The sequence below is a fragment of the Triticum aestivum genome, chromosome 6B (genome assembly GCF_018294505.1).
Source record: "Triticum aestivum cultivar Chinese Spring chromosome 6B, IWGSC CS RefSeq v2.1, whole genome shotgun sequence".
Taxonomy (NCBI): domain Eukaryota; kingdom Viridiplantae; phylum Streptophyta; class Magnoliopsida; order Poales; family Poaceae; genus Triticum; species Triticum aestivum.
Genome location: NC_057810.1, coordinates 714795447 through 714865590, shown reverse-complemented (window position 1 = coordinate 714865590; position 70144 = coordinate 714795447). Strand labels below are relative to the sequence as shown.

General features: G+C 48.7%; 4 protein-coding genes and 2 pseudogenes across 9 annotated transcripts; 2 read left to right on the top strand and 4 right to left on the bottom strand.

The window, feature by feature from the left end:
- Positions 1-5116: 5116 nt before the first annotated feature.
- Positions 5117-8525, bottom strand: LOC123135115 (receptor-like protein EIX2; annotated as a pseudogene).
- A 4937-nt stretch (positions 8526-13462) lies between these two features.
- On the bottom strand, positions 13463-17314 carry LOC123139929 (receptor-like protein EIX2). Of its 2 annotated transcripts, none has more exons than XM_044559647.1 (2): positions 15552-17070; positions 13463-14233 (listed from the first exon to the last, which is right to left on the bottom strand). In XM_044559647.1, exons 1-2 carry the CDS (start codon positions 16707-16709, stop codon positions 13682-13684), a joined length of 1710 nt encoding a protein of 569 aa, XP_044415582.1. In that variant the 5' UTR covers positions 16710-17070; the 3' UTR covers positions 13463-13681. The 2 variants fall into 2 exon arrangements, with proteins under 2 accessions (XP_044415582.1, XP_044415581.1); XM_044559646.1 differs by lacking the exon at positions 13463-14233 and adding an exon at positions 17090-17314 and having other exon boundaries at positions 14828-16910.
- A 4339-nt stretch (positions 17315-21653) lies between these two features.
- LOC123139928 (receptor kinase-like protein Xa21) lies at positions 21654-23312 on the top strand. The gene is made up of 2 exons (XM_044559644.1): positions 21654-21740; positions 21957-23312. The coding sequence occupies exons 1-2, from the start codon at positions 21695-21697 to the stop codon at positions 23075-23077; spliced, it is 1167 nt and encodes a 388-aa protein (XP_044415579.1). The 5' UTR covers positions 21654-21694; the 3' UTR covers positions 23078-23312.
- A 2435-nt stretch (positions 23313-25747) lies between these two features.
- Positions 25748-37480, bottom strand: LOC123139924 (putative disease resistance protein RGA4). Of its 5 annotated transcripts, XM_044559642.1 has the most exons (6): positions 37189-37480; positions 36482-36749; positions 35352-36294; positions 33547-34683; positions 31088-31258; positions 25748-26151 (listed from the first exon to the last, which is right to left on the bottom strand). In XM_044559642.1, the coding sequence occupies exons 3-6, from the start codon at positions 35637-35639 to the stop codon at positions 26122-26124; spliced, it is 1626 nt and encodes a 541-aa protein (XP_044415577.1). In that variant the 5' UTR covers positions 35640-36294; positions 36482-36749; positions 37189-37480; the 3' UTR covers positions 25748-26121. The 5 variants fall into 5 exon arrangements, with proteins under 5 accessions (XP_044415577.1, XP_044415573.1, XP_044415574.1 ...); XM_044559638.1 differs by lacking the exon at positions 25748-26151 and having other exon boundaries at positions 30424-31258; XM_044559639.1 differs by lacking the exon at positions 25748-26151 and having other exon boundaries at positions 30424-31258; positions 36532-36749.
- Positions 37481-46554: 9074 nt separating this feature from the next.
- On the bottom strand, positions 46555-49980 carry LOC123139926 (receptor-like protein EIX2). Its single transcript, XM_044559643.1, has one exon. It carries the CDS (start codon positions 49732-49734, stop codon positions 46894-46896), a length of 2841 nt encoding a protein of 946 aa, XP_044415578.1. The 5' UTR covers positions 49735-49980; the 3' UTR covers positions 46555-46893.
- Positions 49981-69451: 19471 nt separating this feature from the next.
- LOC123139724 (LRR receptor-like serine/threonine-protein kinase EFR) overlaps positions 69452-70144 on the top strand; it is a 1899-nt pseudogene continuing 1206 nt past the window's right edge.

The window sequence follows — 70144 nt, the reverse complement described above, 5'->3', positions numbered from 1 at the left end:
TCCGTCTTGTGATCCTTCTGGCTTCGGAAGTGCACAATGGCATCTGCTGCACTCGCCGCTAAGTCCATATATGGATCCTCCGGACCCCACAACTGGCCAAGCTGGACATACTTTGGATCCGTAAACCTGCGGCGCAGCAAAAAAGGCTTGCCAGCCACAATGTCTCCGGCCTGACGCAGCTCCTCCTTCATAGCCCGCATTGCAGAACGGGCATCCTTGGCCTCGGCGGTGGCCTTCCCCAGGTCTTCTCGCTCCAATAGGCACTCCTTTTCAAGAGCCTCATTGCGGTCGGTAGCATCCTTCAATTTCACGGCCAATCCGGCCATCTCTTCCCTGCTTAGGCAGTGTGCAGCCCTTTCGGCTTTTAACTCCTCGGCCGCCCTCGAGGCAGCTGCATCACTCCTTCTGGTTTGCTCCTTGGCTTGAGCAAGCTCGGCCCGAAGGCTCTCCATAGCAGCAGCACCATCTGCATCGCAGCATAAATATTGTAAGAGGCAGGCTTTGGCTCCCCTAAATAAGTGACTGCGGAGAATTCATTTACCTTGCGACTCGTCAAGTCGCCAGTTGACAAGCGCGATGTCCGCATCCGCCACATCAAGTTGCCGCATTAACTCGACAACTCCACCAGTCCGGCTAGCCCCCGGACTATCCGCCACCTGCATAGGAAAGGCGACACTCAATACCTGTGATTTTGATCCTCGGCACGCTGTCGTTCCCGACAACCTACCGAGTCTCAGGGGCTACTATCTATACAGGGCGCACTTCTATGTGCAAAACTGTCAAAAAGGTGCGTCGTCTTTACGTACCTCAAATCCCGCCAGCAAACTCCTGACGGCATTATGCAATCCGCTCTCGGCGGACGAGATCCTTCCAATCACCATGCTCATCAATGCACGGTGATCTTCTGAGGTGGACGCCCTCTCAAGTAGATCCTTCAGCTCCCCCGGCCGAACACTAGTCGGCGCCGAACTCTCCGGCTCTGCCGGGCTCGGGGATACCCTCCGTGACGACACTTCAGGCTCGTCCGCCCTGTCCGACGGCGCAGCAGACGGAGGCGTCTCGCTCTCCATCATCTCCGGACGAAGATCCCCCGAAGACGAACTCATCTGAGAAGGCCGCAGATCCGAACTGTAAGAGGGCTGATCCTTTAGAGAAGATTGTACGGCCGGGGTCTCCCCGGACGCAGGACCCCCTGGTGAAGATTTCTTCCCCCGCTTAGGGGCTTTGGCCTCCGGGTCTTCGGAGGCGGTCCTCTTCTCCCCCTGGAAGGAGGGATTCTCGATCCCCCCTTCTTCAAGCGCCCCCTTGGGCGAGGTGATAGCTCCTCTATTTTCCCCATCGCCTTCTTCTACAGGCGCGACCTCCAATATTCTGACCAGCACGGGCTCCGGTGCGGTCTCTCGGAGGGGGGCCGGACACCTTATCAGCTTTGCTCGCGCTACCCACTCCTGATGAAGGATAACGGGTTAGAAGGCGAATTATAGAAAAGCAAACAAACGGAATGTCCGGACACTGAGCTATTTACCTGAGTATCCGGGCGATTGCAGCTTAGGCCTGCATCCTCGGTTAATTCCGGACACATCGCCTGCGGTCCGAAGAACAACTTGTACATCTCCACGGGTGTCGTACCCATGAAGTGTTGGAGAATTCGTGGTCCCTCCGGATTGAACTCCCATAACCGGAGAGGACAGCGTTTGCAGGGCAGAAGACGCCTGATTAGCATGACCTGCATCACCACTACCAGATCGATCTCCCTTGCTTGGAGGTCTCGAATCCGGCCCTGCAATAGGGGCACGTCTTCTGACGGCCCCCAGTTGAGCCCTTGGTTGACCCACGACATCAACCGTCGTGGAGGTCCCGGGCGGAATGAAGGCGGCGGCTTTTGCCTGCTGCCCTTCGGAGCGGTGATATAGAACCACTCCTGCTGCCACAAGCCGAGCTCCTCTTGGAAGGAGCCCTCGGGCCACGGGGCATCGTTCCTCCTGCTTATGGCCGCCCCGCCGCACTCTGCTTGACGCCCCCCGATCATCTTCGGCTCCACATTGAAGGTCTTCAGCCATAGGCCGAAGTGGGGGGTGACGCGGAGGAAGGCTTCGCAGACGATAATGAATGCGGAAATATGGAGGATGGACTCCAGAGCCAAGTCGTGAAAATCCAGCATGTAGTAGAACATGAGCCCTCTCACGAAGGGGTCCGTCGAGAAGCCTAAACCCCGACGGAGGTGGGATACGAAGACGACGTACTCACCGGGCTCGGGAGTAGGTACGGCCTGCCCTTGGGCGGGCAACCTGTGCGAAATCTCGTAAGACAGGTACTTGGCCTCACGCAGCTTTAACACGTCCTCCTCCGTGACGGAGGAGGGCATCCACCGGCCCTGAAGGTTGGAGCCGGACATTGTTGAAGGTCCGAAGCGCTCGAATCTGGGGCTCTGGGTGTTGGAACTTGGAGCAAGGAGAAGATTCGATGGAAGATTGAAGAAAAGAAACGAGCCTTGGTCCTCTTATAAAGAGGGAAAATACCAAGAGCCGTCTCCGTGACCGTTCGGGATTCACCTTCGATAGAGGAGGCGTGGCGACGGGCGCGGTTGATGAGAATCCCTGGATAAGGGGAACACGATCTCTGCTTCGACAAGACGTGCCAAGGAAACCTCTTCGCTAAACGTGCTGATGCGGTATAATGAAAAACGATTCAAGTAAAGGCTTGGTAGTGGTGTGACGTCATGCCACAAAATACGTCAGCAGATTGAGCTTGTGTATATTTTATTCTCTCTACGGTGGAATGTGGAATTTATTTTGAAGAGTCGGACACTATCCTGGTGTTCATGATCTTCTCTGGATTATTCAAAGGAGGAACCCGCCTTGCAATGCCGAACATTATGCGCGCCGTACTTATCGTCATTGAAGCCTGGTTCAGGGGCTACTGAGGGAGTCCTGGACTAGGGGTGTCCGGACAGCCGGACTATCATCGTCCACCGGACTCCAAGACTACGAAGATACAAGATTGAAGACTCCGTCCCGTGTCCGGATGGGACTTTCCTTGGCGTGGAAGGCAAGCTTGGCGATACGGATATGTAGATCTCCTACCATTGTAACCGACTCTGTGTAACCCTAGCCCTCTCCGGTGTCTATATAAACCGGAGGGCTTTAGTCCGTAGGACACAACATACATTACAACAATCATACCATAGGCTAGCTTCTAGGGTTTAGCCTCCTTGATCTCGTGGTAGATCCACTCTTGTACTACCCATATCATCAATATTAATCAAGCAGGACGTAGGGTTTTACCTCCATCAAGAGGGCCCGAACCTGGGTAAAACATCGTGTCCCTTGTCTCCTGTTACCATCTGCCTAGACGCACAGTTCGGGACCCCCTACCCAAGATCCGCCGGTTTTGACACCGACATATACACTTTGGGAGCACCTGGTGGTTCTTGATTTCTGTCCATGAGCCACGTCAATGCCACCTTGATTTCTGATCCTGAGGTGTGCTTTGCTAAAACAGAGACCCTTATATCATATACCTGTTTTTGCTTGTTTGCTTGTGAAACAGGGACCCTTATATCATATACCTACTTTCAGCATTGTTTTACTTCCATGTGAGGCTGCCCTCACATTTTCAGTTCATTATCTTTTGCAGGCTCTTGCTTTCTTGGATGTCCTAACTGTGTGAGTTCGCACGAGACTGAAGACCAGAATGTCTGCTGCAGTTCATCCGATTTTCCCCAGGAAAATGCTGGTTTTGATAGTAAATACTAGATGGATATTTCCCCAGGAAACAAGTTTAAATAATGTTTTTGATATTACAGACGTTAATGTTGACTCTGGGATGGTACAAAATAAATCTGCCGTCATATGACCCAGCGAACAGCGCAGTTTGTGACTGCTCATGATTTTTCTCCCTTGTTCTACATGTCCACCGTGAGCACCAGCGGATTTATACTAGTACAGGCTTCAGTCCTAGGTACCAAAATCTCCATTTTTCTGACATGGAACAAACTGTAGCCTTAAAAAAATATTTTCTTAATTTTACTTTTGCTTTTGGGGCATTCTGTAATGTTCAACGACGCAGGCGTGGTCATGCTCAAAGCGCTCCAGGAACTTTAACTGGTCAGCCTTGAGCTTCTCCACTTCGCTTGCAAACACAGACTGGTGGGTATGGTCCAGTCATGCAATTTGCCGAGTGATGACCAAAGTAAATAAATGTCAGTCAAGTGAACAGCAGACGACGGGAGATGTCGACCGCTCTAAGCGTACAATATGAAAGTGATGGATTTGGCCAATGATCCTGTTTATCTGTTTATGTATAAGACTATGATTATAATCATGTTGATCATACTCTCTGTTTGCCCTCTGTTCTGTTCCAACATACTCTTGTGTGTTCGTTCGTTCAATCTATACACTTTGGGAGCACCTGGCGGTTCTTGACTTCTGTCCATGGGCCATGTCAATGTCACCAGAGACCCTTATATATACAATCTGCTTTTGCTTGTTTGCATGTGAAACAGGGAGCGCCAACTTTCAGCATTGTTTTACACTTTTCAGTTCCTTTTCTTTTGCAGGCCAAAGAGCTGAACGTCTTCTGTAGTTCATCCAGAGTTTCCCTCGGAAACAAAGTTTAAATGGCGGTTTTGATACTAATAGCGGAAGATTTTCCCTGGAAACAAGTTTAATGCCTGAAGATGTGTTGACCATGGGATTGGGATGGTACAAAATAATCTGTCGCAACAGCTAGTATGAAATTCACTGGTGCTCCTATTACAACACAGTTTGCTCACAGTTCTTTTCCTTGATATACATGTCCATCATGAGAGCCAGAAAATTTTATACTGGCTTCAGTTCCTGGGTGTTGTAACACGAGTCACTGCTTTCCGTTGACTGCTGGCTGCTGTAAACACGCATCTTGATTTTGCACATAACAACGCTTTCTATACCTCTTGCATCTTGAATCTTGATATAACTTACAGACAAGTCTGTTCACATATTGAACAACAGGTGGCATTTTTTTGCTATGCTGATGAATTATTACTCTTTGGGACTGAACAACGCAAACTAAAGAACATGAAAATGGCAGAGTACATATGGGGCTGCATATCTTTCTCCATGTAGTGCACAGCGAAGAGCGAACAATGGCAGACTTCAGCTTAAATAATCCGCAAACATATACACTTCATTTGCTACAGCACAAACATACAAATACCAGTACATCAGTACAATACATACGTCCAGCCAAGTCCCCTTTAGAGTTACAAATAGAGATATGGTGCAAACATACAAATAGCATTTGGATACAAGCAATTCGCCCGCAACAGAGTCGGGCGCTTCATGGTGCACCGTCTTGAGTTTTCTCCATCATGTGAGCCCACCTTACAGCCACTTGCACATAAATCATGTCGTATATCATATCAATAAATTGGAAGAAGGCATCCCTCCAGGTTCTCTTCATCAACATGGTGCAGAAAACTGTCCACAGACCCACCACAAATCCAATGCTCATGGCAAGATAAACAGATGACATATGATCTATATCTTCAAGGTCACTTTGCTCTGCATCATGTGTTGAGCAGTTCCTACTGACAGGATCTCCACAAAGACCAGGGTTACCGATATAGATATACATCTGGTTATCAAGAGCTTGTAATTGTTGTCCGGATGGTATTGCACCGGACAGATTGTTGTATGACAAGTTCATGTAGCTCAGATAAGTTAAAGCTGACAAGCTTGATGGTATTGCACCAGAAAACTCATTGAAGGATAGATCGAGTAAGTCCAACTGCCTTAAATCACCAATTCGGTTTGGGATTGCTCCTGTGAGTTGATTATTTGACAAGTTCAGATTGGTAAGCTCAATGAGTAGAGTTATCTCCTCCGGAACATGTCCTGTCAAACTATTACTTGACAAATCAAGAATCACTAGTAGCTTGTAGATTGCAAAGGTATAGTCACGCTTTTGATCTTTCATGATTACTGGAATGCTCTCTTCATGAAAGTAATCATTCATGTCATGCGACACCACTGCCATCATTGCTTTCAAGTTTGACAAAGACCATGGTATGCTTCCTGACATGTTGTTGTGCGCTATGTCCAAATAGTGAAGATGGCGAAGGGAAGTGAAATTCTTAGGAATATGACCACTAAACATATTTGATCTCACTCTTAATATTTTCAACTGTGGGATCTTTTCTGGCAACCATGCTGGTAATTCTCCAAATAACCTATTGTAAGAAAGGTCAAGGAACATCAATCTATGTGACCCAAGAAATTTAGGAAATTGACCAGTCAGATTGTTGTTATTTAGGGCTAAGCTGAACATTCTCCAAAAAAATTGATTTCTGGAGTTTGCATCAGATTCATTCCAACACTACATAATATCTCCTTCTAAATGGTTTTCTGATAGGTCCAACCTAGACAGAGAAGTCAATTGGAACATAGACAAGGGGATGTTGCCTGTGATTTGATTATTTGCAAGCATCAATTCTTCGAGTACAGGAGCATTTAGCTCTGACGGCAATGGCCCAGATAAACAGTTTGAAGATAGGTCCAATTGTCGTATATTTATAGGCAACCGTGGAACTTGACCTGTCAACTTATTGGACCCCATATATATAATCAGCTGACATGTGTTGTAGATTTGCCGGTAATGAGCCACTCAATTTGTTTCCTGATGCTTGCAAGGTTGAAGCTCGGGAAAATGTCACCCAAAACCAATCAGGAATAACATCATCCAGATTTGCATCACTGAGAATAAGAACATGAATATCAGATTGCCATTTAAGCCACTCTGGAAAAAAGGGTCCCAGTTGGCATGATTGGAATTTTGCAATCTTCAATCTAAATGGAGGAACCCATTTTTGGTTGATAGCTAATATCAAAGAGTTGTTTGACAAGTCCAGATACTCTAAATACAATAGCCTCGCAAAATGCTCTTCTATGAGAACACCACTGAATTTATTGTCATTGAGGTCCAATCGTTTTAAATGACCTAAAACTGCAAAAATTTCTTTGAAGAGCACACCGTTGAAGTTATTGTGGCTGAAGTCCAATACCTCTAATTTGCCTAAGCTTGCAAATTGTTCTTTAAAGAGCACACCGCTGAACTTATTGTGGCTGAAGTCCAATACCTCTAATTTGCCTAAGCTTGCAAATTGTTCTTTATAGAGCACACCGTTGAAGTTATTGTAGCTGAGGCACAAAGCCTCTAATTTTCCTAAGCTTGCAAAATGTTCTTTCAAGAGAACACCATTGAAGTTATTGTACCTGAGGTCCAACATTTTCAAATTACCCAGTCCTCCAACTCCTACAGGCAGAGGGCCAGTCAACATGTTTTGAGATGCTTCAAGAACACTAAGATTGGTCATGTTCCCTATCCAAATGGGCAGATTCCCCGACATATTTCCACCCCACACTGACAATTCTTGCAGTGTGTTCCATGAGCACTTTGGCAAACGCCCCATGAACTCCCCTATGCTTGAACCTATGTTGTTACCATTGAACCTCATCCTTGTCAAATTGCACAAATTTTCTAATTTGTTTGGTATCAAACCCACGAGATCATTCTCACTGAAGTCTATGACTTGAAGGGACGTCATGTTTGCCAACTCACTAGGAATTGACCCTTCCAAGCCGGTATCTGAGAGGTGAAGCTCTTTAAGGCCCGTGAGATTCCAAAACCACGCGTGCTTGAGTGAAGTGTAGAAGGTGTTATAATTCATATCAAGGGCCTCGAGATGTGTGAGGTTGGAAATTGATATACTAGCAGACATGGTACCATTGAGTCCACAGTCGGACAAGCGAAGCACTTTAAGAGAAGGAAGCATATTAACCCTCTAAAACCAATCCCTCACAAAACCAAGATCCACATAACTAACGTCAAGATGCCTCAACAAAGAGAGACGTGCATGCAAGATCCACTATGTAAGGGCTATTCCAATGGTAATAATTGCAACTGAGATCAAGATATTGCAACTTTGAGAGATTGCCAAGTTGGGAAGGCATTCTCCCACTAAATCTTGACCACGAGAGGTTGAGATACCTTAGGTTCTTGAGAGAAGCCAATAACACAGGGATGCTTGTGCCGTTGAAGTCATTCCCGCTTAGATCAAGATACCTCAGGTGTTGTAAAGTAGCCAAAGAAGAGCTCATCTCGCCTGCCGACAAGCTCAATGATCTGCTCCTATTTGGGTAGCTGTACTCGTCCGTGTAGTAACTGTACTCATACATGTCGCTGTTGCGGAGGTTGAGCTTTATGAGATGGCCCGTTCTGTTGCTGCACCGGACTCCCTTCCATTGGCAACAATCCTCACCCTGCCATGACGAGAGATGGCCAGCAGGGTCCAGGAGGCTTGCCTTGAAGGACAGAAGCGCATCTCGCTCACTGCCGATGCAGGCTCCTGGTACACTCGCTCGGCCATCGGAAGTGGATGCTACTTGGAAGACCAATAGACAAAGGAGCAGCGCAGTTCCTCGGATGAGGAGCGCAAGCTTAATCATATTGGTCGGGAAATGGCAGATGGAAATGAGAATGGATGGAGCAACTTCTCTGTATTCCAATTCCACCACAACAGCATCATATATAGGAGTATTGGTCTTGCCGTGCATACTTTTCCTATACTGAAGTAGCGTTGTAGTGGCTAGAATTTGTCATGATTCAGACAGCCCACGATTCACAGCATGGCAGACAAGTTGGAGTGCTCTTCTTCAAAGTCATAATGGAGTTGGAGTCCAGCGTCAAAAGAGAACGTCTCTGTCCGATTCCGGCTGAGAAGCACCGATCAAGCCCAACTGATGAGGTCTCGTCTATTCTCCTTTTGACGTACGTGTCGATGCTGTGATAGTGGTTTTAACCCCTGCAAGTAAGGTGAGCGTGCAGCACCACCCCGGCCGCCGGCAAAACCATGCAAGAGAGGCTGCCGTTCCGTGCGATCCGGCCAAGCAAAGGTGAACTAGCTACTACTCTCTCCTCCTCATGATTACTCAGTCACAAGTATACTGCTTCTTCCATCTTGTTTGCTGTCAAAAATAAAAAGCATCCATCTTGTTCATCGCAGCAAGCTCGCACAACTAGTATTTTTCACATGGGTTCTACTTCCAATATTTTCCCCGATCAGATCATGAAACCTATTAGTAGTATTGCGAGAGCAAGCTCGCAGCAAAGCCGCCACCTCATAACTTTATTTTCTTTGAAAACAAGATATCCAGGCTACAGGCTTGTGGATCGACTGATGCACACAACGACCAATCTTGCAGTGAACATAGTACGTACTTACAATGTTTTATTCTTCACACTTTGCAGGTGACGGGGCCCTAAGTGAAGCGGCGAGGCTCGCCCCCATCCTTACACTGCTGTCGTTGTTGCTCATTTCTTGTGGAATCGGCAGCATCCGTTGCTCCTCCTCAACGACAACAGTCCATGACAACAGCACTGACATGATGTTGCTGCTATATTTCAAGCGGGCCATCACCAACGACTCCAGGCAAGCCTTGAGATCACGCGTCCCCCTTTGCAGTTGGGAGGGCGTCTACTGCAGCCGGACGAACCCGGGGCGAGTCACGGGGTTGGACCTTGGCGACCTAGCGTTGTCTGGCCCGATTTCACCGTCCCTCGGTAATCTAACGTTCCTTAGGAGACTGGACCTGTCCACAAATGGCTTCATCGGCGAGATACCTCCTCTCAACCGTCTCCAAAGATTGAAGTACCTTTCCTTGAGAAACAACTCACTGCGAGGGATCATTCCAGATACTCTCACAAACTGCTCCAATCTAGTGTACCTAGACCTGTCCACAAATAGCTTCACCGGTGAGATACCTCCTCTCCACCGTCTCCAAATATTGGAGTACCTTCACTTGGCAAACAACTCACTGAGAGGGATCATTCCAGATACTCTTACAAACTACTCCAATCTGTGGTACCTAGACCTGTCCACAAATAGCTTCACCGGTGAGATACCTGCTCTCCACCGTCTCCAAATATTGGAGTCCCTTCACTTGGCAAACAACTCACTGAGAGGGATCATTACAGATACTCTTACAAACTGCTCCAATCTACGGTACCTAGACCTATCTAACAACTCACTAATAGGTGAAATTCCCCATGATATAGGCCACCTATCCAATCTAGTGACTTTAAATCTTGACAGAAATAATCTCACCGGAACAATTCCACCAAGCCTAAAAAACATCAGTCAGCTTGAATATATCTGTCTTGCCGACAATAAGCTCACCGGAACCATTTCAGATGAGTTGGAAAAGTTCCCATCTCTTGTTTATTTAGGCCTTCGTGGAAACTGGCTATCAGGTGGAATTCCAGAAACCCTATGCAAATACAATCAGTCTTCTCTGCAAATTTTAGACTTCAGTTTCAATGTGCTTGGGAAAACACTGCCATCTAACTTTGGTGACACCCTCCTGAATCTTATATATCTCTCATTGTATGGTAATAATTTTGAAGGCCATCTCCCTGCATCACTAGGCAATATTTCAGGTCTAACAACATTAGGCTTGTCATTCAACAATTTCATTGGTCAAGTTCCCAGTACATTTGGTAATCTTGGAATGTTACAATACCTGTACCTTGAAGGAAACAATTTGTCGGGTTTCATCCCAGCAGAGCTGGGTAGCTTGCAACAGCTCACCCATCTGTATCTGTCTGGTAATAATCTGGAAGGTGGGGTACCATGAAACAGAGTCTTTGTTGGAAATATAAGCGGGGAAAGAGCCTTTATCAGTATTGGAGGCAACCGGTGGGGATTCTTTTGGAGGAACACTGGATCTGCTCCCATGTCCTACTATCTCTCGGGCAAAAGATACACATTATGTACTACCTGATCATAAAGAGTATTCATTCTAATATTTTGTTTAATGCCACCCATACTGTTGATCTATTATATGCTCACTAGGATGTCAAGAGCAACCCCTCGTTCTTGTTTTGTTTCGTTTTTTGGCCGTGTGCAATTCTCGGGGTTGGAACCTTCCCAACCTTCTCTTTGGCAATAAATGATTCGGTGAGATCATGTCTGTTAGTGCTCAGCAATCAGCAAAACAGATCAAAAGGATAGTTTAATAAAAAATCATCAGGATTTGTCATGCTAGCCACTGCCAGTTACCGACCACTCCCATTGAATGGTCTACAAGAAAAGCTAGTCCACATCTAGGTCTTGTCATGCTGACTGTTCTAATACTGGAGTAATCAAAAAAAAAAGCTTATAACGACTTGGACAGTCAAAGCAGAGAAAAATACGGACAGTGTGGAGAGTGTTAGGATTAACTTAACTTGCTTATTCTTTAGAGAACCGTAACAAGTAGGCGCAGAGCACCAAGTTAATAGCAGTTGAGTTGTCTTAAATTTGTCGCAGAGCCGTGACAGCCAGCATGTTAAGGCCATGAAGTACTAAGTTATTCTTCAGTGTGGGTAGAGGAGCTAATCAAGGCAAACGGGGTAGGAATCTGCACGGCTCTGCCTCCTTGAAATGGGAAGCACTCTAAAAGTGGAATCCATCTGCGAAAATTGAGCAGATACTTTTACTTACTTAGATGCAGGTGGAATGTATCCTGATGGGCATATAATTATTGAGGAAGTAAATCACGACCTGACGGCAATGCGGAAGGCAAAAAAATCAAGAAACAGCAATTTCAGGTTCAGATTCACAACCGTCAAAAGACATGGAAGGCGATATCGAGAACACTACTCGATATGAATGGCACAGTAAGAATGGAAGTTGCGACAAGATCTCACACCAAGATACAACATACCAATAGCAGGAGCCTGAGACAATAGGTCTAATTGACATTGGAACCGTCACCGCGACGGAGAGCACCGAAGTGCCTGCTCCGCAGCGGGACGTGGTCTGGTGTAGCAGAAGCAGAAGAAGAACAAGAAGAAGAGATGGTCTGAAATGTTTATCTTAGTTTAGTTTTTAGTTGAGCATGAGAAGCTTTGTTTTACCTCTTCACCGGCCTGACATAAATTTCGACTTTCAGATCTGAATCTTGCTGTAAATACACATGGATCAGTAAGAACTTGATAGAAACGGTTGAGCGTTCCTTCAGTATTGACGTGAGCGTACTTCCAGTTTTGAGTGCTCAAAATACAACTGTCACATAGTTTTTGGATGCAGACAGAAAGCAATCACAACAACAGAAATTCAGACCAGGAACTAAACCGCAAACTTATCACAGTTTCTTTAGATCGGCAACGAATAGGATAGATCAACGAACTGCTGAGCAAGACGAACTTACTATCAGGAATAAATAAAAATAACTAATGTCTCATGGCAATTAACACAAACACTTACGAAAAGATCGACATAGATTCTCCAAAGTTTCAAGATAGATCTCCGATCTCAGTTTCTCATGACACAAACACTTCCGAAGAGTTCAACATAGATTCTCCCAAGTTCACAGGCAATGGGTTTTTGTCGCCCAAGAGTTCAGTGATGAAGTAATCCAGGCCGACCCCTTCCGGGTTGCAGCGCTGACGAAGCAGACGAGAAGCAGAGCTTCGAAAGAACTAGTCACCGATGATGTGTAGTATCGGCTTGGACAGCAAAGCTGAGTCTTGAGATTTGGTCAGGTGAACCGCTTCTGTGCTTGGCTTAAGATCAGTGTGTACACAAGGCTGTAAGGTTGTGCATCTTTAACCTGAAATGAATGGATCATCACATGATTTGGCTTAACACTGAAAACATGGAAAAAGACAGACTGCAGTTATAGGGCTGTATATTCTTTTTTCTTCAGCTTAAACATATTTTTTCTGAAATGAAACAGTCTGTAGACATAAAACATACAGTTATTTCTTCAGCTTAATTTCACTATAATCAGCAAAGATGCAGGCGTGGTCGCACTCAAAGGGCTCCAGAGTCACCTCCTCCGAGCTTCTCACTTCACTGGCAAACACATCCTCCGCGGGCATGGTTGAGTCGATACAGTTTGCCTCACATATAGAAACGTCAGCTCAAGTGGAAGCTTCAGTTTTACATGAATAAGTCTACAAGCACTGATGGTGAACAGAGCTTTCTTCCTTTTGCCTTCAGAGATATCTTACAAATATAAATTTGTTCTCGTATAAATTTGTGTATTTTTCTTTGCTATGCGGATGAATTATCACTCTATGGGAATAGATGATACAAAGCAAACCGAACAACATGAAAAAGGCACAGTGCAGTTATAGGGCTGTATATTTTTTTTCTTCAGCTTAAACAATCCAGCAAAACATATGTATACACTTCATGTGTTAAAGTACAGACATACAAATACCAATACGATACAGTACAAGCGTCCAACCTGTGTGACTTGCGGTAAAACGTCTTGCCTATCCTGACCGACGTGTTGCGTGTTAAATAGATGGGGTGCGAGCACAAATACGCGTACAGGTTGTTGGGAGAGATACATCTTGGAGAGGAAGAATACTAGAGACAAGAGGAGATAAAGATTACAAAGTATCCTGTCTAACTAACTACTCCTCCAACGGTTGATGATCCTCCTTGCTGTACACGCCACATTATCATGTTTGACACAACCAAGGCTTATTTAGAGCTACAAATAGAGATATGGTGCAAACATACAAATAACAATACAGTACAGTACAGATGTCCAGCCAAGTCTAATTTAGAGCTACAAATAGGGATATGGTGCAGACATACAAATACTATTTAGATACACGCAATTCACTTGCTGCGAAGTTGGGCACTTCATGGTGCATCGTCTTGAGTTCTCTCCATCATGTGAGCCCACCTTACAGCCACTTGCACATAAACCATGTCGTACATCATATCAACAAACTGGAAGAAGGCAGCCCTCCATGTCCTCTTCATCAACATGGTGCAGAAAACTGTCCACAGACCCACCACAAATCCAATGCTCATGGCAAGATAGACAGATGGCGTATGATCTATATCTTCGAGGCCACTTTGCTCTGCATCATGTGTTGAGCAGTTCCTGCCAACAAGGTCTCCACAAAGACCAGGGTTACCGATGTAGATATACATCTGGTTATCAAGAGCTTGTAGCTGTTGCCCGGATGGTATTGCACCGGACAGATTGTTGTATGACAAGTTCAAGTAGCTCAAATAAGTTAAAGCTGACAAACTTGATGGTATTGCACCAGAAAACTCGTTGAGGGATAGGTCGAGTGAGTCCAACTGCCTTAAATCACCAATGTGGTTTGGAATTGCTCCCGTGAGTTGATTATTTGACAAGTTCAGATTGGTAAGCCCAATGAGCAAAGTTATCTCCTCTGGAACCTGTCCTGCCAAATTATTGGTAGCTATTCTGTACCGGCTTCAGTTCCTGGGCGCAAAAAAATCGATTTTTCTGAAATGAAACAGTCTGTAGACATAAAACATACACTTATTTTCTTCTTACTTTCACTTTTACATTCTGGGCATCCTGTAACCACCAAAGATGCAGGCGTGGTCGCACTCAAAGTCAAAGGGCTCCAGAGTCACCTCCTCCGAGGGCTTGGACTGGTCGGCCTTGAGCTTCTCACTTCCCTGGCAACGCAGCCTCGGTGTGAATGGTTGAGTCGATACAGTTTGCGTATGAAACATCAGCTCAAATAAAAAAACATCAGGAAAAACATCAGCTCAAATGAAAGCTTCAGAGTTACATGAACAAGTCTACAAGCACTGGTGGTGAACAGAGCTTTCTTCCTCTTGCGTCCTGATATGATCATTCAAACAAATATGTTCTCATATTAACCAACAGGTGCCTTTTTCTTTGATATGCAAATGTACAAAGCAAACCGAACAACATGAAAAAGGTAAGAGTGCAGAATATACATACACTCCCTGTTTGTCAAAGTATAGACAAACAAATTATACAATACAGTACAAACGTCCAGCCAAGGCTCATTTAGAGCTAAAAATAGAGATAAGGTGGCAACATACAAATAACAATACAAAACAGTACATACGTCCAGGCTAATTTAGAGCTACAAATAGTGATATGGTGCAAACATACAGATAATATTTAGATACAAACAATTTACTTGCTGCAGAGTTGGCCACTTCATGGTGCACTTTCTTGAGTTTTCTCCATCACGTGAGCCCACCTTATAGCGACTTGCACATAAACCATGTCGTACGTCCTATCAATAAACCGGAAGAACGCATCCCTCCAGGTTCTCTTCATCAACATGGTGCAGAAAACTGTCCACAGACCCACCACAAACCCAATGCTCATGGCAATGTAAAGGGAAGGCATATCATTCATATCTCCGAGGCCACTTTGCTCTGCATTATGTGATGAGCAGTTCCCGCCGACAGGACCTCCACAAAGGCCAGGGTTGCCGATGTAGATATACATCTGGTTATCAAGAGCTTGTAGTTGTTGTCCGGATGGTATTGCACCGGACAGATTGTTGTATAACAAGTTCAAGTAGCTCAAATAAGTTAAAGCTGACAAACTTGATGGTATTGCACCAGAAAACTCATTGAAGGATAGGTCGAGTGAGTCCAACTGCCTTAAATCACCAATGTGGTTTGGGATTGGCCCTGTGAGTTGATTATTTGACAAGTTCAGATTGGTAAGCCCAATGAGTAGAGTTATCTCCTCCGGAACATGCCATGTCAAACTATTACTTGACAAATCAAGAATCACTAGTAGCTTGTAGATTGCAAAGGTATAGTCACGTTTTTGGTCCTTCGTGTTTACTGGGATGCTCTCTTCAAAAATGTAATCCTCTGTGTCCTCCGACACCACTGTCATCATTGCCTTCAGGTTTGACAAAGACCATGCTATGCTTCCTGATATGTTGTTGTATGCTATGTCCAAATAATGGAGACTGTCAAGGGAAGTGAGATTCTTTGGAATATGACCGCTGAACATATTTGATCTCACTCTTAATATTTTCAGATGCGGCATTTTTTCTGGCAACCATTCTGGCAATCCTCCAAATAACCTATTGTAAGAAAGATCAAGGAACATTAACCTTGACGACCTTTGAAGAAACTTAGGGAATTCACCAGTGAGACTGTTGTTATTCAGGGATAAGCTTAGCATGTCAAAACCAAATTGATTTGTAGAGTTTGCATCAGATTCCTTCCAGCACTGTATAATATCTCCAGTAAGATGGTTTCCTGATAGGTCCAACCTATTCAGTCTAGTCAACTGGCATATAGACGACGGGATGGTGCCTGTAAGTTGATTATTAGCAAGCAAAAACTCTCCAAGTAGTGGAGCATTCAGCTCTGATGGTAATAACCCAGAGAAAGAGTTTGAAGATAGGTTTAGTCTTGATATATTTATAGGTAACCGTGGAACTTGTCCGGTAAACTTATTGGACCCAAGATATATGTGGTCAGCTGACATGTGTTGTAGATCTGCCGGTAATGAGCCATGCAATTTGTTTCCTGATGCTTGCAAGAATGAAGCTCGGGAAAATGTCACCCAAAACCAATCAGGAATAACATCATCTAGATTTGCATTACTAAGAACAAGAACATCAATGTCAGATTGCCATCTAAGCCACTCTGGAAAACTGGGTCCCACTTGGCATGAAGCGAAACCTGCGACCTTCAATCTAAATGGAGGAACCCATTTTTGTTTGATGGCTAATCTCAAAGAGTGTGCTGCTCGGAAGATCAATAGGCAAAGGAGCAGCGCAGTTCCTCGGATGAGGAGCCCAAGCTTAATCATGTTGGTTGGAAATGGCAGATGGAAATGAGACAGAGCAGCTTCTCTCTTATGCTGCAATATATAGGAGTATGGCCTGGCCATCAGGGCAAACGTTTCCTGTAGTCAAGTTGCAGCTAGATTTTGTTGATTCAGACAGTCAACAATGACAGGCTGAGGTTGGAATTTCTACCCAAGATTTGGTCATTAGCTTGGACCGGAGACTTTCAATTCTCCTTTTTTGGAGATAATAAGGAGTGGACTCAATTAGTTTGGACACTCGGGCAAAAGCAATCAGACACCATCCTGTGTCATGTCGAAGAAATTAAAAGAAAATTCTTCAGCACTCGCACCTTCATTTTCTTGGAAAAATGGTGCACACGGACACGGGCATGCAGAAACTGCTCCGTAAATTCTCCGTTGAACCAGTCAATAATAATACGTAGTAAGAAGCAAAAAAGTGCAAGGAGACGATAGGAGTGGACCTTGTCGGCGTCGAAGCAGGAGTCAACGGAGGAGTCCTCGGTCGTGGAGGTGCGCGTCCATCCCCATCCACCTGCAGATCGACCGCGACACCGCCCGCCTGCAGATCGGACGTCGCTCACTAGTCTTGTCTTGTGCGCCCCAACTCTCCCAGTTCGCACCGGCGAGGCGTGGAGTTTGACGGCGGCGGAGAGGTGGGGAGTGGGAGAAGAGAGAGGCGACCAGACCACGGCGGCGTGCGTGGCATCCACAAACTGGGCCAACATTTTAGAAGGCCTGATGGGCCAGGTCAGCATCACGTGGCCACCTGCCCGGTTTTTTTTACCTCTCAACTTATTTATTTTCTGCGAATCAACCTATGGTTGAGTTGGTTAGGTGGACAGTGGTATCCCCAACCCATCAGGGTTCAAATCCTGGTGCTCGCATTATTCCTGGATTTATTTCAGGATTTCCGGCGATACGCTTTCAGTGGGAGGAGACGTTCCCGTCGACGACGAGGCGCCTACAGTGACTTCGTAAATCTCAAGATGATATGCCGGCTCAGTCTCTCAGAGGTGCTCATAGGGGTAGGGTGTGCGTGTGTGCGTTCATAGGGATGAGTGTATGTGCGTGTATATAAGTGCTTGTGTCTGTACTGATGCTAAAAAAAAACTTATTTATTTTCTTATATAAGGTTTGCATTGCACCCTATTATAAGATGGGTTCAAAGGATCCCCAAAAAAAGATGGGTTCAAACGAACCGGAAGGGCATGGGATATGGGAGAAAGAGATAAAAAAAGCACACACACCGACAAAACGCACAAAAGGGGATAAACGAGAGGGGGCTCACTCCGAGGAGATGGACTTGGGGGATGCTGATGTACACTGCATGCCTCTCGTCTCCTACCCGAAATCCGACATTGACGATTGCGTTGCCTCTTCCATTGCATCCCCCCTTCCGCACAACCATTTTCTTCTCCCACATGTCAGTCTTGCCATTGCTTCCATCCAGGCGCCACAAAGCGAGGGATTGCTTCAAGGTCCAGAAGGGAGGTGATGACCACCCGCGTCCACCATGAGAGGAGGCGGAGGATCAGGAGGTGGGGAGTGGAGAAGAGAGAGGCGGCCAGACCACGGCGGCGTGCGTGTCATCCACAAACCAGGCCAGCATTTTAGATGGCCTATTGGGCCAGGCCGGCATCACGTGGCCACCTGCACAATGTTTTTTTTACCCCTTACAATTTATTTATTTTGCTTATATAAGGTTTGCATTGCACCCTATTTACAAGATGAGTTCTAACGACCCCTAAAAAATATGGGTTCAAACAAACCAGCATCACATGGGATATGGGAGAAAAGATAAGAAAATACACACTGACAAAACGCGCGGAAGAGGATAAACGAGAGGGGTCACTTCGAGGAGATGGACTCGGGGGAGGCCGGTGTACACTGCATGCCTTATCTTCTCCTCCCTGAAATCCGACACCAACGACTGTGTTGCATCTTCCATCGCATCCCCCCCCCCCCCCCCAGCCAATTTCTTCTCCCACCTGTCAGCCTCGCCGTTGTGTCCATATGGTTGCCACATAGTGAGGGATTGGTTCAAGGTCCATGAGTATCAGAAGGGAGGTGGTGTCGGGCTGTCGGGTCCGACGTGGCGGTCGTACCCGGGCGCCCCCATATCCGTCCCATATTTGGGCTGGATATGGGGGGTGCCGGTCAGCCCTGACGTTTGAGGGCCGTTTGAGGGGTCCGTCTGAGTCAAAATATAGTGACCGGGCGGCCAACCTGGGCGTATGAGGGGGTTTTGAGGCGCCCGGATGTAGATGCTCTAAACTGAGTGCCTCTTGTTTGATGGGTGTTTCTCATTTAGCACCCGGCTTAGAGATCATAAGCCTAGTGGCTGAAAAATAGCTCACGGCTTATATAGACTAAGACACGCAAAACGTGGTTTTCCTGTAGTTAGTGAGTACTCCCTCCGTTCCGAATTACTTGTCTTAGATTTGTCTAGATACGGATGTATCTAGCACTAAAATGAGTCCAGATACGTATGTATTTAGACAAATCCAAGACAAGTAATTCGGAACGGAGGGAGTAGATGATTTGCTTGACGGATGAATGGATGGTGCTAGTTTTTTCCTAGATGGATGGATGAATTTTGGTACTGTGAATGCTCAATGTTACTGAGCAGGTATATGATTTGCTAAAAACAATTGCTACTGTGATTGCTAATCGCTCTCATGTCATATTTGATGATTTCTTGGTTCTTAACAATTAAGTGCCAGCAATTTGGCTCCTACTTTTAGTTCAGGGACATTACTGACATTGCAGCACACAACTCATACCAAAGAGCAAGTTTTGTGGTTGCCATATTCGACGATTGTGCTCTTCAACTGAAATGATGGTGCTAGTTTTGTCGTTGTCATATTCTTCGGTCTAAGATGGTGCTAGTTTTGTCCTTGTCATATTCAACGATTGTGCTCTTCGACTGAATGGACCCAAGAGCAAGTGGTGCCCCTTGAAGGCACCGCACCGAGAAACATGGCTTGAGGCGGGCGCTAGGGTTTCCCCAGCTCCCCTCCCGCCGCCGCCGACCCTCCCGCCGCCGCCGGCCGTCGGCCCCGCCCCCCGCCTCCGCCCCCCTTCCGCCCTCCCCCTCCTCCGTCTAGGCCGCCTCGCGCCGCCTCCCCGGGAGGTGGCCGGGGCGGAGCTCGCGCCCCTCGCCCGCAGATCCCCTCCTTCCGCATCTCCCCCCGCCGCCGTCGGCGGGCGCCCCCGGCGCGGGCCTGGGTGGTGCCGGCGGCGGCGGGCCTTCCAGTCCCCGCGCGCGCGTGCTCCCTTCCCGGGGCAGGGAGGCGGCGGCGGTGCAGCCCGGCTTGGCTGCGGTCCGGCGGCTCTGCGGTGGCGGCCGGCGGCAGGCGTGGTGACGGCGCCGCTCCTTGGCGGCGGGGCGGCGTGGTGGTGCTGGGTGGTCGTCGGCGCGACCCCGGCCCAGATCTGGGCCCGACGGGCCCCATCTGGGCCCTAACGGGCCGGCCCCCCGGCATGGTCTCGTTGTCTGCGGCGCGATGAGGAGAAGGAGCGGCTCGGACTTGGGGCGTCGGCGCCGACGGCGTGCTGGCAGCAGCGCGAAGGCGGGAGCTTTACGGGCCCACGAGGGCTCGGCTGGGCCTGTGGGCCTACGGGCCTGGTGTGCTCCTGCTATTGCGTCTGGACGGCTACTGTCGCTGACGGTGGAGGTGGGGCCCTCCCGCGTGCCGATGGTGCTGATGCCCTAGTCCCGACTCTGATTCTTCGCCATGCTGTCCTCACTTCGCGGTGCCGTGGTGAGACGGCGTGGAGGCCTCATGTTCGCGTTGGCGCAGGGTGGTGGTTGGTTTGGTGGCGGGATCCGGAGCGCCCGAGGTGCGGGTTGGGATCGGGGGAAACCCCTGTCGGCGTGGCTGACTCCGGCGCGGTGGCGCCTGACCTTCCGGGAGGGCGTCGGGGGCTACCCTTCCTCTCGCCTCGTCGTGTACCGGGGTAAACCCTTGGCAGCAGCGTCGTCATCGTCGCTATCCTTCTTGGAGGTGTTGATTGGTGCCGGCGCTTCGGAGTCTTGGAGCCTAGTGGATGAGCCCGGTGGGCCCAGCGATCGCGAGGCTTCTTCGTTTTTGTTGATCCGCCGTTGTCGGCATTTGTTTCTTTGCTCTTTTTCTGTTGTTTCTTTTGGGCGTGACTGTGCCGCTTCCGCCCCAACACCTATCCCTGTATGATTCGGTCGGTTGCTTTGTATACAAAGCGGGAGGAAACCCTTTTTCGGTAGAAGGCACCGCATCATCATACTGTGTCGTTGTCCAACATGGAACACATATAAGTTTACTTGACCCGTTGTACGTGTATTCGACGGTGGGAAATAGTCAATGAGTAATGTGTACGCACAATGTATATTTTTCCTCAAGAAAAAACAAAAGCTTTGCCTTTGAATAGACTGGTAGAAGAAGAAGAAAAATTGTACAAGCGCGGAATAGTGCAACGCCAGGATTGCAGCGCGACGCCGGTGTCCCTAAAAGTCAGGCACCGCTGGAAGAGGCAAATTTTAACATGCTCCCTCTTACACACCCCCCCCCCCCCCTCCCTTTTTACATATGAGGTAAGAAGGTAAGAGTTAATCAGGCCACTAATTAATAAGATCAACGGCTTAGATCTATTAAATACTCTTATCTTTCATGTAAAAAGAGAGGGTAAGAGGAAGCATGTTAAAACTGCTAGCTGGAAGAACCTCTAGCCGCCCTGGACCTCAGCTCGTGCCGTAAGGCGACATTCTGGAAGCACGGCTATCACAAAGAAAACATACGAATGCTGGACACATCTCTTCCGTTTCCGTCTGAAAAGTACGGAGAAGAATTGGAGTGATCCTACTATAGGCCGAAATGGTCACTGACAAGGTTGACGGACTTGAGGTCTTCACTCCGGCGGCGAGCAGGATTCAGATAAGGGCGTGAGAAAAACTGCAGAAAATTCAGACGCAAGTGTGTGGACGTGATGACGCTGTATGAGGGTTTTTAAACTCCTGGGCCTCAGCCTGATGAGCATCCAGCATTCCAACTCATACGGGCACACCTCACCACCCGGCTGGCAGCTAAACAATGGAAGGAAGCAAGCCGCCGTTTCTTGCGATCCAGCCAAGCAAAGGTGCATAGATACTCTGTTGTCCTCGTTACTAGTGAAGTACAGTACTCCCTCCGATTCAAAATAAGTGTCGTGGTTTCAGTTCCAAACATTCATTTTTTGCCTTGCTGTCGGTTTTGTCATTGCTGCCAGCAAACTCTTTCTTCACATCACTTTTGAAGTCGGCAGCATCCTCTAATGGCTATTGTCGTTGCTGATCATTACTCTTAACACGTGCAGATCTGGGAGGCAATCTTACATGTGCCAGTCAACCCGCAAGGCTCACCTCCATCCTTACGCTACTCTCGTTGCTGCTCCTTTCTTGCGGAGTCGGCAGCATCCGCTGCTCCTCCTCAACGACGACAATCCATGATAACAGCACGGACATGATGTCGCTGCTAGATTTCAAGCGGGCCATCACCACAAGTCAAGCCTTGAGATCTTGGGACCTTGGCATCCCCCTTTGCGGATGGAACGGCGTCGTCTGCAGCGGCCTGGAGCACCCGGGGCGAGTCATCAAGCTGAACCTTGTGAACCTATCTTTGTCAGGCATGATTTCACCATCCCTCGGGAATCTATCATTCCTTAGGAGACTGGACCTGTCCATTAATGGCTTCACCGGCGAGATACCTCCTCTCAACCGTCTCCAAAGATTGGAGGACCTTCTCTTGGGACAGAACTCACTGCGAGGGACCATTCCAGATACTCTTACAAACTGCTCCAATCTATACGAACTATTCCTGTCTAGCAACTTACTAATAGGAGAAGTTCCCAGTGGTATAGGCCGCCTATCCAATCTATTGTTGTTATTTCTTGGAGGAAATAATCTCACCGGAGAAATCCCACCAAGGCTAAAAAACAGCAGTCAGCTTGAATACATCTTGCTTGCTGATAATAAGCTCACCGGAACCATTATTGATGAGTTGGGAAAACTCCCAAATCTTTCTGAATTAAACCTTGCTGAAAATAGGCTATCATGTGGAATCCCGGAAACCCTGTACAAATACAATCAGTCTTCTCTCAGATATCTATTCTTAGATTCCAATATGCTTGGGAAAACACTGCCATCTAACTTTGGTGATACCATCCTGAATCTTAAAGTTCTCACATTGTACGAAAATAATTTTGAAGGTCATCTCCCAGCATCACTAGGCAATATTTCAGGGCTAAAGTGGTTAGACTTGTCATTCAACAATTTCGTTGGTCAAGTTCAAAGTTCTTTTGGTAATCTTGGACTCATACAACACCTAGACCTTCAGCAAAACAATTTGATGGGCTTCATCCCAAGAGAGCTGAGTGGCTTGCAACACCTCACCAATCTGTATCTATCTGATAATAATTTGGAAGGTGGGGTACCATGAAACAGTCTTTGTTGGAAATATAAGTGAGGCAAGAGCCTTTATAAGTATTGGAGGTAACCGGTGGGGAATCCTTTGGAGGAACACTGGATCTGCTCCCATGTCCTACTATCTCTAGGACAAAAGATACACATTATGTTATGTACTTACCTGATGATGTAGAGTATTCGTTCTAATATTTGGTTTCATGCCACCCATACTGTTGATCTATTTTATGCTCACCAGGATGTCAAGAGCAAACCTGTCATTCTTGTTTTTTTTGGCCATCTGTAATTCTGGGGATTGGGACCTTCCCAACCTTCTCTTTTGCAATAAATGATTCGGTGAGATCGTGGCTCTCAGTGCTCAGCAATCTGCAAAACAAATAAAAAATGATGGTTTTAGAAAAAAAATCATCAGGATTTGTCATGCAAGAAAAGCTAGTCCACGTCTAGGTCTTGTCATGCTGACTGTTCTAATACTGGAGTTATCGAGAAAAAGCTCATAACGAATTGGACAGTCAAAGCAGAGAAAAGTACAGACAGTGTGGAGACAGTGTTAGGATTGACTTTACTTGCATATGCTTAAGGGAACCATAATGTGGTTGCTTATTGGCAAGCCATAACAGGCGCCTTTCCTAGACATCCCTTGTCTTGGTCACATTGTCGTTAGTCTCAAATTACCCTGCTTACAAAATAGAGAGAAGCAGCACATTCCCAGTCCACGTCATGGTCTTGAAATGCTTGCATATTTTTCTTCTGCTTAAGTTATGGATGAAATTTACAATGGTTTGGACAATTGACCAAATCAGTAAGCACATTGGTCATCAGCAATTCGGATTTTGGAGGCTGAGTTTGCGTTTCATTCGTGATAGCAGTTTTCTCCTTGCTGCTGGCTGGACATAATAACGAATGGATTGAACATAGAACACAATCAGTAAGCACGTACATAAAGTTCAACCAAGAATCCGTTGTTTAGCTTAGTGTTGTTATCTTAAAGATGATGACGGGTCAATGACGATATAGCCAAGAACAACAAAGAGATCGGGAAGAGAAACATATCTGGAAATAGAGGACATGCATGTGACTAGCCAAAGGACTTAACTGAACTCCCCTCATAAACAAATTCGAATAATTGGCTCAGAGGACCAAGTTAATGGTAGTTGAGTTGTCTTAAATTTTTAAGCCAGACGCAGAGCCGTGACAATCAGCATGTTAAGGCCAAGTTATTCTTCAGTGTGGGTAGAGGAGCTAATCAAGTGGAAACGGAGTAGGAGCTCCGGGTCTCAGTTCAATGGTACGAAGATAATCTGCATCGCTCCGTCTCAGTGAAATGGGAAGCACTCTAAAAGTGGAATCCACCTGCCAAAATTGAGCATGTACTTTTACTTACTACGATGCTGGAGGAATGTATCCTGATGAGTGATGGACATGCGATTTGAGGAAATAAATCACCACCTGACGTCAATGCGGAAAGCAAAAATCAAGAAACAGGAATTTCAGGTTCAGATTCACAACCGTCAGAAGAGATGGAAGGCGATATCGAGAAGCACTACAGCCATATGGGACAGTAAAAATGGAAGTTGCGACAAGATCTCACACCAAGATACAACACACCAGTAGCAGGAGCCTGAGACAATAGGTCTAATTGACATTGCAACCGTCACCGCGACGGAGAGCACCGAAGTGCCTGCTCCGCAGCGGGACATGGTCTGGTGTAGCAGAAGCAGAAGAAGAATAAGAAGAGATGATCTGAAATGTTTATGTTGGTTTACTTTTTAGTTGAGCATGAGAAGCTTTGTTTTACCTCTTCACCTGCCTGCCCTAAATTTTGAACTTTCAAATCTGCATCTTGCTGTAAATACACATGGATCATAAGAAGTTGATAGAAATGGTTGAACGTTCCTTCAGTTTTGACGTGAGTGTACTTCCAGTTTTCAGTGCTCAATATACAACTGTCACATAGTTTCTCGATGCAGACAGAAAGTAATGACAACAACAGAAATTCAGACCAGGAACTAAACAGCAAAGTAATAACAGTTTCTTTAGATCGGCAACAAACAGGATAGATCTACGAACTGCTGAGCAAGACGAACTTACTACGTATCAGGAACAAAAATAACCAATGTGCTCATGGCAATTAACACAAACACTTATGAAGAGATGAACATAGATTCTCCCAAGTTACAGGATAGATCTGCAACTTCAGTTTCTCACGACACAAAACACTTCCAAAGAGTTCAACACAGACTCTCCCAAGTTCACAGGCAATGACACAGCAATGAAGTAGTCCAAACCGATCCCTGCCGGGTTGCAGAGCTGACAAAGCAGACAAGAAGCAGAGCTTCGAAAGAACTAGTCACCGATGATGTGCATTATCGGCTTTGACAGCGAAGCGGAGTCTTGAGATTTGGTTAGGTGAATAGCTTCTGTCCTTGACTCAATATATATGCATACACAAGGTTGTAAGGTTGTGGACCTTTAGCCTGAAATGGATGGATCATCACACAATTTGGCTTAAGACTGTTTCAGAACTGAAGCAGAGTATATCAGAGTGAATCAGTGAAACAGAGAAGAAATGATGTCTATCAAGAGGCGCACTAAATTATCATCAATCTTAACGCCAAAAAAATTAGAGCTACCTGACTGTACACTGAACTTGTGCTTTGCTTGCACATCAGGCATACTATTTAGCATCCATCTCTTCTAGATTTCCGCCCGCAATATAAATTTTCAGGCAAGACAAGACTGGAATGGCAATTATATATTTCCCCCTCCAATATTACTGAAAGAGTTTAAGTATCTGCACCTGTCTCTTCTAGATTTTATTGTTTCGTTGTTGATCTAGCAACTTGATGGAAACTGGTAAGCGTTCCTTCAGTTTTGAGTGCTCACAGCAGAACAGTAACACATAATTATTCGACATATGACCAAAAGATTTAGTACATTTACTCCAGTGTACACAGGAGTACTAAAGAACCCAAGTCACCATGTGCAGAGCTAGACCTCATCTTTGGACGGCTCTGAAGATTTTTTTTTTCTTTCCCAGAGAAGACGCACTCCGTCATTTCAGCTGATGATAATGGCACGCGCGTGCTTCTGCAGTTCCTTGTAGAATGGATGGATTCAGCATCTAGTTAGTGAGCATTTTAGTTTTGTTCGAAATTCCGGGCTACAGTATGAAAAATAAAAACAACATAGCGTGTGGTGTAAAGAAATCTTAGAACTTTTGGTCAAGTTATCTGCGTAAAAAAGGTTGAAGACAATTTACAAGTATCCTGGTAACCATGGAAGCAACTGACAAGTAATCTGTTCTCCGGTGTCGCCAGCGGCGCCGAACAGAACTTACCATTGGTCACATCACAGGCAAAATTCTTGAATACATTTTTTGAGGGAAAAGTACTTGAAAATTTGGACTCCAGCAAAATTGGCAAATCAAAGAGTATGTATTTGGTGCTTGACCATTTTTTCCATACATGATTTCCCAACGGACGGACCCTAAAACATGAAATAAATGCAGATGCATGCTTTAAACACACACAGATGTGATGCAGCATGCCAAGTCAGGGGATTCTTGCCGCCGACGTGTCAGGCATACCGGCCCGAGGGCATCAAAATCACATTGAAGAATCAGCCGACCGTAATCAAGGAGACCACAGCAACAGTAGGATATGTGCAAAACAGGCAATTCAAAGAGAGAAGCACAGTACAGGAGGAGCATGTCGTCACACGGCACCAAAGGAACCCAACGGCCTTTCCATCACTCAAGCTTTGCTTGCAACTAGTCTCTCTAAGAATTAAAGCAGCCAGCACACGTGACTTGATTATATAAGAATTAATTGGTGGAAACTGGCGAGCGTTCCTTCAGTTTTTAATCCTCACAGCACAACTGCCACACCATATATAGTTTTTCGACCAGTCTAGTACATTTACTCATGTCACCATGTGTAAGTAAAGTCTATGAACATGGGAGTATGACCGGAGTACTAAATAAACAACTCAAGTCACCATGTGTAGAGCTTAATTAGACCTCGTATGTTTGTTGGTGGTCCCTCGACGAGAGAATTTCTCCCCCTCCCCCTCCTCCCGTGTCGCCCCCGCGCGGCGGCCGGGAGGAAACCCTAGCCCGCCGCCGCCAGGTCCCCCAGCCTTCCTCCCCCTCCTCCCTCGCCGTCGCCCTAGGCTCGGCTGGGCAAAGCCCGCCCGCAGCCGGCGGCGGCGGGCCGACCTCGATCTCTCGCAGGACGGGGCCGGCGCGGGGCGGCTCCCTCCGGCATGGGCGCGGTGCAGGCGACGGGCGCCGCGGCGCGGCGGCGCGCTCCCGCCGTGGTGGGCGACGCGGTGCATCAGGCGGCGCTGGGACGGGTGGTGCGCGCGAAGGTGGCGGCGGCGCCGCTGGTCTTCGACCAGATCTCGCGGGCGTCATCTTCGATGGCGCGGGCCGCGGGCGGCGTGGCGCCTCTCGCTCGGCTGCGGTGCTCGCAAGGCGGGGTGGGCCGCCGGCCGCCGCGGGGCTGGCCGGGTTCCGCTCGTGCCTCTGGTGGGCGCTCGACGCCGGTGACTTGGTGGCGGTGGTGGTGGAGCGTGCCAGCCGGATCTGACGCTTTGTTTCCGGCGGGCGGCGCGGGTTGGGGCATTGGCCCGGCGTGGCTGCTGCTCCGGCTGTGGGCTGCGGCGGTGTTTCATGGTGCCGCGGTGGCATCACGGCAGTTTGGCGGGCCGAATGCGGCGACGGCTGGTTTCTCAGCGTCGGCTCGTTTGTAGGCAGTCCGTTTCGACCTGCGATCCCTCTCTCTCGTCGTCCGGCGTTGCCTCGTCGAATGGGCAGGTCCTCCCCCAGCTGCGATCCATCACCCGTCTCGCGCCCGGCAGCAGGACTGCTCGTCTCGCGCCCGGCAGCAGGACCGACCCCGTCTCGCGCCCGGCAGCAGGACCGTCCCCGTCTCGCGCCCGACAGCAGGACTGGCTCCGTCTCGCGCCCGGCAGCAGGACCGACCTAGTCTCGCGCCCGGTGCTGTTGGACGGGTCGATGGAGGTTAGTTTTGGCCGGCCCTCTGGGTCTCGTTGCTGGGGGCCACCCAGGGGTGCGAAAGGTGGGTCCTTTCCGCTCGTTTATTCGGTTGGGGTAGCGGCGGGCCTCAGGTGAGGTGGTATCCAGGTCTGGGAGGCCGGGGCGGCGGCCCTGGTGGTGGCTCCGCGGTTCTCTTGGGCAGAGCCCGTGGATTGGTGCTGCCCGGTGGCCATGGCCATATGGGTGGCGTGGTCGTCGTGGGTGTGGCGTTCGGTCGCGATGAATGTTGGCGGGGTGAAAACATGCTCTATCCTCGGACGGACCGGCGGCGGCGTTGCTCGTTCCCTTCTTGAAGGCGTCGTCGCGGCTCTCATCGGCCAGTGTGTTGCTCCAGGGGAAACTCTGATCGTCAGGTCGGGCGGTGGCGGCGCGTTGGTGTCGTAACCTTCTTGAAGGCGCCGCCTTGGAGTGCACAGTTTGTCATATGCGGCTTCATCTCTTCGCGGTGGCGTGTTCACGGTGGAGGACCTCGATTGCTCTGTTGTGCTAGGGGTGGTGTTGCTGCGCTCAGCGCCTGTGTATCCCGCCTTGGGTGTGTGCATGTGTTGTGGTGGGGTGCGTTTGTACTTGGGCTCTGGTTGATCATTGCTTTATTTATAAAGCGGGGCGAAAGCCTTTTTCGGTAATTAGACCTCGTCCTTAGATGGCTCCGTGAAGCTTTTTTTGCTGTCCTGGAGAAGATGTGCTCCGCCAGTTCAGCTGATTGATTATGGCGCACGTGTGCTTCTGTAGTTCTCTGTAGAATGGATAGATTCAGCATCTGGTTAGCGTACGTTTTTAATTTTGTTGAGAACTCCGGGACACGGTATGAAACAGAACGACAGATGTACACTGCGTGCAGTGTGAAGAACGCTTAATTAGTAGACTGCATTTAGATAGTAGAGCTTGGTGGAGCACTTACGATGTTTTTGATGTGGGCAAGCCTGGTTCACACAACAGCCTCAGTTTACTGCTGTCCACATTATGTACCATCTGGGGACCGGTGAGTTGCTGTATACACGGTGGCAAAGACTTAATGATGCTCTCGTATCCATAACCTTAACCTCTTGTAATGACTTACGGGTGGCAAAGACTCCGGAAGGCACTTTAGTTTACGGCAGAATGTGAGGTCGCGTGTTTGAAGGTTTTTGAGGCTTCTCTTCTAATGATTTTCCTGACTCAAAGGCCTTCCAGAAGGCACTTTAGTTTAGGGCAGAATGTAAGGTCTAGTGTTTGAAGGTTTTTTAGGCTTCGAAGGCTCTCCGGAAGGGACTCTAGTTGAAGGCACCATGTGAGGTCCAGTTCTTGAAGGTTTTGTAGGCTTCCAAGGCTCTCTGGAAGGGACTCTAGTTTAGTGTCCCATGATAGGTTGAGTGTTCGAAGCTTTTTTAGGCCTCCAAGGCTCTCCGGAAAGGACTCTAGTTTATTGCATGCTGAGAGGACGAGTGTTTGAAGGTTTTCGAGGCTTCCAAGGCTCTTCGGAAGGGATTTCAGTGACATGCAGCGTGAGAGCTCGAGTGTTTGAAGGTTTTTGAGGCTTCCAAGGCTCTCTGGAAGGGACTCTAGTTTCTCACACTGAAAGAGTTTGAGTGTTTGAAGGTTTTTGAGGCTTCCAAGGCTCTCTGGAAGGGACTCTAGTTTCTCGCACTGAAAGAGTTTGAGTGTTTGAAGGTTTTTTAGGCTTCCAAGGCTCTCTGGAAGGGACTCTAGTTTATGGCAGGCTGAGAGGTCGAGTGTTGGAAGGTTTTTGAGGCTTCCAAGGCTCTCTGGAAGGGACTCTAGATTCACGCAGAATGAGAGGTTGAGTGTTTGAAGGTTTTTTAGGCTTCCAAGGCTCTCTGGAAGGGACTCTAGTTTCTCGCACCATGAGAGGTCTAGTGTTTGCAGGTTTCTGAGGCTTCCAAGGCTCTCTGGAAGAAATTCTAGTTTAAAGCAGTATGAGAGGTTGAGTGTTTGAAGAGTTTTGAGGCTTCCAAGGCTCTTTGGAAGGGACTTTAATTTCTCGCAATTTGAGAGGTCTAGCTTTGGAAGTTTTTTTAGGCCTCCAAGGCTCTCTGGAAGGGACTCTAGTTTCTCGCACCGGAAGAGGTTTAGTGTTTGAAGGTTTTTGAGGCCTCCAAGGCTCTCTGGAAGGGACTCTAGTTTCTCGCACCGGAAGAGGTTTAGTGTTTGAAGGTTTTTGAGGCTTCCAAGGCTCTCTGGAAGGGACTCTAGTTTAAAGCAGTTTGAGAGGTTGAGTGTTTGAAGGTTTTCGAGGCTTCCAAGGCTCTCCGGAAGAGATCCTAATTTCTTGCAGCCTGAGAGGTCGAGTGTTGGAAGGTTTTTGAGGCTTCCAAGGCTCTCCGGAAGGGACTCTAGCTTATTACACCCTGAGAGGTCAAGTGTTTGAAGGGTTTTGAGGCTTCCAAGGTTCTTCGGAAGGGACACTAGTTTACAACAGCTTGACAGGTCGAGCGTTTGAAGGTTTTTGAGGCTTCTAATGCTCTCTCAAAGGCACTTTAGTTCAAAGCAGCACGAGAGGTCTAGTATTTGAAGGTTTTGCAGGTTTCCAAGGCTCTCTGGAATGGACTCGAGTTTCTCACACCATGAGAGGTCTAGTGTTTGAATGTTTTTTAGGCTTCCCAGAGTCTCTGGTATGACTTTGACACTAGTACAATAAGATAAGTTAAGATGCGCCAGTCTCACAAGTTTGCTAACCAAGCTTGGTATTGCTGATATTTCACGTGATCCATTGAGGTTCAGGTAATGTAATTTGGAGAGCTGAGTGATGCTATCGGGAAATTGATGATCTTGTAGCTTTGGAGCAATAAGAACCTCCAGTTGCTTCAGTTGTCCTTGAGCGCTTGGAAACTCTGTGATGGAGCATCCAGATAGATCCAAGACTCGCAAGCACTTTGGAAATGAAAATGCACCGCCATGGAATTCACAATCCGAAAAATGCATCGCCCTTAACTTGGGTCGGAAAATAGTTGACGCCTTCCTCACCTTGCTGTAATCTGAAATATTGCAATTTGCGAGAGATGCATAGATGCGGTATTCTTTTTTTGTAGCATCGCTCACTATTTCAGCATCAAAGACAACCAACTCTTCGGTAATGACTGATCTTGCGAGATCATGAACTAGATCGTGCATGGTGAACATTGTTTTTCCAAATTTCTGAAAGAAAATAAAATAGGATTAGTTCCACCAGAAAAATTGTAAGAGAATAATATTCTTTATATAAATGATGTGGCATGATCCTATCGGAGAAAGATTAATATGTTCAACTTGGTAGGCCGTAAATTTGTCTTCGTTTGCACTTCCTCTTGACGCGATCATAGCGGCCAAACTGACCATGCCATCAAAATAAATAAATAAACTACATCCCACCTAAGCTCGGCTTAACGGGCTTAAAGCAAGTCTAGGCGTCTTCCTAAATTTCTCAACCTAAATGCACTTTTAGGTAGAGCACAAAAAGTGCATCTCCTCTAGCAATTTAACTATAACGCTCTATCTATATTTATTTTGCTTATATCTCTCTTCATGTTTCGTCGAGCAACTTGTACGAAGAATTTGGTTGAGCACCTCATGTGCGACGAACTCAACGGCAGAAAGAGCTGCTATAGATGTCAACAGAGCTAGGCAGAAAGGTCCGGGAGGTTGGCATGGAGGTCCTCCTAGCAGAGGTAGAGCCACGGTGGCCGCGTGGGTGCGCATGACGGCGTGCTTTTCGTCGTTGGTCACCTCCACGACGAGGGCACGACAGGGAGGTGGAGGAGCTTTGTGGTGGTGGTCGGGGAGGGGGGGTCAATGTGGTGGGCGCGAACCATGCGAGGGTGCGGACAGTGGCGGAGGGCACGTAGGGGCCGGAGCGAAGGGTGCCGGCCAACGGAGGTGAGGCTGGTGGTAGGGGGAGGTTGGCGGCAGCCGGAGACGAGCGGGGCTGCCTATTGAGTCATCTACCGCAGAAACAGAGTCTCGTGATGATCCTGGTACAAAAGGTTCGTCAGGCCTGCATTCAGAGACTTCCGCCTCAGACACATATCCATAAAGAAATTATCTCGCTTTCTAGATGTACCCTTCTTCACAACCCCCACGGAGGTTAGAGATTTCCCGTTATCAAAATTGTCCAGGCAGGACTATTTTTAGAATGCTCAGAGCCAACCAAACAGTTTGCTACGTCCCTCGAGAAAATCAAAACTTCATTGGAAATTCAGGACCAACTTAGGAAGGCACGGACTCATATCTTGTAAGGTCGAAGTCCACACATAAGAAAATATAAGACTTCCTGAGATTCAAAGAAAAAGGTTTGAAGGTTGATCTCTGGGATCCGTGATAGTTCAGAACCAGCAAAGGGAGGCCGAAAAGCCGCACAAAGGTTTCTGCATGCATTAGTTGGCCTTTCCCATGCAATCTTTTAGGAAGAGTGATGCACTCTACCTACTTATTTGGAGGTAGGTGGAGGAAAGGGGAATTTAGGTAGATTACCTAAAAAATTATGAATAGGTAGAGTCTTCCAGCACCTGCCTCTTGCGAAATCTACAGGCTCCTATACCAGAATGAAGACCTTGGTGAAGACAGGTGGTTTGTTGCTTGGTCCATTGTGGCGCAATCAAAGAGGCAGCACACAGAATGAGGATTATGATGACAGCGCGGTAGTGGTCACAACTCACAAGATGAGAGAGGAAGATAGAAAAAGGTAGTGATAACGTAAAAATATTATTCCCACCAATGTTAAGCTGGCTTGGTGGTCAGAATTGATTTGTCTTGCCACCTCCTCCCACCTCAATGGCAAAAGTGGTTGTGGTGCAAATGCAGATGTGTTTAGAGAACTGGGAAACTGAAATACAAATTCCCTTGGAGAGCAAGGGCAAGGGATTTACTAAGGGAATGGCATACCTTTAGGGTGCCCCAATGCAATTTACTGACACGTATTCAGGACTCTAATTAAGTTCTTCCATCTTGTATGTGTTCTTTTTGGGAAAATTATTGTTCAACCAAATATGTACTCCCTCCGTTTCAAAATAGATAGCTCAACTTTGTACTAACTTTACGGGTCATCTATTTTGAAACGGAGAGACTATATATTGATTCGATGAGCCAAAGAAAATACAAAACTATGCATTAATTGTATGTGTAGTGATCCAAATGGCTGGCTTTTGACGAGGGTAAACCACAGCAGGATGGACGAAGAGTTACTTTTTCTTTCTTGCAGATATAGGTTCCCCACATTTTGGCTATTTTTAGAGCATAGTGCGTGGAGTATAATTTGATGCATGCACCAATATCTTGAGTGCTTTACTTCTCACGAAGGGCAAAACATATGCATTGATTAATGTACCAAACTGTCAACATATATAACATGCATGTATACTTTTGCACGGTAACTATTGCATGCCATTTGATAATGAGTAAAAAAGAATACATTTTATTCTATATTGTACAGGTATGCCGTAGTAACTCACCTCAGCAAATTTTGAATGATGAAGGAAAGACATCCCCAGGAATTGTGTAACATACTTCTCGCCAAGTTGTCTGGCCGAAAAGTTATTAGATGGCTCGATGAAACCCAGAGCAATCCATTGATGGATAAGATCATCTTTACTTATATTGTGACCTTTAGGAAAGATGCCACAATAGGCAAAGCATAACCTCAAATATGGTGGCAAAGTATTGTAACTTAACTTCAAGGATGGTAACACTGTACTATCAGAAAACGGTTCATCCCAAATATCACTATTAGACATTGCTTTCCCGTCACTAAGATCCATTCCAAATAGCAAGAATCCAAGTGCTTGAGCTGCTAATGGCAAACCTCCACATTTCTTTGCAATCTTCTGTCCAATTGGTTTAACTTGCTCTTTATCAGCTCTAGATTCAAAGCCACTATTTTGCTTGATTATTCTCCAGCACATGTCATTGTCCAAGAGATCTAACATGTATGGTTCAACAGTACAATTTTTTCTTGCAATGTCTATGCTGCGTGTTGTAACTAGGACTTTCATCTTGGAGCTTACATTCACAATAAGCTTGAGTTGATCCAGTTGGAAGTAATCTGTCTCCCATAGGTCATCTAAAACAATTAAAGTTTTTTTATCTCGAAGCAGATCTTTAAGGTGTTGGTCTATCAACTGCCTTGTATCTAGATTCTGGCTTCCTTTCCCCAGTACTTGAGAAATTATGGAGTTCCCTACTTTTTTCAAGTCAAACACCTGGGATACATAGACCCATACCCGATGATCATAATCTTTGAACTGAGCATCATTGAAGACCAGTTGTGCCAAAGTTGTCTTTCCTATGCCTCCAAGCCCACAAATAGGAAGAACTGTGATATCTTCTTTGTTGTTGTTGTTTTTGGATAACAAAGAAAGGACATTCATCCTGTCTTTGTCTCTCCCTATGATGAGTGATTCAATGACATGTGACGTTGTTTCCCGTGGATCGGGAAGCTGATGCACATTAATTAGGCTCGAGTTATCATGTGTGAATTTGAAACTCTCATGATCCTCTTTGATCTTCCTCAGCTGACCTCTCATCTTCTTCATCTTATAAGCCATGGTAATCTTGGGTGCAATAGCAAAACAGTCCAGCTTCCCAATCATCTACAAGGAATTTCAACAAGTGATTATGGTAATATAAAACCTGGGAGCAACTACACCCGGCTTTAATAAGATGTAGTATTTTCGATCCCTCTACCCGTAACTACATGCTGCATGGTAGATATATAAATCCCAACACAATTGGAATTTAATGTAAAACTTTTGGACGGATGTAAAACATAGCTTCCCTTGTAGTACAATTTTTTATTCTTATACACCTAGTTTCACGGCCGGGATTTGTACACCAGATTTAAATAGGCTAAATGCCTCTTGTACACCCATGATTCTTTAATTTTTAGAAGGGCACCGACAAATTTCATTCTTTAAACGTTGCAATTAACTAGTGCACCAGTTGCTAAAATTGGAAAGTACGTTCAGATGATCAAGCACAGTGGCGGAGCCAGGGGTACCAGCAGGGGCCCTGCCCCCCCCCCCCCCCTAATCCAATGGATTTGTTCCTAATAAACACATGAGCAACAGATTTCTCGAACTGGCCCTCCCCAACACCATAATTTCACTAATCCTGCCTCCACCACTGATCAAGCATGGTTTTGTGGACAATGATATAATTAATAATCAAATTATTTGACCAAAGCAACAAACTCTGTACTAGCTAGGAATATTAATTAACAAAAAACCGATTGAGACAAGGCAAGGGCGGCATTGTATACCTTTCTGGAGGCTGGTTCACTGTTAACTTGGAACTCATCGAGCATGTAAGAGATGTCGTAGGCAGCGTTCTTGAGCTGGTTGAGCCACAGCCGCACCAACTCCTCCATGACAGACCGCCTCTCAGCATCCTTGAGCGCCGCCTCCATGTACTGCAATGTGTCCTTCATGTCCTTGAGGTCGTCCTTGAAGTTGCACAGCATCGTGACCTCATCCCCAATGGCGGAACCCAGCTTATTGCCCACCGCTGAGACCACAGCCGAGGCGAGCAAACCGGCTACATGCGCCATGTTGTTCGTCTTCACCGTACGTTTTCTCTCTCAAGTTGTATGCCAATTGGAGGAGGTGTGAAGACAGCACGTGCCAGAAATGACGCAGCTACCAACTCATGCATGGCCATATGTTATTTATGACACGACACATGCTCCACCGAGATGGAAAGGGATCATCTACCTTGCTTAATTGTGGTAATGCACGCAACACAGCACACGTTAGCTTTAACTTTGCCAGCAGGCAAGGGTCAAGAAAAAGAATCTCAAGTCTTTCTTGCTGTAAAGGGAAAGGGAAATCCAGGAACCAGAGAGAAGGAAAGAATGTGATCTCATCTCCCTCTGAAAATGAAAAGGAATAGAGAACAATCCTATTCCCTGATGCGTGCTTTGGTCTGTATGTACCTTTTGAGCTCATTGAAGACTTGCTAATTCTTTAGTTCTAGAGTTCACTGATGGACCATCTACCAGAAATAATATGGATTGCATAGTTGCCCTCATCCACAGAAAAATCATAAACAGTTTACGATACAGATAGCAGGATCACAAGCAAATAAGAGAATCAGAAGATTTGTACGATTACTTACACTGAACTCATATTCTTCGTATCTGCTGCCAGGCTGGTTGACCAAATTTAGCAATCTACTTGGAACCTTGGTTAATAATTTTCAATATCCTACAAGAAAATATTGCATAATAAGTATATTAAAAGAGAGAACACACATTATGATAGTCTTGCTTGCTTGCTTGGTTGACTGAAGATTTTTCCAAACAAGGCAGGAGCGGCAAAAGGTGAGGAAGGTCTCAATTTTTACAAAATTAGGCAACAAGACATAGATATTTACAGAAGCCATGGGTGGCACCTTGCTTGTGGAACGGCCAATAAGATCCAGGTGTAGGGAGCCTGTTGTACCTGCCGCCGTTCATCAGGTTTCCTCGACAACGTCTCTGCCTAGCCGCCAGCCATCGAAGAAGCACCGTCTGTCGCCACTGGAGCCGGCACCCCCTCCCTGATGTGAGGGAACAGAGGATGCTCTGCCTCGGGCTCAATATCTCCTCTAGCCACCTCTCTCATTGGCCATTTCGCACGCTGCGGCCACTCTGAAATAGGAGTATAAGGAAGGCTGAACCCTGAAGCACACACATACATAAGAAAAGAAAATGTTTATCTATGGTCAATAGATCCAAAATTTGGGTGCTCTGTTGCTATTTACAAATCTACAACATCATCATCATCAACATAATCTGCACAATCAATTCATTAAACGCTTCACGGGATAAAATCGGAGGTTAAAATACAGTTTAATCTAGCCACAAATTCTTCAAAATTATGCAGTAGCACGATCTCTGTCCACAACGTTACAATACAAGTTTGTGTTTACATATCAAATATGAAATGTGTGCAAATTCATGGCTTAACTGAAGCATCCATAAATTTGCATTTGATCCTAATATGCAATGAGCACAACATGAATTTAACAGAAGAAGCAGTAATTGTAGCCACATTTTATGAGGCAGCAACCCATCACAGGCAGGAAGAAATGCAAAACAGACAGAAGATCTTCTTCACCTCCGGGGACCATGCCGCCAAATCTTGACCATAAATCAGTCCGAGCGCTGCTAGGAAAGGTGAACTGAGACGGTCGAGGAGGGCCGGGGCGGAGGCGTCGTCGGGATCGTCGCAGAGGTGCGCGTCGCTCCCCATCCGCCCCACCACGGACGGCGCCGCTCAGGCTGCTCGCCTGCAGACCGAACGCCGTCCCTTGGCATGCCTCCCCAACTCTCCCCGGCCGCGGCCGCGGCGGCGAGGCTGGGAGCCGCAGAGCTCGGCGGCGGCGGAGAGGTGAACTGAGACGGGCTTGTGCGTGTCATCCACACAACCTGGGCCGCCATTTTACAGGGCTTGATGGGCTGGGCCGGTATAACGTGGGCCCACCTGCCTTCCATATCCATTGACGCCGGCGACTCTGCTCGCTCCGGCGCTGCATTCCTCCCACCGCTACTTTCCTCTCGCCCGTACTCCACCGCAGAGTTTGGGATTAATTTGCTCGAAGTCAGTCAAGTGAGCAGCAGACGAGTGGAGATGGCCACCGTAAGCGGAGGAGGAGCACCGGCTCGCTCCCACGGGCGGAGCCAGAAAATTTTGTCATTGGGTTCACTCATTGACTCGTTATAAAGATTCGCTATGCTATAATTAAGTGTAAAGTCTAATTTTTACACAAGTTTACAACAAGAGTATAGCACTACAAAATAACGTAACAAACAGACTTGTGCTATTACTTATCACATACCCAAGCCTCTATTCCAGGCAAGGTTTTTCCCTAACATTCTTCCACTTGGATGAAAGTGACCCATGGTGAATTTTGGGCTTGGCACGTGGTATTATTTTGGTAAATGGCTGTGTACAAACGCTTTGTGGATTCGGTGTTTAGTTTCAAATTTTTTTGAACTTGTGTGCTGAATTCTTGTGTGCGGTTGGGTGCGGTTAGCGATTTTGCCTCTCTATGGTGAAAAACGGTGCCACTTCCATCACCTCATCTGGAGGGTTCTTGCGTTTTTTAATCAGTGTCACTTTCATGTTTCGATCTAGAGTCTGCTTTTTGTTTCTGGTTTGCGCCACTGTAGTCGTTTGATCTCGAAACCTCACCACATACTACCATCGCTTACGTCCTGGGGGTTATAAATAGATCGTCCTTCTTCTCATATCATTGTGCTAGGTTTTCTTTGGGTTAGCATATACTATTTCTATGGTATATCCTTCTTCCGGTCGTAATGGACCGCGGCGTCCTGCTCGGCCTCCTCCGTCGCGGGGAGCTCTGGTTGGCTGGTGTGGTGGTTCGGGTTGTCTTGCTGCGTCGGCCGTTGTCTCGGCTCGGTTCGTATGTATGGAGCATGCTTCGTCCTCTGATGATCGGCCGTTGCCGCCGTCGTGCCCTGGCTGTCGGCAACTCGTTGCTGCTGCCTCGGGCCTCCTAATCTCCCTTGACCTTCTTTGCGGTGCTGGCGGGCATGGTGAGGATCAGCCACAGCTTCGGCTCCGGCATCGCCCTGAGTCCGTCCAACCGGCCGTCCACGGCCGACGGTGACTACGTCGAAGATGTTGTCGATTGGTTACGGACTGCCCGGAAACCGGGTGTCCCGGCGGCCGGCGCTTACGTATCCCCTTGGCGGGGCCATGGTCTCCGCTCGGACGTAGTAGGACGCCCTGTTCGGGGAGCATAGATCCTGCGGCAACAACCACTACGACAACGACGACGGCATCACCACCGCCGGATAATGATCACTTGCCAGTGCGAGCGGTGTGACAGTGGCGAGGGCGGATGCTCCTGGTGCAGCAGACAGCAGGTTGCTCTGTGGCGCCGACAAGGGGTTAGGTTGCAGCGTCGGGGGGGAGGGGAGGCGGTGCAACAGACAGTAGGATAGTCTCGAAGGCGGCCACACTGCGCAGGAGCGACTGGAGCCGGAGTGGTCCATTGTTAGCCAGGATCGACTGTTGCTGATGATGCTGCGGGCATGTGGATGAGTACGTGGATCTCAACGTGAAACGTCCATCAGCAAGGCACGGCCTGGCGTTGCGCACTGCACTGCTATGTGATGCTGTTGAACATGAAGTGCACTCAAACCGCAATGCATGCCTTCCGCGTTGTATCCCCTTGCATGGTCCGACGAGGTTTCGCGTACGTCCAGGTTCGTGTGATCATCTCTCTCTCTCTCTCTCTCTCTCTCTCTCTCTCTCATATTTTTTTGTGCAGCTCAACAGCGAGGGAGATTTGCAAGTGGTCAAAATTCTGGTGCTATCATTGCTATGTGATAAGACAAGGTTTCTCCTGATCCTCTTTCTTCTTGATAATCCATATAGGGATTGCTTCTGTCGATTATTTTAAACCTTTTCTTGTAGACTAAAGGTTCAGAGATGGCCACTAACTGATTGGTGTTATTTAGCTTCAGGTTCATTTTTGTGCTCTTAAGGTGTAGTATCCCTTCCATTATTGCTGCAAACATTTACTATATGTCCTTGGTGCAGGAATTTGCAACCGTTAAACGCACGGCGGTTCCGGTGTTTGATATATTCTTCATCGTCCCGTGTCATTTGCTGCATCTGCTGTTAATTTGATTATATGGTTTTTGGGATGACCATGATTTACTCCCTTCTAATATTTGTTCTATGCAAGCATCAAGACTAAATAATATGGGTTTACCCCCTTATCATATTTGTTGTATGTAGGCATCAATACTAGAGATATGGTTTTAACCCCTTCTCATATTTTTTTTGAACGATCCCTTCTCATATTTATTGTATGGATTCATCAAGCTATGATGAATTTGGATGACATACTATTAACTTACATAATAAGACCCTTACGGGGTGAAAAGCCGGAAGCAATTGCAAGGCATTAACAATCTGTTTTTCTTACTGAAGCTGAACAACTGCCCCATATACAAGCTCTATCATGTTAACTACTGATGTGAACTTCCTCAGCTATCATTTCATTACGAACACAAAACCAACGGGCGGTCAAACAAGGATGCCTTGAATTACCAATCAAAAATTTATCATGCAATATCAATATGTATTCTCTTTATTTACAATTAATGTACTGACTCTTTTCATTCAATAAAAATTTTCTTTATGAAAGATTATAGCATTTGTACCAATATAATTTTTTTACATACACCATAATATAAAATTTGAAGTGAACACGTAAAAGTGAATAAAATAATTAAATAATTGGTATATGAAGTTTAATATTATTGTACATAGAATTTCTCACATAAAGTATCAATAGGCGCGGCAATGCCACCGCACTGGCATGAAAATTCAAAATGGCTCGCTAGCAAGTAAGTACCCAACAGAATGAATTTGCAAGACAAACAATGATCTTGGCGATAATATGCAATGATTTCTCTGACTTGGCACTTCTTCGCATGTACCCCAACGTCCTCAGAGAGATGATCCCATCATTACATACAAAGGAGCTAAGACACCCGTTGGACAGGTAGAGGAATTTGCAAAAGCTCTTGACTACTTCATTACAAACTATCTTACAGGGGGCTAAACTAGGATGATTTAACTCAACTAGGCCATCCGCAATCATTTACTTTCATGCAATTGCATCATTGTATATGGTATGTTCCATAGAACGGTCTCTATAATGTGCCAATAAGTAGACCTTATTAGTAGCGTGTACACTTCCGTTCATCAGTATTTATCATACATTGCTGCAATAAATGTACTTATTTCCATCTTTTAAAACTCTTTCTGGGTTTTAGTTATGCGATTCTGTCATTAAAAATATAACAATGGCCTTTATGATTCGTATAAATATAATGCATCACCAGGCGCGGCGTGCCGCCGCGCGGGCTATGCTAGTACTGTGTTACATTAAAAGCTAAAGAGTGCAAGACATACCTGTCGGATGAAATTATAAATCCAGTTCCTTACATATTATAAATAGAGTAATACCAAAAATAGTTTGTAACTCAACTTGTAGCTTCTCATCTTCCTAAAGACATAAAAGAAATGATAAGTTAGTTTGACAAGTTTTAAAAATAATTATCATCAAGCGAAAGAAGTTGTAAAGTCACTCACATTTTAGACTGAACTCTTTTCATTTTTCATCTACTTAAAAAGATCAAACACCAGATCATTACTAATGGCGGAAAACATATCTTTCTCTACATAGCAAATTAAACAATCACTGATGAGCCAATCATCCATTTTATTTTGCAATTTTTTCTTCACAACATTCATAGCTGAAAAGCATCTGTCCACATATGTTGTGACAATAAACAGTATTAGTGCTAGCTTTAGAAGTTGATAGCCCAGAGGAAAAGTTATATCTTATTTGTCCGCATCATTAGTTTGGACTGAGTCTAAGTTTAGTATCACCAATTTCTCTTTGTGTATGTTTCGAAAACAAAATACATGACAAACGCGGAAATAAATTATGGGAACTCTGTATTTTATTCATCATCGTACGACTACAAATACATGAATGTTACATGCTCCCATTGGAGTTTGCCTATTTTGCCTTCTGCGACTATGCTTAAGGAGTATCTGACTTGGAAAGATTGTGTAGTTCGCCGATTCCCGGTGCGTTTGCAAGCAACCGGTTAATTACATCCATGGGGTCGATCCCACGGAATACCTTCGATTAAGCTGCGCTGATGGTCGTCGTCATGTGTTGCTCATCCATATGCATGTGATATTTTATGTGGATATTTGTGCGGGTGGCTTTGTTTCGCCGAAACCCAGTCACGAGTACTATCGCCATGTTGATGTGACCAACAGGATGTGTCGATGAAGGGGATGACTTTCGCCTCGTCGGTACCCAGTCATGTGATGCCCTGACTTCATCGAACGCAGACATGTGTATGTTGCTATCGCCTAGTCGGTGCCCAGCAACGGTGTGTCCAATCCGGTAGGTTTGTGACATGTCGGTAGAGTGGTGACCCGGCCTCGTCGGCACTTGGCCAGAATTTCATCCAGCCTCGTCAGCACTAGACGTATGATGGAGATAATGGTGTGCATAGCCTTTTGTCTCGTCGACACTCGGCCAAGATGTCGATGTGGAATATATCACAGATGCATTTGATGATGCTTGCCAACAAAACGAAATCAATCTCACTTCCCCGCAGGAGCGACATCAATGTGGAACTGTATGGACGTCGCCTCCTTGTGAGGGGGGAAAAGAGTAATACTTTATTTATCTCGTTCTCTTGCGAGAGACAAACCAATGTATAATTTGTAACCTCGCCTCCTCACAAGGGGGAAATTGATATAATATTTTATTAATCTCGTCACATCATGATAGGACAAAATTAATGTGTATGTATTTGACTCCCTCGTACTTGGCCATAGCCAAGTACGCTCAGCCACAGTTTGCATGAAGCAATGGTTTTAGACTCGCTTTGATGGAGGATTTGATGCTCACTGGTACAGTTCTGGGTGCTACCATGTTCACCGGATCAATTTACCGTAGTATATGTCTTCAGAAAAGAGGATCAAGAAGACGAAGATTTGGAAAGATTTCAAGATGACAAGGTTTGATGGGATTGCTTACCAACGAAGGAGATGAGCGTGGTTTGCTTCATCATGTTGTCTATGAGAAATCACTATAGTGTTTCTTTCTTGGTTTATTAGATGACGTCTCTTGCGGCGCCGTCTTTTGAAGAGATTGGCACAAGATCAATATGTATGGGGTGTACCTCGGCATCTACGCGGTAGTACGGCGTCACTGTTTTACTTAGCGAATCAGTATACTCCCAGCGTGAGCTTAGGTGAGATATATGTGAGAGACTTGACGAGATCTTCGGCGTGTTCTTGCTTCTCGCGTGCTCCCGTGCAACTTCTTTGTGTACCATAGCATCTACGCGGTATTACAGCGTCGCTGTCTTGTTTAGCGAATCGGCGTAGTCCCGGCATGAGCTTAGGCGAGACATGTGTGAGAAACTTGATAGATTGGTGGAAGATCGATGTGGTGTACCTCGACATCTACGCGGTATTACGGCGCCGTTGTCTTGTTTAACGAATCGGCGTAATTCCAGCGTGTGCTCAAGTGGAATTTGGATGAGACTTAGACAAGAAACTCGGCTTGTTCTTGCTTCTCAGCCGGCTCCCGTGAAAGTTCTCGATGTGTGGGACGACCAGCCTGGGCTTCTTGTTTCCTCGTGCCCTTCTCGCGGCTGGCCTCCTTTTTTTTAGAGGATAGGTGGAAAGTTGATCTTGTATATGGAGGGTACCTCGGCATCTAGACGGTATTACGGCGTCGCTGTTTTGTTTAGCGAATCGGCGTACTCCGAGCGAGTGCTTAGGTGAGATTAGATGAGAAACTTGACGATAGCCTCGGCGTGTTCTTGCTTCTTGGCCAGCTCTCGTGCAAGTCCTCCGTGTTTGGGACGCGCAGCCTAGGGCTTGTTGTTTCTTCTCATCGTGGCCGTGGCCCGGCTGGCGTCCGCCCCCGCTGCGTGAGGTTGGATGGCCTTATATAGGCGCCCGGCCGTGGCTCAAGGCGGTGCAAAACGCATGCGCTTAAACGGCAAGGGAATCTATCCAAAGGTTGCGTGTGCGTTTCTTCCTCTTTGTTATTTCTTGAACGCCAATAAATATAGCCCTGCCATACGGGCCTTGCTCTGTTACGTTGTAATCAAATAAATCTGTGTACCTTGGCTGATCGTGGCAGAACTGTATTAGCAGTAGAAAAGGAAAATTAAAGGTTGCATGCATGCAACAGGTGACGTGGTACACATCAACTAGCAACCTGGCTAGCTTTGTACATGAGTATTTCCCTCTTCTCATAATTATTCCTCTTAAACCAAAAGGTAAAACTTCAAACTATTTGCACCACTGCATTCTACATGATGAACTCTACAAATAGAGTACAATATTTGATATACTATTTTTTTTATAATTTTTGGCACGTGGGACTCACACGTCATGGAGTGCTGCCCTGGTATTATGAACTTTGGTACAAAAATACGTCAAACAGTGTATAATCCAAATTAAGCGGTAACCTGTGAAGCCCCTTATATAGTTAATATATCATCTTGTTCCCCACAATTTCTACTCCAAATTTTTCTTCCTATAAATCAGATCATAAGTCGTCTTAATCAATTCCTCTATGTATAGGGCTTCGGAACACTACTTGGAGTGGTATTTGGTGCACTTTGCCTAGCCCTAATGGATGACCTTCTCAATCTCGTGATTAGTTTACATCTGAAAAATACCATCCCATAGCCTAGATCAATCAAAATACGGGGAATAACAATTAGACCATGTTTAACGGAGAGGAGATCTGATGATGCGACTCGGTACCTTGAATTTTTGGTTTACATTAGGCGGCAAGCTTGCCATGCCACTCAGACCTACCCTTGTCGGCGGGGCTCGTCGCCGGCGCATGGAGGCGAATGGGAGAGAGTCGACGAAGCGAACGGCGACAGATCATGCTGCTGGCGGCTACACGTACAGGAGAATAGGAATACCCTTTTTTTTAGGGGTGGAGAGAATATGTGAAGAGGCAGGAAGCCACGAATTTGCGTGGCAGGCTAGCGCGGGTGGAGTTCATTTTACGGGCTTTTGTGCTTCTAGCGTTGCATTCTAAGTTTGATCGGTTCAACCATTATTTTTCACTGGGTTCATGCAAGTACGTATACGTATACATATACTCGGCCAGGAAAAATCGTTGGGTTAGTACACTGGCTTCGCCCCTGCTCGCTCCCTACGCCGGCAGGCAGAAGCGGGACTCGCTGTCGTCGGTGGAGCTGGGAGGAGACGCCGGCTGCTTCGTTTGGGGTACGCCGTTTTTTTAGCCCATGCTTAAAAATATCAAGCATTTTATTTGTTTAAAGAAACATCTTAAACCGTACCATCAATGTGCTTGATATCTTCTGTTGCCTCTGTTAGGTTCAGGGCTGCTAGCTATACTTCTTTCCTTAACATGGCATTGTTGATTTTCGTCAGAAATGTATGATCATTTCCAGCAATGGTTTCTTGTCATCTCCTTAATACGCGGCTTGCTGATTCTTCAGAGTGAGCAAAGACAGACACCGACCGGAATGTGTCTGTTGTACTATTTGATATCATGAGGAAAAAGAAGAGTGTGAGGCTGGAGATCCTTGTTTTGACCAGATGATCCTTTGTCATGTAATGTAATACATGTGTTTTCTTCCTTTACTCCAAAAGACTACAATATTTTGTATAATTTTACTGTATTGCATAGTGCACCTGTTTTACAATATGTCAATTTGTGGTTAAGCGATGGTTATTTTCTCATGTAGATACTGTGAGCAATATCGCCCGTGCTATGCTACAGAGTCATGGAATCTCGGCGTCAAGAAGTCTGGAAAGACACTCCTGGTGAGTGCTGTATGTCCACTATCCTTGGCCATGGCTGGCAGTTACTCCCTCCGTTAGTACAAAGTTGGGTCATCTATTTTAGAACGGAGGGAGTACTTGTGGCGCGATGGATGTTGCTTTGTCGCATGTGGTGGTAAGAACCAGATGTGCTCCCCAACTTCAAACTTTGCATCACACTCAACATGAATTTGTGGCACTGGGTGCAGTTGGCAACCTGAATTTGTTGATTCAGAATCCCCTTTTCCAGATGACGAGTGAAAGCAGAACATCTCTCGGCTGAGCTGATTTGGAACTGATGCCCGAGGAGCTGATTCGAGGCGTTGGTGTTCGATCGATCTATATACTTGGGATCACCTGGTGGTTCTTAATTTCTGTCCATGTGCCATGTCAATGTCACCAGACTGACCGAACCTCGAGTACTCTGCTAATCCTGGGGGTAGCTTTGCTGAAACAGAGATCCTTATATGATATGTCTCCTTTTGCTTGTTTGCTTGCGAAACAGGGAGCGCCTACTGTCAGCATTGTTTTACTACCATTTTTCAGTTTGTTTTCTTGGATGTTCTAACTGTGTGAGTTCGCATGAGACTGAAGACCAAAATGTCTGCTGCAGTTCATCCGATTTTCCCTGGGAAAATGCTGGGTTTCATATTACAAAGTTAGTGTTGACTCTGGGATGGTACAAAGTAAATCTGCCATCATATGACCCAGTAATCAACGCAGCTTCTCACTGCTCACAAATTTTCTCCCTTGTTCTACATGTCCATCGTGAGCACCAGCTAATTTTTACTACTCGTACTTATTATCCTGTACTGGCTTCAGTTACTGGGTACTAAAATCTCCATTTCTTCTCACATGTAGACATAAAAAATCTTTTCTAAATTTCACTTTTGCTTTTTGGGACACGTCTTACAACAAGTCTGTTCACATATGGGCCAACAGATGGCATTCTCACGAAAATCCAGAGTGCAGTTATAGGGTAGTAAATTTTTTCTTCAGCTTAAACAATACAGCAAACCCTATACATACACTTCATTTGTTAAATTACAGACATACAACTACCAATAAAATACAGTACGGATGTCCAGCCAAGGCTCATGTAGAGCTAAAATAGAGATAAGGTGCAAACATACAAATAACAATACAGTATAGTACAGACCGTCCAGCCAAGGCTAATTTAGAGCTGAAAATATGGATATGGTACAAAAATACAAATAATATTTGGATACACACAATTCGCTTGCTGCAGAGTTGGGCACTTCATGGCGCACCGTCTTGAGTTTTCTCCATCATGTGAGCGCACCTTATAGCCACTTGAACATAAACCATGTCGTACATCATATCAACAAACTGAAAGAAGGCAGCCCTCCATGTTCTCTTCATCAACATGGTGCAGAAAACTGTCCACAGACCCACCACAAATCAAATGCTCATGGCAAGATAAACAGATGGCATATGATCTATATCTTCGAGGCCACTTTGCTCTGCGTCATGTGTTGAGCAGTTCCTGCCAACAGGATCTCCACAAAGATCAGGGTTACCAATGTAGATATACATCTGGTTATCAAGAGCTTGTAGCTGTTGTCCGGATGGTATTGCACCGGACAGATTGTTGTACGACAAGTTCAAGTGGCTCAAATAAGTTAAAGCTGACAAACTTGATGGTATTGCACCAGAAAACTCATTGAAGGATAGGTCGAGTGAGTCCAACTGCCTTAAATCACCAATTTGTTTTGGGATTGCTCCTATGAGTTGATTATTTGACAAGTTCAGATTGGTAAGCCCAACAAGTAAAGTTATCTCCTCTGGAACCTGTTCCCCCAAACTATTACTTGACAAATCAAGAACAACCAATAGCTGGTAAATTGCAAAGGTGTAGTCACGCTTTTGGTCCTTTGTGATTACTGGTATGCTCTCTTCATAAATATAATCCCCCGTGTCCTGCGACACCACTGTCATCATTGCCTTCAGGTTTGACAAAGACCATGGTATGGTTCCTGTTATCTTGTTGTGTGCTATGTCCAAATAATGAAGATCGTGAAGGGAAGTGAGACTCTTAGGAATATGACCACTGAACATATTTGATCTCACTCTTAATATTTTCATGTGTGGCATTTTTTGGGGTAACCATTCTGGCAATCCTCCAAATAACCTGTTGTAAGAAAGATCAAGGAACATTAATCCTGATGACCTTTGAAGAAATTTAGGGAATTCACCAGTGAGATCATTGTTATTCAAGGCTAAGCTCAGCATGTCAGAGACAAATTGATCTGTAGAGTTTGGAACAAGTTCCTTTTGGCACGGCATAATATCTCCTGTTAACTGGTTTCCTGATAGGTCCAACCTTTTCAGTTTAGTCAATTGGCATATAGACGACGGGATGGTGCCTATGAATTGATTGTTTGCAAGCAACAACTCTTCGAGTAATGGAGCATTTAACTCTGATGGCAATGAACCAGATAAAGAGTTTGAAGATAGGTTCAGTCGTACTATATTTATAGGCAACTGTGGGACTTGACCTGTAAACTTATTGGATCCGAGATATATATGATCAGCTGACATGTGTTGTAGATCTGATGGTATTGACCCATGCAATTTGTTTACTGATACTTGCAAGAAGGAAGCTCGGGAAAATGTAACCCAAAACCAATCAGGAATAACATCATCAAGATTTGCATTACTGAGAACAAGAACATCAATGTCAGATTGCCATTTAAGCCACTCAGGAAATCTAGGGCCCAATTGACATGACCGGAATATTGCGTACTTCAACCTAAATGCAGGAACCCATTTTTGGTTGATAGCTAATCTCAAAGAGTTGTACGACAAGTCCATATACTTTAAATTCAATAGGCCTGTACAATGTTCCCCCACGAGCACACTATTTAATTTATTATAGCTGAGGTCCAAATGCTTTAAATTATCTAAACTTGCTGACTGTTCTTTCAAGAGAAAATCACTAAAGTTATTACTGCTGAGGTCCAAAAGATTTAAGTTGCCGAACCTTGCAAATTGTTCATTGGAGAGCACACCACTGAAGTTATTGCAACTAAGGTTCAAACTCTTTAAGGCGCCTAAACTTGCAAAATGTTCTTTCAATAGCTCACCGCTGAAGTTATTGTGGCTGAGGTCCAAAAGCTCTAATTTCCCTAAATTTGCGAATTGTTCTTTCAAAAGCACACCGTTGAAGTTATTGTGGCTGAGGTCCAAAAGCTCTAATTTCCCTAAATTTGCAAATTGTTCTTTCAAGAGCACACCGCTGAAGTTATTGTTCCCAAGGATCAGACTTTTCAAATTACTCAGTGCTCCAACTCCTACAGGTAGAGAGCCACTCAACATGTTTTTAGATGCATGAAGAACACTGAGATTGGTCATGTTACCAATCCAACTGGGAAGATTCCCGATCATATTTGCATCCTGCACCGAAAATTCTTGCAATGTATTCCATGAGCACTTTGGTAATCGCCTCATGAACTCCCCTATGCTCGAACCTATGTTGTTACCACTGAACCTCATTCTGGTCAAATTGCACAAATTTTCCAATTTTTCTGGTATCAAACCCATGAGCTGATTCCCACTTAAATCTATGACTTGAAGGGCCGTCATGTTTGCCAAATCACTAGGAATAGACCCTATCCAGCTGGAACCGGAGAGGTAAAGTTCCTTAAGGCTTTTGAGATTCCAAAACCATGCATGCTTGAGTGAAGTATAGAAGTTGTTATCAGACATATGAAGGACTTCGAGATGTGTGAGGTTGGAAAGTGATATACTAGCAAACATGGTGCTGTTGAGTCCACAACCGGACAAGCCAAGCACTTTAAGAGAAGGAAGCATATTAACACTCCGAAACCAATCTCTCGCAGAACCAAGATCAGCAAAACTCATGTCAAGATGCCTCAACGAAGAGAGACGTGGCAACCATGCAAGATCCACTATGTAAGGCGTATTCACATAATAATCATAATTCCAACTGAGATCAAGATATTGCAACTTTGAGAGATTGCCAAGTTGGGAAGGTATTCTCCCACTGAATCCTGTCCACGAGAGGTTGAGATACCTTAGGTTCTTGAGAGAAGCTAAGAACACAGGGATGCTTGTGCCATTGAAGTCATTCCCGCTCAGATCAAGATACCTCAGGTGTTGTAGAGTAGCCAAAGAAGAGCTCATCTCGCCTGCCGACAAGCTCAATGATCTGCTCCAGTTCGGGTAGCTGTAGTCAACCATTTTGTAGCTGTAGTCGTACATGGTGTACATGTCTTTCATGTCGATGTTGCGGAGGTTGAGCTTGATGAGATGGCCCGTTCTGTTGCTACACCGGACTCCCTTCCACTGGCAACAATCCTCACCCTGCCATGACGAGAGATGGCCAGCAGGGTCGAGGAGGCTTGCCTTGAAGGACAGAAGCGCATCTCGCTCGCTGCTGATGCAGGCTCCCGACCCACTCGCTTGGCCATGGGAAGTGGATGTTACTTGGAAGATCAATAGACAAAGCAGTAGTGCAGCTCCTCGGATGAGCAGCACAAGCTTAGCCATATTGATTGGAAATGGCGGATGGAAAGGAGAATGGATGGCAGAGCAGCTTATCTCTTATTCAAGTTCCACCACAACCGCAGTATAGGAGTATGGTTTACAACCCATGTCTTGGTCTTGTCATGCATACTTTTCCAATACTCAAGTTGTGGCTAGAATTTGTTGATTGGAACAGCCCACCATGCACAGCACGGCAGAAGTTGGAGCTGTAATTTGTATCCATGATTCGCTCAATAACACACATTGTGTGTCAGATCTCAGACACATCTAGCAACCCCTCCCTCTTCCTTAAATACACAAATTTGTTGATTCGGACAGCCCACCATGCACAGCTGTAATATTTATCTCAATTACACTAATAATATCTGCACATTGTGGGTCAGGTAACACATCTAGCATTAAGGTCTAGAGAGTTTTTTTTAGTGTTGGCATATAAATACAAGGACTCATGCATGGCTCTCAGTACTCTGCAATCGGCAAAAATAATCAAAAAAATCACCAGGATTTATCATGTTGGCCAATTACCGGCCACTCCCATTGCATGGTCTACAAGCAAAGCTAGTCCACGTCTTGGTCTTTGTCATGCTGTATGCATACTGCTTCTCTTGCACTGCATGCATACTTTTCTTCTAGTCGAAGTCAAGTTATGGCCGAATGATTTCCACAATCGACCGCGCCGAGCACGGCACGGCCAGTTCAGTGTTCAGTAATTAGCTCTCTCTGATTCATTTTCTCCATTAAAGGTTATGAATAGGGTGGCTCGCATATTGTGATTTGTGCCTTCACTGGTAAGGCACGTCATATTGCGACAAGTCTGAATTGCTCTGCTCCCTCTACGTGAAATGGGAAGCGAACCTGTGGGGTAAGTAGATGATGAGGCGCTTCAGTGCGACGGAGGCGTCGTTGTCAGCAGCTCGCCTGCAGAACATGAGGGGTTGCGGCGACGTGTGAAACTTTTCTGCTTGTGTTACGGTCTAGAAACATGAGCTTGTGTTGCTAATTTGGCACACTAGCTACAACTGACTCAACCACTGAAGTTTTTTTTTTTTTTTTTGCGAGCAACCACTGAAGTTTTATCATACTGATTTATTTATTCAAGATAGTAGGAACAGTAATTGCATGATTTGACAGTGCAAATGTCAGCGAAAAATAGATATAGTTCTGAAGCAAGTTCGCCTATTTGCAGTTCTGTTTGTTGAAAGAAAAAAAAGACATATACAACTCTATTTCTACCATGGACACCTAGATGTCTAAGTTAGCGTATTTGCGACTCTAGAACAGAAGATATTGAAATGAGAGGAGGAAGAGCAACAGTTCAGACAAATGAATGAGAAAAGAGAGGTTCTGTCCACTATACTTTATACAGTATATATGATCAATTCTGAGTGGCAGGCAACAAAAGAATAATAACTGTTGTTCTTTGGTTACTGTTGCATAAATCTTAGTTAATTCTATGCAGTACGAGCCATGTGCTTGATATCTTCTGTTGCCTCTATTGGTTATGGGCTGCTAGCTAGACTTCTTTCCTCGCCATAGCATTTAATTTTCGTCAGAAAATGTATGATCACTTCCAACAATGGATTCATATATATCATCTCCTTAATATGCAACTTCTTGCGTCGTCGTGGAGCCTAGGTGCCTTCCGGTTGCATTTCTTCGACATCGGCTGGCGAGCTCCGATCCTATCTAAGCTCCTTCGGCTCTCACTTGGGGAGGTTTTGTTGCCTTCTTATCTTTTACACGTGACGTCGTGGGCATCACTCTCGGTCCTTGCTGTCTGCAGGTAGGATTGGTGCTCCACGGTCCGAAGCGAGAGGGCAGGGGTGCCCTCTCCAGCGACAACTTGGTGTGTGTGTTGCATCGACGTTCGGTGGTTTCTCTTGGAGGCGCGGTCTCTCTTCTAGTTGGTAGCATCGGGTGTGTCTTGATGGAGTGTGGGTGTCGGAGTAAATGACCACGGGTAGCCTAGCCGGCTCCCCCCGGGACTTCTGAAAAATTACGGGCCGATCGAACCCTCAAGCATCCAAGACGCGGGGCCGCCTTCCCTCGGCCGGCTGTCTCCCCAGCCCGCTACCAGGAGGCGGCCCGGCCCTAAAACCTACAGAAAGAAGGCCACAAGAGAGCCGACTCCCAAGGAGCCAGCCACCAGAGGGTCGACTCCACGAAGCCGGCCATAAGAAGGCCGACTCCAAGAAGCCGGCCCCCAGCATGCGGCCAAGACCGCACCCTCAAACTTCGCACCCACATAACGACGATGAGACGGGGCGTGGCTACAGTGAAGCCTGACACCCCCGAATCCCGAAGCGCGCATGGCCACAGTGCGCCGTACGGGGCGGCCATCACCCGTCCGGCGCGGCACTATTGCCATGTTGACCATGATGTCACGCGCGACAGGTTGTCAGTGTGGCCCGCGGGCGGCGGGCCCCTCTAGTCAGAGAGATACCCGAATGCGGCCAGGCCCCCTCCAGCCGGCCTGAGATATGGCCGGCTCCCCGTGGCCGGCTTGCTCCCTCCCTCGAAGGAGGCGCCTCATTAAGGAGACAAGATGAGGTAATGCTACAGTGATCGCCGCCGAAGCGGCGGCACTGTAGCCATGCTTACCTCGACAAAGCCCTCATCATCAGGATTGAGGCAACAGTAACCAGCCCCCGACAAGGCCCCCAGCGGTGGGGCCAGCTTGTCGACCAGGAAGCCGGCAGCCGGCAGGACCCACCAGTCAGCGGCCCCCAGCGGCCGGCGGAGAAGCCGGCGAACGTAGACACTGACGGCTAGGGCCTGCGCCCAGCCGGATTACCATTGTACCCCTGGGGGTAGACCTATATAAGCCCCCAGGGCACCCATGAAAAGGGTTGATCTCTTAGAGTTGTAGACACAACATAGAGGGAAGAGGAGAGCTAGCTGTACCCTTCTTCTTCCTCTCACCGAAACAGCTCAAGGAGCCTCTTGCAGCTACTTGTTCATCTAGTGATCATGCGGAGACCCCGCAGAGCAGCAGCAGGGGTGTTATCTCCACGGAGAGCCCCGAAGCTGGGTAAGATTCGCCAGCGTGCATGTCTTCGCCTCATCCCGTTTCCAGGCACCGGCGACGTCTTATTGGCTCCCACAATGATAAGCCACCCGTTGGCATATGTCGCACCTACCACCCGACATTTGGCGCCCACCGTGGGGCCAGGTGCACCGTTGTCCGGAGACCTGTTCTCGACGGGAACCCTCTTCCTTCCCAGCAAGCGTAGCCAGCCCGGCATGCCCGATGGTGCTTGCTCCGACGCGCTGCAAGGCGTCGCTGACGCCTGCGCGGCGAGCTGCCTCGCCGATCTTCCTGGCGAGGCTCGCATCTCCGACGAGCCCGCCTCCGACGCGGGCACAGGCTGCCTCGAGAGCCACCTCGTCAGCCTCCTCGACCAACTCCACGTCTCCGGCGAGCCTGCCGTAGATTTGGAGTCGGTTGGCTCCACCGACCCGATGCTTGTCGACTCCGACAAGGCATCGCTTGACGCTTTTCCCACCAACGTTGTGATCTTCAACGACCCGCTCCCCTGAGCCGACAGCTGTGGCAGTGCCATCACCAAGGTGCTGCTCATTAGTCACGGCGTCGCCTCTCGCGAGAACGCCCACGACGCCCTGCAAGCGGTGATCCACGACTTGTCCGTCCCCCTCCCGGCCGACGCCGACTCCGAGACACTGGAGGCACGCCGCCTCGCTCTCATTGCGGAGGGCCAGAAGATCGCCTCCATGAGGCGCCTCACTGAAGCTCACCAGCGCGAAGTCGACCGCTTCGCCTTCGGCACGCCGCCTCCTAACGGGACGAGCCGAATCGGCGTCATCAAGCAGCACGGCGTAGCCATCGCCGACATGTTGGGGGCCGACCGCCCAGTCTACGCCATGCCCCTCGAGAACCTACGCGCCGCCCAGGCGGCCGTAGACGAGCTGAATGGACTGGGGGCCGAAGAGCTCCCCCACATGACCATACACATCCAGCAGCTGATCGATGCAGCTACGCAGCGGCACGAAGCCGACGTCCGCGTGGAGAGTCCTTCCCCGCGCCGAGAGCACGGTGCAACGTCACGAACGCCGACTGCGGGAAACACCCGCGCGCGGCAAGAAAAAGAGCCGGTTGCCAGCCGCAACCGAACCCGGATCTCCATCGAGCGCGACGCAGAAGGCCGCCCTCGAGCCGTGGAGCGACGAGGCAACCCGCCCCCTCCTCTGCCTCGTGGGGAGAGATATCCCACCCCGCCGCCTATCACGCATCCGACTCTCAGCGGCCGACTAGGCCGCCGCGAAGGAGTCGGCGAGAACGATGCCCGCCATCGGATTGACCGCCTAGCGCGATCCCTGGTGCTAGAAGAGGAAGACGATGTCGGCCCGCCTTGCTTCGGCCCCCGCATCCGCGACGAGCCCTTCCCCAAAGTGTTCTCGCTCCCAAGAGACACGCCCAAGTACAACAGCTCTGTGAAGCCGGAAGATTGGTTGATTGACTACTCCACTGCAGTCAGCATAGCGAACGGCAACAGGCGTGTTGCCGTGAAGTATGTGCCCCTCAGGCTCCAAGGCACGGCGTGAACTTGGCTCAACAGCCTCAAGCCGTATAGCATCAACAGCTGGCTAGACTTCACAGAAGCCTTCGTCCGCAACTTCACCAGCACCTACAAGCGGGCTCCCAAGCCTCGACGGCTCTCATTGTGCGTTCAAGGACCCACTGAATCAACTCGCGACTACCTCACACGCTGGGCCGAGCTCCGCAATTCCTGCGAGGGGGTGCATGAGGTTCAAGCCATAGAGTACTTCACCGCCGGGTTCCGAGAGGGCACCCTCCTCAAGCACAAACTCCTCTGCGACGAGCTGACTACCCTCGACGAGCTGCTGGTCATAGCAGACAAGTACGCCACTGCCGACTCCTCAATGAAAACCGAGCTCCGAGTGGATGCCTCCGGGAAGGTACTCAACCCGGCTACCAAGACGCCGGCTGGGGACTCCAGCCGACGCCCGTACCAGAGTGACAACAAGCGCAAGGGCCCCATGCCGCCTTCAACCAGTCGGCAAGTGGCCATAGTCGAAGACGAACAACCCGAAGGGTGGCCCGCGCCCAAGAAGCAGAAGGGCGGTAGGCCGGCTTGGCAGCCGGCCTTCTCCTACGAGCAGGCCCTTGATGCCCCATGCAAGTTCCACAGTGGCGCGAAGCCGTCCAACCACATGACCCGGAAGTGCCACTGGCTCACACGAATCTCCAAGGGCGAAGGGTTGACGCCACTGGCTCCTCAACAGCCGGCCGCTCGACCAGCAGTCGGATTGTTCAAGACGAGTTCCCCGACGAGCATGCTGCCTACGTCGTCTTTACAAGCCAGCCCGAAGACCGGCACAGCCGGCGCCAACAACACCAAGAAGTTAACGCGGTCGCCTCCAACACCCCCGAGTACATGCATTGGTCAGAAAGGCCTATTAGCTGGAGCCGGGCCGATCACCCAGAGGTGATGCCGTCTACTGGCTCTTATGCATTAGTTTTGGAGGCCACCCTAGCAACAGACAGGCGTGCTGCCCGTTGTTCCCGCGTGCTGATAGACGGCGGGAGCAGCATCAACATCTTGTACCGTGACACCATGGAGAAGCTGAACCTCAAGACGAAGCAGCTCATGCCTAGTCGGACTGTGTTCCATGGCATCGTGCCCGGCCTGTCCTGCTCACCAATCGGCAAGGTCAAGATAGATGTTCTCTTTGGGGACAAGGATCATTTCCGCCGAGAAGTGATCTGGTTCGAAGTGGTGGACCTCGAGAGCCCCTACCACGCATTGCTTGGCCGACCTGCTCTGGCCAAGTTCATGGATGTGCCCCACTACGCCTACCTCAAGATGAAGATGCCGAGTACCAAGGGCATCATCACCATAGCCGGCGATTACAAGAAATCCCCCGAGTGCGCGGCGGCCAGCAGCCGGCTGGCCGAGTCCCTTGTGATCGCTGAAGAGACGAAGATGCTGGACCGGGTCATGGTCGTGGCCATCAAGCAGCCGGTCCTGTCCCCCGACCCCAAGGAGTGTGATGCCCAAGGTTCTTTCCAGCCGGCCAAAGAAACGAAGAAGATACCTCTGGACCCGGAGCACCCAGAAAGGTTTGCCGTCATTGGGGCGAACCTGGACAGTAAATAGGAAGGCGAGCTCGTCGATTTCCTCCGTGAGAATCGGAACATCTTCGCATGGTCCCCCAAGGACATGCCGGGTGTTCCGAAGGAATTCGCCGAGCACAAGCTACACGTCAGAGCAGATGCAAAGCCCGTTAAGCAGCCCCTCCGCCGACTGTCGGAGGAGAAGAGAAGGATTGTAGGAGAAGAGATAGCCCGGCTTCTGGCAGCCGGCTTCATAATGGAGGTGTTCTTTCCGGAATGGCTCGCCAACCCGGTCCTCGTGCTAAAGAAGAATAACAAGTGGCGCATGTGTATAGACTACACTAGCCTCAACAAAGCCTGCCCCAAAGATCTCTTCGACCTGCCAAGGATTGATCAAGTGATAGACTCCACAGCCGGATGCGAGCTGTTGAGTTTCTTGGATGCTTACTCAGGCTACCACCAGATAAAGTTGGATCTAGCCGACCGCCTGAAGACCGCCTTCATCACACCATTCGGAGCTTTCTACTACCTGACTATGACATTCGGCTTGAGAAATGCCGGTGCCACTTTTCAGCATTGCATGCAGAAATGCCTCTTCAAGCAACTCGGCAGAAATGCCCACGTCTATGTAGATGATATTGTGGTGAAGACGGAAAGGCGCGGCACCTTGTTGGAAGACCTCAAGGAGACGTTTGAGAACTTGCGCCGGTTTCAGATCAAGCTCAACCCCGAGAAATGCGTGGAGAGAAAGCCGGCTTGGAGAGAAAGTTCTCCCCCTCTACCGACTCATGAAGAAAACCACCCACTTTGAGTGGAACAACCAAGCCGACCAAGCTTTCCGCGAGCTGAAGAAGATGCTGGCCACGCCGCCTGTCTTGGCGGCGCCGACTGAGAAAGAGCCCATGCTCCTTTACATTGCCGCTACCAGCCGGGTGGTCAGCATCGTTATCGTGGTCCAGCGCCCGGAAGAAGGCCGAGATCAGCCAGTCCAGAGGCCCGTGTACTATTTAAGCAAAGTACTGTCCACCTCGAAGCAGAACTACCCACACTACCAGAAGATGTGCTATGGTGTGTACTTCGCCGCCAAGAAGCTCAAGCCCTACTTTCAAGAGCACCCCATCACGGTTGTATGCACCACCCCGCTCGCCGAGATCATAGGCAGCTGGGGTGCATCTGGATGGGTGGCAAAATGGGCCATTGAGCTGGCCCCCTAACGATCTTCTACCAGCCTCGCACCGCCATCAAGTCCCAAGCATTGGCCGACTTCCTCGTCGACTGGGCCGAGACCCAGTACCTGCCGCCGGCTCCCGACTCCACTCATTGGTGGATGCACTTCGATGGGTCCAAGATGCGCACTGGCTTGGGAGCCGGCATCATCCTCACCTCTCCCAAAGGCGACAAGCTCAGATACACATTGCAAATTCATTTTGCCGCCTCCAACAATGTGGCCGAGTACGAGGCGCTCATAGACGGGCTCCGGCTAGCCAAAGAACTCGGCATCCGCCGGATCCTGTGCTATGGCGACTCGGATTTGGTAGTCCAGCAATCATCTGGCGACTGGGACGCCAAGGACGCAAACATGGCGAGCTACCGCTTCCTCGTTCAGCAAATCAGTGGGTATTTTGAAGGATGCGAGTTCCTCCATGTGCCATGGGAGGACAACGAGCAAGAAGATGCCCTGGCACGAATAGGCTCCACTCGACAAGCTATACCAATCAGCGTCTCTCTCCAACGCCTCCTCAAGCCGTCTATCAAGCCGTCTCCAGAATCCGATTCCATCTTCATGCCGCCTAACCCCGAAGCAGTCGGATCCGGCTTGGGGAACCAAGCAGGCGGCTCGGGGACTTCGATAGGAGGCCCGGGGACTTCAACGGGCGGCTCGGGGACTGCCATAGTCACACCCGGCCCGGGGACTTCAGAACCCAGCCCGGGGACTATGGCAGTCGGCCCGAGGACTGCATCAACACAGCAGGCGGTGGCCGACTCCAGCTCTTCACCACCCAGCCCACCCGCCCTGGTCGCAGTAGCCGTGTTGGCTATAGAAGAAGTCACAGCTCCATCATGGGCCCAACCCATCCTCAACTTCCTGGTAAACAGAGAACTGCCGACTGACGAGATCGCGGCAAGACAAGTCCAACGCCGAGCCGAAGCATACACAATTGTCAATAGAGAGCTCGTCAGGCGCAGTGTCACTGGAGTCTTCCAGCGCTGCATCGAGCCAGAGAAAGGCATAGCAATCCTCAAGGACATTCAACAAGGCGAATGCGACCACAACGCGGCCTCAAGATCACTTGTTGCCAAAGCTTTCCGCCATGGATTCTTTTGGCCGACTGCTTTGGATGACGCCAAGGAGTTAGTCAAACACCGCAAAGGGTGCCAAGTCTTCAGCTCCAAGCAACACCTGCCGGCTTCTGCACTCAAGACCATTCCCCTTACCTGGCCCTTTGCCGTCTGGGGACTGGATATGGTGGGCCCATTCAAGACGGCGCGCGGCGGCATGACACATCTGCTTGTCGCCATGGACAAATTTACCAAGTGGATTGAAGCAAACCCGATCAAGAAGCTGAATGGGCCGACTGTCGTAACATTCATCGCAGATATCACAACCCAGTACGGCGTGCCACACAGCATCATCACCGACAATGGCATGAATTTTGCCAAGTGAGCATTGGCACGTTTCTGCACGACACAAGGCATCCGACTGGACTTAGCGTCTGTTGCCCACCCGCAATCAAACGGCCAAGTCGAGCGAGCAAACGGCCTCCTCCTTTCCGGCATCAAGCCCCGACTGGTCGTGCCACTGGAGCGTTCGGCCGGCTGTTGGCTCGACGAGCTGCCGGCCGTCCTCTAGAGTCTGCGCACTACCCCGAACAAGTCGACCGGCTTCACCCCTTTCTTCCTTGTATATGGTGCCGAGGCTGTCATCCCAACTGACATCGAGTTCGACTCGCCTCGGGTGACCATGTACACGGAGGCGGAGGCCAAGGAAGCACGAGAAGACGGCATCGACCTGCTGGAAGAAAGCCTGCTGTTAGCCCTCAGCTGGTCCGCCATCTACCAGCAGGGTTTGCGCTGCTACCACAACCGGAAGGTCAAGCCAAGATCCTTCCAAGAGGGTGACCATGTGCTCTGGCTGATCCAGCGAACAGCCGGCCAGCACAAGCTCTCGGCCCCTTGGGAAGGCCCCTTCGTCATCAGCAGAGCATTAGGAAACGACTCCTACTACCTGATCGACGCGCAGAAGCCGAAGGCACGAAAGAGAGATGATTCCGGAAAGGAGTCGGAACGACCATGGAACGCCAACCTCCTTCAAAGATTTTACAGTTAAAATGTAGTATGTATCACGCTACCTTTTGTACTAAGTATGAGACAATGGGCCCCCCGAGGAGCACTCGGGGACTACCCTCTTTTACCTATGAATGATGAGTATCATGCTTATGATTATGTCATTACATTCATTCTTCTCGTCCGGCACCGGGTTCGACCAGTCGGCCCGGGGACTTGCCGCCTTGAGTTATATTCAAGTTCCACCTGCAATCAGACAAGTAGTGTGCCAGCACCCAAGCCCTCTCTTGTCGAAAGTCGCAGCTCGAAGAATCGGCTGTCCAACTGGCAAGAGTCAAAGGCAGGAAAGGATGCCCACATGAAAAACGGCTAAGGACTAACGAACTTATATAGCGAAAAGCCGTTTCCCCCCCGCCGACCGGCTGCCAGAGCAGCGGGCTGGTCGGCTTCCATTTCACCTTGCTACAATCTAAGAAAGCTCGAGTACTTGTCTTCCCAAAAAATGGCCAAGTTCCTCCCCAGCCACAGACTGCAGAGCAGCTGTCCGGCTGGGAAGGCGGTGACCAGAGGAAGGCGGCAAAGGAAACAGCCTAAGGATAAAAAGCAAACATGAAAGGAAGTCAAACACATGCATGATTATATTTACACAAAAAGCCTTCGAAAGGCCGGCATTCAACATAGTTTGAATACACCCCAAGTGGCTGGAACTGCGCGAATTTAATAAATAGCTGTTCAAAGAGTAACAAGCAGGAAAGCAAGGACGGCAGATCAGGCCAAGGGAACGACGGGCGAGTCGGGCAGGTCAGTGGAGGCGGTAGTGCTGGCCGGAGGAGTGGCGGCTGGCGGGTCTCGGCTTGATCATCACCTCTGGTAGACGGCGCGCTCGCGCACGCTTCGTTGCTGGAGGCACAATCAGGCTGAAGCTGGCTGGTCGCTTCGCCGTCTGGCACGGCGTCTTCGCCACCCTCCCCTTCTTCATCTTCGCCTTCATCGCTGGAAGCGTCCTCCTCCGCCGAGTCTTCACCTTCCGCCGGGTTCAGCCCGAACCACTCCTTCGGCTGGGCGACACCGTTGTCATCCACCTCAGGAGCAAAGGCGCTGGTGTCGGTGTAGTCGGCAATTGCCGAGGCGTGCTGGATGATAACCGGCCGCACCCCCACCAGCTCTTCGTCAGCCTCCTGCCGCCAGGTGCTCAATTGGGCCAAGCTCAGCCCAGGATACCCACGAAGGCTGCCTCCCAGCCAGCGGGCCGGCTACGTAAGCCGGCAGATTGACGAAGTCGCCTTGCGGGGCGACGTTCTTCACGTAGAAGTATGATTGCTGCCAGAGCTTCACCGACTAGATCAGCGGGATAGGTGGAAACGGGTTGTTATCGGGTGACCTCCGCATGGCGATGAAGGCACCACAAGGGACGGGCACGCCCGCGGTGACGGTGCCGAGCTTGCACTGAAAAAACTCCCCCCAGAGCTCGAGGGTGGGGAGGACGCCAAGATAACCTTCGCACAGAGTGACGAAGGCCGACAGCAGCATCACCGTGTTGGGGGTGAGGTGATGCGGCTGGAGATGGTAGAATTCGAGGAAGGAGCGGAAGAACCCGCTCGCCGGCAGGCTGAGGCCGCGCAGGCAGTGCGAGCGAAAGATCACCCGCTCGTCCTCCTCCGGCACTGGCGAGACCTCTGCCTCCGGCGCGAGGCAGGTCCGCACGTAGCCCTCGCCCGGCAGCCGCCGCGTCTTGCGGAGCCAGTCGATGTGGTCCTCATGGACGTTGGAACCATCCCAAGAGCTGGATAGCGCCATGGGGACGAGGAAGCGATGAAGGATGCGCAAGCCAGCCGCGGCGAAGCTACGGCGAGCCAAGAAGGTTGACGGCGAAACAGTGCGGCGGTGAGGCGCTGCGGCGGCGGAGGAAAGGAGAAGGAAGAAGAAGAAAGGGTGGAGCGAGGGCGAGCGTGCAAGCGTCTGCCGCTCCCCCTCCTCCCCCTACTTATAGGCTCGTGCGGCAGAGCAGAGGAGGCGAGGCATGGGGGGACGTGGGATTAACTGCACCCACTCCCCCACATCCTGCGATTATTGCGCCCTAAAGGTGTGCTGAAACCGCCGCGGGAAGGCGAGCAGTCCGTTCGGGCCGCAGAAGATATGCACATGGGCCGAGGCCTGGGAGTGGCGGGCCCCAGCCTGCGGCGACGTCCCATCGCGCGCGTGGGCTGGCAGGCCTTCCCTGCTGACGGTTGCCATGTGGCGCGCAGGTGGCAGGCGGTCAGCGCACGATTCGGCTCGCGTGCAATCTGGTTCCCGCCTTCAAGCTGCCAGACCTTCCAAAGACGGCGCATCTACTCAAAGCCGGCCCCTACCTGCCGACTCTTCAGGGTAGGAAGTTGATCGAGCTTCTCGTCCTCTCTTCAGCCTCGAAGCCCAACCAGCTTCGGGGACTACTGTCAGAGTAAATGACCACGGGTAGCCTAGTCGGCTCCCCGCGGGACTTCTGAAAAATTACGGGCCGGTCGAACCCTCAAGCATCCAAGACGCGGGGTCGCCTTCCCCCGGCCGGCTGTCTCCCAAGCCGGCTACCGGGAGGCGGCCCGGCCCTAAAACCTACAGAAAGAAGGCCACAAGAGAGCCGACTCCCAAGGAGCCGGCCACCAGAGGGCCGACTCCACGAAGCCAGCCATGAGAAGGCCGACTCCAAGAAGCTGGCCCCCCAGCATGCGGCCAAGACCGCACCCTCAAACTTCGCACCCACATAACGACGATGAGACGGGGCGTGGTTACAGTGAAGCCTGACACACCCGAATCCCGGAGCGCGCATGGCCACAGTGCGCCGTACGGGGCAGCCATCACCCGTCCGGCGCGGCACTGTTTCCATGTTGACCATGATGTCACGCGCGACAGGCTGTCAGCGTGGCCCGCGGGCGGCGGGCCCCTCCAGTCAGAGAGATACCCGAAGGCGGCCAGGCCCCTTCCAGCCGGCCTGAGATATGGTCGGCTCCCCGTGGCTGGCTTGCTCCCTCCCTCGAAGGAGGCGCCTCATTAAGGAGACAATATGAGGTAATACTACAGTGATCGCCGCCGAAGCGGCGGCACTGTAGCCATGCTTACCTCGACAAAGCCCTCATCATCAGGATTGAGGCAACAGTAACCAGCCCCCGACAAGGCCCCCAGCGGTGGGGCCAGCTTGTCGACCAGGAAGCCGGCAGCCGGCGGGACCCACCAGTCGGCGGGCCCCAGCGGCCGGCGGAGAAGCCGGCGAACGTAGACACTGACGGCTAGGGCCCGCGCCCAGCCAGATTACCATTGTACCCCTGGGGGTAGACCTATATAAGCCCCCTAGGGCACCCATGAAAAGGGTTGATCTCTTAGAGTTTTAGACACAACATAGAGGGAAGAGGAGAGCTAGCCGTGCCCTTCTTCTTCCTCTCACCGAAACAGCTCAAGAAGCCTCTTGCAGCTACTTGTTCATCTAGTGATCATACGGAGACCCCGCAGAGCAGCAGTAGGGGTGTTATCTCCACGGAGAGCCCCGAATCTGGGTAAGATTTGCCAGCGTGCATGTCTTCGCCTCATCCCGTTTCCAGGCATCGGCGACGTCTTATTGGCTCCCACAATGATAAGTCACCCGTTGGCATATGTCGCACCTACCACCCGACATTTGGCACTCTTGTAATCTTGTTTTATCTTTGATCCGCTTTGTAAGAGGTTTCCCTCATCACTTTGTATCGGTTCTGCCGTGTTGCTTTATATATATAACGGGGCGAAAGCCTTTTTTGGATATGCAACTTGTCGATCCTTCAGAGGCAACAAAGACAAACACTGACCTGAGTATGTCTGTTTTAGGGTTTAGGCTGCACCACCCCAATCAGTCCGCCTTCATGAAGGGGTGGTACATTTTAGACGGTGTTCTTGTGCTTCATGAGATCCTTCACGAGGTCAAAAGAAGACACCTCCGTGCGGTGTTCTTCAAGATTGACTTTCACAAGGCTTATGATATGGTTCATTGGTCCTTCCTTTGGTGTCGCAGTTTTGACCCCCATTGGATTGCCCGCGTCATGCAACTAGTCTCTGGTGGTCACCCGATGGTCAACATTAATGGGGCCGTCGGCCCCTACTTTCCCACGGAACAGGGTGTCCGACAGGGAGACCCTCTCTCCCATTTCCTTTTCAACCTCGTGGTTGATGCCCTTGCTACCATCCTTGATCGTGCGAGGATGGCAGGGCATATTAGGGGTATTTGTCCCCATCTTGTCCCTGGGGTGGTTTGACCCATCTTCAGTATGATGATGACACGATCCTGATGATAGAAGGATCGGATGCGGACATCACCAGCCTGAAATTCCTCCTGCTTTGTTTCCAGCAAATGTTTGGCGTCACTATTAACTTTGCCAAGAGTGAGGTCATGACTTTAGGATACTCAGCGGAGGAGGCCCTCGGCATTGCAAATATGTTCAATTGCCGATTGGGTTCTTTCCCTACTACCTACCTAGGCTTACCGATTAGTGATTCCCGGATCCAGGAGAAGGATCTTCGGCCGACGGTTTCCATGGTTCAGCACCGTGTGGAACCTTGGCAGGGCCAATGGCTTTCGAAGGCCGCAAGGGTTGTGCTTATCAACTCCTCTATGATTAGCCTCCTGATGTTCCTAATGGGATTCTATAGTCTCCACGAATCCCTGCATCAGGAGATCGCCAAGTACCAGCCCCAGTTTTTTTGGGCGGGAAAGGGAATAAGCAGAAATACCACATGGTTAAGTGGTCAGAAATCTGCAAACCTAAAGACCAGGGAGGGCTAGGGGTCATATCCTCGAAGCGGATGGATATTGCCTTGCTCCCCAAGTGGTTATGGCGTATTGAGACCGGTGACGGTGTTCTTTGGCTCCACATCATCCGCAACAAATACTTGCGGGGCCAACCTCTTGCCTTTGCTCCCAGGGTGGGTGGCTCCGAGTTCTGGCAGTCAATCATTCAAGTCCTACCGGTCCTGCGGATTGGATCTTCAATTAGTGTTGGCTCGGGGTCGAACACGCTTTTCTGGCTAGACCGCTGGTCGGGCTCGAGGCCTTTCGCGGAGCGCTTCCAGATGCTTTTCTCGATTTGTGTCACCCCAAACTCACGGTTGGGGCGGCCTTACATGATTTAGCTCGTGTGGCCTTTAGGCGTACCTTTGGCCCTCAGTAACAGGGCCAACGGGAGGAGTTGCTGGAGTGCATCGCCCTGCATACTCCGTCCCTAGAGCATGATGCCATGTCATGGCATTTAGAGCCCAATGGGCATTTCTCAACCAGTTCCTTATACCAGGCCCTGGTGGCCATTCCTGGACCTCAGGAGTTGACTCTCATTTGGGAGATTAGAGTGCCTATGAAGATTCGCATCTTCTTATAGCAATGGGTGCGTGGCCGCTTGCCTTCCGGAATGGAGGTTCGCAAGTGCAATGGCCCTGGTGATGGGACATGTCCTCTTTGTGAGGTTCCTGATGTAAGACAATAGGCTTTGGGGGGAACCGGCACAACCCTCTTGGAACGATTAGTGGGAACATGAAGACATTTGTATCCTTTATGAAGAGAGCTATAACCAAGAAAAACACACTTCTTGGAACGAAACTCGAGCTTACGCTTGTTATATGGACGGAGATGGGGCCAGCAAGCACACCCAAACACCTTGAGAAAGGTGTAGTCCGGTTGTTCATTAAGGAGAACTTCAATGGGAGTCTTCATATTCAAAACACGAGTGGGAGTACGATTGATGAGAAAACATGCAGTGGTGAAAGCATCACTCCAAAAACGAAACGGAACAGATGCATGGGCCAAAAGAGTCAGACCAGCTTCAACAATGTGACGATGCTTACGTTCTACTGAACCATTCTGCTGATGTGTATGTGGACATGCTAAACGGTGAGTGATCCCAAGCGACTGAAAGAAGGAGTTGAGGTTGCGATACTCGCCACCCCAGTCCGACTGAACATGAACAATTTTGTGCTTGAGAAGGCGTTCAACATGTTTTTGGAACTGAACAAAAATGTCAAACACATCAGATTTACGTTTGATAAGATAAAGCCAGGTAAAGCGGCTGTAAGCATCAACAAAACTGATATAATAATTATGACCACTAACAGAAGTCTGAGCAGGACCCCATACATTTGAAAACACAAGTTCTAAAGGATGTTTCACCTCACGACTGGACTCCGAAAAAGGAAGTTGATGACTCTTCCCCTGCTGACAAGCATCACACACTGCTACATCTTTATTACTAGACACACTAGGAAGCTCATGACGACGCAAAACATGCCGGACAATAGGTGTGGCCGGGTGACCAAGACGAGCATGCCACTGTGACGGAGATACCCGAACTCCACTAAAGACGCGAGCGAAGCCAGGATGCTCCAGACGATAGAGACCTTGGCAGAGCCGCCCACTAAGAAGAATGTCCCTCGTGCCCCGATCCTTAATAAAAAGATCAAAAGGATGAAATTCACAAAGCACATTATTATCACGAGTGAGTTTAGGAACTGAAAGAAGATTACGTGTCACAGATGGAACTCGAAGAACATTGCGAAGTTGAAGACTCCTATTGGCATGTCTAGTGAGAAGTGATGCTTGACCAATATGAGAGATGTGCATACCTGCTCCATTGGCGGTGTGGATCTTGTCGGAGCCATGGTAGGGTTCACGAGTGTGAAGCTTCCCCATCTCACTGGTCAGGTGCTCTGTCGCCCCAGAGTCCATGTACCAGTGGGGATCAATGGAGTAGGACTGAGTGTGTCCCTGTGGCTTCTGCGGCAGTGGACGATCAGCCATGGCGACCTGGCGAGCAAAGTTGCGTGTATCCTTCCCGTCATTGCCAAGACCAAGAAAACCCCGCTGGAAGCGCTTGTGACACTTCGAGGCCCAGTGCCCATCGCGACCACAAAGCTGGCACACACGGGGACCGCCAGCCCCTGGTAGCATCGCAGTAGGAGGAGGGGCCGAGGCGGGTGGTGGTGACTGCCCCGAAGGAGCCCTGGATGAAGCAGAGGAGCGACCACCCTTGGTGGCGGCGTTTACCGAGAGGGCGCCGTTGCCCCTGGATCGGCGTGTCTCGACTCGTTGCTCAGTAAGCAGGAGGCGTGAAAAGACCTCGTGTGCTGGCATGGGCGTGGAGTTGCCCCTCTCATTGATGATCTCGACTAGGGCGTCATACTCCTCATCAAGACCATTGACAATAAACGAGTTGAACTCGGAGTCGGTGAGGGGCTGTCCAATGGAGGCCAGCGTGTCGGCGAGACTCTTGACTTTGTTGTAGAACTCAGTGGCGGTGGAGTCAAGCTTCTGACACTCCCCAAGTTGGCGACGGAGCCCAGATACACGAGCCTGCGACTGTGCCGCAAACGAGCGCTCAAGAATAGTCCATGCCTCGTGGGACGTCTTGGCGAAGACAACAAGCCCAGCAACGGCCGGAGAGAGCGACCCCTGGATGGAGGAGAGGTTCGCCTGATCCTGCCCTGTCCAGACACGGTGAGCCGGATTATAGACCGGACCATGCACGCTGTCAACCAGCGCAGGAGGGCAAGGGAGAGAGCCGTCGACATAGCCAAGCAGGTAGTGACTCCCAAGAAGCGGAAGAACCTGCGCGCGCCAGAAGATGTAATTGTCCGACGACAACTTGATGGTGATGAGATGGCCGAAGTGAAACGGCGGCGGCGGCTGCGATCCCATCGAGGAGACTGGCTGAGGTGAGAACACCGTGGAGACAGTCGGAGGGGCAGCCGGCGCGGTGACAGAGGGCGCGATGGCCGCGGTTGACGCCGCGAAGCCTGCCAGCGCGACGTCCTCCGCCACCAGCGGCGCAGTGGCCGAGGGCGCGACAGCCGCGGTTGACGGGGCGGCGGTGGTGTGAGCCACAAGCGCCTGCCCGGGCGAAGTAGCAGCCGGCGGGAGCGCGAAGAGGGAGCCGACGCTCCGTGTCCCGATCGGCGCCTGAAGGGAGGCGGCATCCAGCGACCTCGAGAAAAGTGCCGCGAGGGAGGCCGGCAGAAAACCGGTGGCGGTGGAGCCGGACGCAGCGGCGGACGTCATAGCAGTCGGGCGACGGTGGCGGCGGGCGCGGCGGCGGCGGCGGTGGCGGCGGCGGCGGCGGCGGTTTAGGGTTTTTAGGCGGAAGCGGACGTAACCTAGCGTGATACCATGTAAGACAATAGGCTTTGGGGGGAACCGGCACAACCCTCTAGGGGTGGCCTATCATATATATATAATGAGGTGGTATACAACGTTACAATATACACATGTAAATACAGTCTAACACCTGAGGACATGAACCACATATTCCTCCGATGCCCGGCTGCTATCTTCTTGTGGAGTTGCTTCCGGGACTCCGTTTGGTGGCAATTGGTGTCCTCGACTCCCCATGTAGGACAAGACCAGCCCTATGGGTTGCGATTAGTGCGTTAGCATGGACGCTTTGGAACGTGCAAAACAAACTTGTGATCGAACATGTGATTCCGCTTCGGACGACCGACGACATCTACAAATTTTGCGGTTTCTTACAGCTCTGGCGGCCGCTTAGCAAGCGGTGTCATCGGGACGACATCACCACCTTCATCGCTACTCTCAGCTCCACTGCTTCCGCCCTCGCGCCACCACTCCCCCCTCCGCCTTCGGAGCCGGATTAGCTAGTGCTATTTGACATTGGGGTTTGTTGTGCTGTGCCCACAGCAAGACTTATTTTCTCTTTTTGTTGAACTTGGATCTTGTCTTCTGGACGTTGGTTGTTGGTGCTTTGCTTTATATACAATATATAAAGCGAGGGGGGGGGGGGGGAACCCTTTTTCGTGAGTATGTTTGTTTTATTTGATATCATGTGGAAAAACTACATCTTGGTTTTGCCATGCATACTTTTCCTACGCTAGAGGTGTGCCTACAATTTGACATGGACAGTACCATGCACAACACGGCAGACACGTTTGAGCTTGAATTTCTATCGACGATTCGCTCAATAACACCAAAAATTATCTGCACATTGTGACTCAGGTGACACATCTAGCAATAAGGTTGAGATATTTTTGAATGTTGGCAACTCTCCCTTTGTTTGCCACATGTACATCATTTTAATCCAACCCCCAAAATGAATAGCCATTAACGTATCAGCAATCAGCAAAAGGAATCAAAAGTACAGTTTAGAAAAAAATTTATCATGATTTTAGATGCTGTTCCGGTACCGACCACTCCCATTGTAAAAGCTAGTCCAGGTCATGGTCTTGTCATGCTGTATACAAACTGTTCTTATGATTTAGACAGCCCCTGACTTGCAGCGCTGCGCGCCCATATGACAGGGATGTAGGAATAAACACGACGTGTTGTGTGGCACGGATCAACACGCATAGTCCGAGTAGTACTCCTACTACCTAACCGAGTAGATTAGTTTCTAGCTGCTATATATATTCTGTACCCCCTACGTTGTAACACCGATTAGCAAAAAGAAAAGCCAGGAGCGACAAGCCTCTGTAGATATCACCAAAAATCAGTTTTCCTCTGTACTAGTTTACTAGTTTACGTCTGCAAGTTGCGCAAGAGTTCCGTCGACGCCGACGTAAATCGATCCGAGCGATTTGAGCACTAGCAAGCCAGCTTCACGTACAAGAGGTGCACGTACTAGCTAGCTACTGTTCATCAATCAAGCTGCTAGGGTGTATGCTTGCTTGCTAGCTTTGCACTTCGTGTGCATAGTTCCTGGGTGGTTTTGATCTAGCAAGTTCAAAAGCCAACAAGGCACTGTAGGAAGAACCTCAAACCGTCCCTAAACCTCAGCCACGACATCCGGGAAGCACGGCCGTCACAAAGAAACCATAGGAATGCTGGACATATCTCTGCTCGATTCTGGCTGAAAAGAGTATATATACAGAAGAAAGAGCTGGACCGATCATACTAGAGTATTTATTCAGGACTGGAACGGTCACTGACATGGTTGACGAACTTGAGGTCTTCGATCCGGTGGCAGGCAGGCTTTAGACAAGGGCGTGAGAAAAGTTGAAGATAATTCAGAGCGTAAGTGTGTGGACGTGATGACGCTGTGAGAGAGGTTTTTAAACTCCTGTGGCCTCAATCTGATGAGCATCCAGCTTTCACAGGCACACCTCACAACACCTCACAACCCGGCCGGCAGCAAAACCATGGAAGGAAGCGGGCCGCCATTCCGAGCGATCAGGCCGAGCAAAGGTGCCATACTAGTGAAGTATAGTACTGCTAAGCAAACATCCATCTTTTGCCTTGCCGTCGGTTTTGTCACTGCTGCCAGCAAACTCTTTCTTCACATCATTTCTGAAGTCATTGCGCTGCTCATTTACTCTTCACACATTGCAGGTCAGGGAGGCCTTCTTACATGTCAACCGGCGAGGCTCGCCCGCATCCTTACCCTACTGTCGTTGTTGCTCATTTCTTGTGGAGTCGGCAGCATCCGCTGCTCCTCCTCAACGACGACAATCCATGATAACAGCACCGACATGATCTCACTGCTAGATTTCAAGCGGGCCATCACCAACGACTCAAGTCAAGCCTTGAGATCTTGGCACGTCGGCGTCCCCCTTTGCGGATGGAAGGGCGTCGTCTGCAGCGACCCGAAGCACCTGGGCCGAGTCATCGAGCTGAACCTTATGAACCTATCATTGTCGGGCACGATTTCACCGTCGCTCGGGAATCTAACATTCCTTAGGAGACTGGACCTGTTCAGTAATGGCTGCACCAGCAAGATACCTCCTCTCAACCGTCTCCAAAGATTGGAATACCTTGACTTGGGGTACAAT

What these genes read in the sequence shown, in the direction of transcription:
- LOC123139929 (XM_044559646.1), bottom strand. Translation starts at nt 16,709, where the DNA reads ATGGCCAGGCCATACTCCTATATATTGCAGCATAAGAGAGAAGCTGCT.
- LOC123139928 (XM_044559644.1), top strand. Translation starts at nt 21,695, where the DNA reads ATGGAAGGAAGCAAGCCGCCGTTTCTTGCGATCCAGCCAAGCAAAG. An exon ending in TGCGATCCAGCCAAGCAAAG is followed by an intron (nt 21,741 to 21,956) that starts GTGCATAGATAC and finishes TAACACGTGCAG; the next exon opens with ATCTGGGAGGCAATCTTACA.
- LOC123139924 (XM_044559638.1), bottom strand. Translation starts at nt 35,639, where the DNA reads ATGGCGCATGTAGCCGGTTTGCTCGCCTCGGCTGTGGTCTCAGCGGTG. An exon ending in GTGAACCAGCCTCCAGAAAG is followed by an intron (nt 34,684 to 35,351) that starts GTATACAATGCC and finishes AATTCCTTGTAG; the next exon opens with ATGATTGGGAAGCTGGACTG. An exon ending in ATCATTCAAAATTTGCTGAG is followed by an intron (nt 31,259 to 33,546) that starts GTGAGTTACTAC and finishes ATTTTCTTTCAG; the next exon opens with AAATTTGGAAAAACAATGTT.
- LOC123139926 (XM_044559643.1), bottom strand. Translation starts at nt 49,734, where the DNA reads ATGAAAGACATGTACACCATGTACGACTACAGCTACAAAATGGTTGAC.